The sequence below is a fragment of the Anguilla anguilla genome, chromosome 12, assembly GCF_013347855.1.
Source record: "Anguilla anguilla isolate fAngAng1 chromosome 12, fAngAng1.pri, whole genome shotgun sequence".
Lineage (NCBI taxonomy): Eukaryota > Metazoa > Chordata > Actinopteri > Anguilliformes > Anguillidae > Anguilla > Anguilla anguilla.
Window position 1 is genome coordinate 35,440,302 of NC_049212.1, and position 70,775 is coordinate 35,511,076.

At 47.4% G+C, this 70,775-nt stretch overlaps 3 protein-coding genes across 6 annotated transcripts in view; all 3 read left to right on the forward strand.

Moving 5' to 3' along the window:
• The first annotated feature begins 6,294 nt into the window (after positions 1–6,294).
• Positions 6,295–34,415, forward strand: LOC118209150 (synaptojanin-1-like). Its single transcript, XM_035384310.1, has 28 exons — positions 6,295–6,714; positions 7,472–7,644; positions 8,257–8,343; positions 9,556–9,823; positions 10,322–10,547; positions 11,296–11,379; positions 11,739–11,800; positions 13,033–13,129; positions 13,866–14,041; positions 14,402–14,483; positions 14,921–15,073; positions 15,520–15,685; positions 17,386–17,577; positions 18,011–18,095; positions 18,648–18,788; positions 19,360–19,552; positions 20,114–20,272; positions 23,264–23,420; positions 24,975–25,071; positions 25,265–25,477; positions 26,202–26,280; positions 26,588–26,750; positions 27,182–27,376; positions 27,607–27,738; positions 28,760–28,809; positions 29,011–29,143; positions 29,312–29,781; positions 30,693–34,415. The coding sequence occupies exons 2-28, from the start codon at positions 7,521–7,523 to the stop codon at positions 31,467–31,469; spliced, it is 4,761 nt and encodes a 1,586-aa protein (XP_035240201.1). The 5' UTR covers positions 6,295–6,714; positions 7,472–7,520; the 3' UTR covers positions 31,470–34,415.
• Positions 34,416–37,701: 3,286 nt separating this feature from the next.
• On the forward strand, positions 37,702–45,095 carry LOC118209151 (collagen alpha-1(I) chain-like). The gene is made up of 9 exons (XM_035384311.1): positions 37,702–37,769; positions 37,853–37,951; positions 38,488–38,602; positions 40,596–40,710; positions 41,167–41,311; positions 41,697–41,764; positions 42,639–42,715; positions 43,134–44,164; positions 44,465–45,095. Exons 3-9 carry the CDS (start codon positions 38,494–38,496, stop codon positions 44,504–44,506), a joined length of 1,587 nt encoding a protein of 528 aa, XP_035240202.1. The 5' UTR covers positions 37,702–37,769; positions 37,853–37,951; positions 38,488–38,493; the 3' UTR covers positions 44,507–45,095.
• Positions 45,096–49,760: 4,665 nt separating this feature from the next.
• Positions 49,761–70,775, forward strand: part of dclk1b (doublecortin-like kinase 1b) — a 73,221-nt gene continuing 52,206 nt past the window's right edge. Inside the window, exons 1-3 of one of the 4 annotated variants that reach the window (XM_035386478.1) lie at positions 49,761–50,202; positions 50,824–51,219; positions 54,369–54,715. In XM_035386478.1, the coding sequence (XP_035242369.1) occupies positions 50,859–51,219; positions 54,369–54,715 (708 nt within the window). In that variant the 5' untranslated portion in view covers positions 49,761–50,202; positions 50,824–50,858. The remainder of the gene's footprint in view (positions 50,203–50,823; positions 51,220–54,368; positions 54,716–70,775) is intronic. The other 3 variants (XM_035386479.1, XM_035386480.1, XM_035386483.1) reach the window with 3 other exon arrangements.

A 70,775-nucleotide genomic window follows, 5' to 3' on the forward strand; every position in this document is an offset into this window, starting at 1 on the left:
GTAAATCTGTGCATTTCATATACATATATACATTTTTGTTCACTTTTTTTATACTTTTCATGGGCCAATTATACATTATGGAAATTTGATATAAAATTAATAAGAAATTGGTACGAAAATGATTTGCATGTGTTCACATATTCCACATTACTCCCGCATTTTCTGTTGTGGGTGTTACACAACAGAAGGAAATGATTATAAATTGTGTTTTAAATCACGATATAATACAATCACAGATACTGAGAGAAGTGGGAAGTGCTGGTTTTTCACTCTTAAATCAGGCTGCCTATATTACAGTAATGAGTTTCAGACACACGGTTGGTCGGAAATACACTTTCTTTTGTTAAATCAGGAGAAGCTCATTTTATTTTACTCTGCCTCCAGCTAATTATTAGATACATCTGTCAACAAGGCAGCACTTAGATCAGCAGTAAAGCTGAAATATTGTTTTAATGATGATATGCACATCTCTATTTCCCTTAGAGAATTTCCAAAGATTACATTTTTTCCAGATTTCATGAAAAAAAAGTCATACTTGTGTAATATTTAGCATTACGTCAACTCAACCACAGAATAAGAAGGTATCTCTGCCATGCAACTGCAATTCAACAAAGTAGTTTAAAGCCTAAACCTATATGCAATATCATTTTGCAGTCTTTCCCTTTTAAATCAACACATTAAACCTGCAATAGAAGTGCTGGTATTATGTAAATACAAATGTCATTTGTTTAACTGTTTTCTGTAAAATGTTGAAAATGTATATGTGATAGAACAGAAATAGAGCAAATGGAGTTCTTTTGAACAAGCAGACATGCTCAGATCTGACTGACCGGCAAAACAAGCCAGGCTGTATGTAAGAAAAGCATAACACTTCTTTCGATATTATATTTAAATCATTTGGCTGCTTTTTCTTATTTTATAATTAATGTCTTATTTTCACATTGCATGACGAACTCCAAGCATTAGACAAACAAATATTAGCTTTTAGTCGTATAAAAATTCCGTGTCAATCAGAGTTTTCCAGTCTCTTTACCCAGGCAGAGAGCAAGCCTGACCTCTAGTGGCAGCACAAATCAATCGCAATAAAAATGTTGACTGTGCAAAGTTTGGAGCATTGTCTGTCTCAAAAGGCATTCCATTCGTATTAAAATAGGATGTTCATGCAAACACAGACTTGAAGAAGCAGTATTGCATTTAAACAGAAAGCACATTTTATACAACGTCCCTAATTTCTATCCACTAACATAAAAAAGACAGCCTGAACAGCACGTAAATGGCCCTTAAATGCACCACGTCCACGCAGTAAGACCACAGCGCAAACACACAGCGTCCATCTTGTCTCACCTTCTGCATGGCGAGAGACGTGAAAAGCGTGCTAATCGCACATAGCAACCGTGTTTTTTGACCAATGACGTTTCTGTTTCAAAAAAAAAAAAACAAAGGCTAACTGATATGTCTCGGCAGTTTCCAGGCTCGTTTAAGTCAGGAAAGTTTTTAAATATGTCAAAACCACACGTATTTCAAGCCACGGGCTCAAGAAGAAGAAACGTTTTTTTTTTTTTTTCCTGGGGAGGGAACGTGCTGGGTGCCTCAGCTGTCCCGTCTCCCCTCCAGACACGAGGCCCTTGGTTTCCATCGCCTCGCTGGAGCCCGAAGTTCCCACAGCGCTCCGCATGGATACGGACTGACGGAGTCAGCATCATTTCACAGCGATGCGATAATAGACTCCAGAGCATTTTAGGAACAGCCCCCCCTCGCAGCAGCTACATTAGACAGCGGTTGTGGGGGGGACCTTGTGAGTCTGTGGCCTCCAGAACATTCTTCAGCCAAACCGCAGATTGCAGGGGCTGTTTTTGTCAGTTCCGAAGACCCTAAACAGACCGGTTTCTGGAGAAAAACCAACAAAAGCAGAATGCTTGTAAACCAAGCATGTTCTATTTTTAGGTGAGGTGGTATTCTCGCTGCGAGTCCCTCATTGGGCTTCCTCCATAATCGTGCAACACAATCCCTGGATACTGAGCACGGGCAAACTCCAATCGTTCAAACATCAGCAGAGCCTTTTTACTCAGACCACGTCTCCTCTTAAAAACTCTAATGGTACACGCGGTCTGCTGTGCTGCTCTTCACTCTGTAATTCACAGATACTGTGCATCTGAGGGCTGCACTTTTAGCAAAGCTGGAGCAAGCAGGGATCTGAGGAAGGGGACAGCCTGCCGACTGAAGCCCTCCCCCCCTGGGCAATGCTATGATGTCACCAGCACCTGTCTCACAGCTTCAAATGTAGAACACATCACTGCATCAGGAATTGGATCTCTAGTTGGACCTACCAGCTGGGTGGCTACCAACACCCAGTTTTTTTTTCTTTTCTTACACTTCTGTGATGCAGTGTTAGTTTTCACAGGCTTGCAGTGAGATCTTTCCTATAAAATGTCACATTAATAAACCGTTAAAATATGCATGCTCATTTTTTTTTTTTTAAATATGTGGACCAAACACTGAGCATTAACATTGAAAACAGGAAGGCGTGTGTTTTAAGGTTGATCAGGGCCCATGGAGCAGAGGCAGAGTCCTTCAGCCAGCAGGAAGCTGAAGCCAGGGAACCAGGCCACGGCGGCGGCGTACAGGCTGCTGAAGGCAACGGTGGCCACGCTGATGCTCACGGTTTCCAGACAGGCAGCACAAGCAAAGCGGTCTCCTGTTGAAAGCGCAGGCTGAGATACCTCAGAACGTGTCGGCCAGCTGGGATTTCACAGCGTCACCATCCTCTCATGTGTACTGGCAAACATGTCACTTTACAACCCAGGGAGGGCCACAGCATTCGGAACACAAGCTCTGTGGACTTTTTGAGGTCCGTTCCAATTTTAAGCAGTCATTAATAACCAGTTTGTCAGGGACGCTTTGGAAAACAGCAAACTGATGTAATTAGATTCATACCACTTTCAGGGGGTTTTTTTTTTTTTTTTTTTTTTTTAAAAGGGAACTTCTTAAAAATTCATAAATCATGCACTCAAAGCAAAATCCTGACAGTATCTCTAATGGTGAATTTTCTACATACGGAAATAAGCACATTCAAAGCTGTGGGAGCCCTTTGGGTCACTGTAGACTTTAAGAGTAGAAGTACTACATGCCTGAGCTTTTAATTGGCTGAGAACTGTCCAGTCAAGGCATTCTGTTCAGAGTCTGAGGTGACCTTTGACACTGTGGAGTGTAAAACTGGGACAGGAATGATGGCTAGGACCATCGAAACTCTCACTGGGAAAAAGCAGGAAAAACATTCATAAATTAAATTAAGTCAAAAATTATGGTTTACATAAATTCTGTAATAAATAGGCCGAATTAGCTTGTGTAGTCTTAACTACAGCTCGGAATAGATCCATAATCTAGACAATGAACTTGTTTTGTTTCCTTTCTGAAGAGGCCACGAAAAACACTGAATATAAATACATCCACCCTGTTAATAATCACAGGCCTGAATCTCAATGTGATTGTAGTTTCCACCATCGCACAGCAATGGGCAATAATCCAGTTAAGCTGCGTGACAAGGGTGTGAGCAATTTACAATACAGCAGTAATGTCCCCTTGTCTGTTTTATTTCCACATGATGTTGTAGATCTGATGGCATGTTGATCAAATATTGGAACGAGTTTCTAACACAGACTATTTCTAACTATAGATTACTTTTATACAAGACTTGGTTCTACCGCGTTTTTTTGCAGTACTGTGTTATATAGGTCAGAGGTTCATTTGGCTAAAGCCACAGCCTCAAATTGATCACGATATCCTGATTCACCAGATGCAACTGACCATTGATTTACAAGCAAAGCACCCCTGCAGAGTGTGGGCGGACTTAGCTCACATCAGTCCTATCCTGGTCCAGCTCACAGAACCGTACATTTATAAGTCTGAAAAGCAATGCTGCTTTGGAGCAGTAGGGAGGAAGTGAAGAACGCCGCCCTCGAGAACGTAGCCGGTGTAGATGGACGCGGCGCAGGAGAACGAAACCATCGCCATGTCCGCCCCGGCCACGCGCCGGGTCTTCTGCCAGCCGCCCCGGTACGCGTCGGCGATGTAGGAGAAACAGCCCCCCCAGCAGGGCCCCCAAGCCGCCAAAGAGGGCGTCGACAAAACTGCCCACCATGATGAGGCTGACATTGAGCTCGAAGAAGGAGACGGCCAGGTGGGAGATGGTGTGGACCATCGAGCCCACCGGGGGGAGGAGGATGGAGATCGTGCGGCCACACTGGTCAGCGTTGGCCCACGACCAGGTCCGTGCTGAAGAGGCAGGGGATGAGGCCGCAAAGTTTGCTGTAGAGGGAGGAAAGGGAGGCTGCCCTTTCCACTTCCTGCAGAGCCAAAATGGCTGACACTTTTATGCTCATCGAACATGAACATGTTTTCAATTGCACAGAACCTAGTACACACCAGGTTTCACTTCCCCAAAACTGAGAACATCCATAAAACATAAACCACTACGGTGTAACAGGGAGCATTTCAAGTTTCAAAATGAAAAGTCAGACATGACAAATGGTCAACTCCTGCTCAAAAAGGTCGAGCTGGAAACTCCAAAATAAAATCTGATCAAATTTAATCTTAATTTTCTTGTTTAAAGTGTCCCACCCTCTAAAAAATACAAAGTCAAATAACTGACGCAATCATATCTGCGGTGCTTCAAACAAAAAAAATATTCCCTTCTGTAGCATGTATGCTTGTCCATGGTACTGTGTGTCAGACATTAGACTTACCTTTCTTTTTACAACTCCCTTTTTTTCTACCATAACCCCTTTTTTTGTAAAAACAATTTAGCTTTCCCCTTTAACCAGACTAGAGTGATTTGTCCTGTAGCCTACTTTAGAATTCAGGTTTTAAAAGTGAGAATAACACAACTATCCATGCATGCAATTAAGAATGGGTGGTATTCCACAGAGCAGGATTCAATTATCAGTTAAATATTTCAAATTGGCCTCAACTAATTTCAATCGAATGTCATCAAATCTATGTAATCAAAAACCTAGCCAGCTAACTCCCTCATCCCACTTAATGGAATGCCTCCAGCTTCATATGAATAACGACAACAAAAAAAATTGGCAGAGAGATAGAGTAGTCCAGCTGCTCTCCCATCTTTGTGTAGGGGAATGCGGGGCAAGGTCTGTGGTAAAACGTAACACGGAAGTGGTAGGCCACACAAGCCCACCGAGTGCTGAAGCCCATAGTGTGTAAAATTTGTCCTCGGCTGCACCACTCACTACCGAGTTCCAGACTGCAATGCCGGCTGGAGCGGTGTAAAGCACACTGCCATTGGACTCTGGAGCAGTGAAAACACGTTTTCTGGAGTTATGAATCACACTTCACTATCTGGAAGTCTGACAGATGAATCTGGATTTGGTGAATGCCAGGAGAACGCTACCTGCCCAAATACGTAGTGCCTACTGTAAAGATTGGCAGAGGAGGAATAATGGTCTGGGGCTGTTTTTCATGGTTTGGACTAGGCCCCTTAGTTCCAGTGAAGGGAAATCTTAATGCTACAGGCAGCTTACAACGACATTCTAGAGAGCTGTGTGCTTTCAACTTCGCAGCAACAGTTTGGGGAAGGCTCTTTCCTGTTTCAGTATTACTATGTACCCATGCACAAAGCAAAGTCCAGACCTTATCGCCCACCATCAGTGTCCGATGCTTACTAATGCAATACATACTTGAGAGAACTGTGTGCACCTTATAAGGGATTGATCGAAATAGGTTTGAAGTAACACCTCAGGCTCATTCAGCCTTTGAGTTTAGTATAACAATATAACTGCTAGTAATTCACTAACGATATATACTGCAAAAAATAAAGTGAAAAATTAATCAAGAATGAACACCCAAAGAACAGACTGAAGTAGTTTGCACGCCATGGTCATCGTCACGGGGCGAGGGGGGGGGGGGGGCGCCTATCTATCCAAGCGTGCATTGGGCGAGAGGCAGTAAAACACCATGCACTTATCGCAGGCCTAACACTTTCATGTTCAGGCGATTTTGGCCACCCGTGCTCAATTTTACTCCAAACTTAAATCGACTCACTTTAGGACCTCTCTGAAGATCGGTACGAACCGTAGGAACGCTGGGTGGATACGTCGAGTGGGTGGGACAGCTGAGTTTGTGTTATCATTGAAACCCCACGCTGAAGTTAGGGGGCGAGGACACAAAATAAGGGGGTAACGTGTTTGATATTTATTGATTTTTGGTTTTGAATTTGTTGCAAAGCATTGCACAAAGTGACTTTTTATTCACTGCGATTATATGTGATTTATGTAAGAGGGCATACAGAGCTGAATGTACTCGGACAGTGCTAAATCAATTTAGCTTACTTGCTATGCTGGCAGTAGTTCAAAGTTTGCTGATGCCGGAAGACATTGGTAGCTTGGTAGCTTACCTGATAGTTAGCTCATTTGAAAGTTTACAAACTAGCTACTTAAGAGACTCTGGAAGTATGTTAACTGATTATCGATTTACGAGACCAGCTAGCTAGCTATCAAATGACTTTATTTCGTGGAGTTTGTTAACAGATCCTTATGATAAGGGATAGCTTGCAAGCTAGCTAGCTAGTTGTAGATTATTGGTTGTAGCCTATTCGTAATTTCTCTCTGGTTATCTTTTTAGCTATAATTTGTAAACCGTAGTGACTGGTAGTGTTGATGTCGTCACTGTAAAACATTGCTCACAGGAATGATTGCATGTAAGGTAAGTTAACTTACCCATAGTTATGTTGTTACTAGCTAGACTAAATGTTGTTTTGTAATATTTGTTGCAATTAGCTGGTTAGGCGCTGTTAGTCAGTATTGAAGGAAGGTACCTAGTACTAGTAGTTGTTGCTAGTGGCATCGGAACTGAGCTAACGGTGTGTGTGTGTGTGTGTGCTGGTGCTGCGTAATCGATGACAAATGGCTTAATTAGCAAACATGCTAAGTTACCTACACTAGATAATATAGCTAACCTTTGGAAGCTGGCTGACTACGTCTCACCCTTTGTTCAGCGAGATAGCTAGACTAGGTCCTGGCGTTGGCATCATATTGTTAGCAACAGCACTGGGGAGAAGATTGTGCTCTTTGCTTGTTATTTTGTATATTCAGATGCCCAATTTGACTGTATCGGAAGAAGTTTTGTGTAAGAGCGCTCGATGGACAGCATCTGTTCTAGCTTTTTATGTAAGCAGTTAGGTAACTCAATTTATCTTAATCCTTCGTGTTCTGACAAAACCTTTCGCCACTAGTTTCACAACTATTAGACCAGGTCATTGTACAGTAGATTAGAAAGTCTGTATTTTCCAGTTGAGCACATTGACTTGCCAGTTTGTGCCAACTGCTAAATGAATGAATCATGACTGGCGGACCGCGAGAGCTTAAGTTGTGTACAGTTTGTGCTTGCGAACATTCAGCTTAATTTTGGGCACAGCTAAACTTTTCATGCACTGACAAGAGATGTTTCCCTCTCTTGATAGGCGTGACCTATTTGGTCCAGTCATCCCAGTCATCCCAGGGGGAACAGCAATGGCCTTCAGCAAAGGATATCGCATTTACCACAAACTGGACCCTCCCCGCTATAGTGTGATTGTGGAATCACGAAGCCAAGAAGAATGTCTGCTGTTTGAGTCAGGAGCCGTTGCTGTTCTGTGTAAGAAAGGAAATTAATTTGTTAAGGGCTCTCAGGAGATGAGGCAACACCAAAAAGGGCAACTTACATTCTGAAAAGTGAAGTTTCCCCAGATTGTAATACATATGATTTTCACAAGCTGTGCGTCTCTGCCACCACCCGTGTGTAGCTGCACTCGCCTTGGTGGGATTAGGCCTGTATGGCATGTAGCCTCCCTGCTGGATACACTATATTATTATATTTTGACTGTCAACTTCAGTAACTGGGTCCTGGTGTTGGGAGCGATTCCTTGCCAGGTCATGCAGGTGCTGCATTAATCTGAATCTGTGTGACCTCATCCTTGCAGATAACCTTGAGACAATAACAACAGCCGTGTCTTTCGATAATTTCTGTTCTCTGTGTGTACTTGGTTCTGTTTCCATATCAGCCTTTTGCCAGGTTGCTCTCCTCACTGGCTGAGTAGCGTCTACTCCTTTGGGTATAAAAAAAACAATTAGCCTATAGAACAGGTTTGCGGCATGTCCATTCTTAACCTTGAGATTCTGTGCCAGAATGTTCCATTACGTTGCCACGGGCAACTTGTATTGAGCTAACTGGTGTCAGTGATTTTTCTTTGTCCTGCTGTTCTTGCAGCCGCTGCAGAGAAAGGGGCTATTAAATCCACATACTCTAAAATGCTGGATGCCTACGGAATGCTGGGAGTCCTCCAGCTCAACCTTGGTGAGTTAAGAGAGTTAACTGTGTGCACAAATCATGTTGTTAAAGAGCTAAAGAAATTTCTCACACTGGCATGTGATAAGAATGCTGCGGAGTAACCGGTGGACACAATACATCCACGGCCTGATATTTTAATAAAGGGAACTCAATGGAGAACAAAGATAAAAATAGCCTACTGCATTTTAAGTTTGTTTTTCACTGAGTGACAAGACAGTGTTGGGTGCATTAGCTAGCTTGCAAGGGACAGTTACTGGCTTTTTGTTTATTCATGGACGCTGCTTCCTCTGCAGTATATTTTGGTAATGCTGGTTAGTTTTTTTTATTAATATTGTTGGACACCTGGGGCTACTTCATGGCCTTCATAGTACACCTGGGGTAGTTCATAACCTGGGGCTACTTTCAGAAACAGATTTAAAGCGTCTCTACCTGTCATTATAATTTGAGCTGTTAAGATGAAGGTCTGTGCACACAATTCCATGCGAAGTCACAGTAGCTGTCTCGCTTTTCCTCTCCTTCATCACATGGTTTTCATTAAAAAGTTGGATTGTTTTGCTGTGTGCTGTTTTTAAAATGATTCATAAGGAGTAAATCTTGTGCCACCATGTATGGGTATAAAACTGAATGCTGTGAATCTGATTTTCAAAAAAAACGTGAACTTGCATGGATCCCCTTGAAATTCAGTATTTTGCGTATTCAGTTTCAGTTTGTTGCTGTTCAGTCAGTTCAGTATTCACTGTTGCTGGTCTGAGCGAATAACCTGTCGGCCTCTGGAATGGCCAATGAGAGGCGAGCGACATGCCCCAGCAGATTGATGATATCTGTGATCAACTGCTTTTCCTGAGTGACCATACGTTCCCAAATTTAAATTTAGCTTTTCGAGAGTTGTAAGCTTTTGGAGAGTCAAATTTGAATGTGTGGCAGTTCAAAGGTTGCAAAGAGCTTGCATGTTTCAAATTCAGCTTTTTAACTGAACTGAAACTTCTATATAAGTTTTTGAAATTCAGATTTAAATCACGACATTCAGTTTTAAAATATTGCAATTTCAATTTTTAATTCAATTCTGTATAAAATTTCAAATTAGAAATACAAATTCAGTTGACTGGTGGCACAAGATTTGCACTACAGATTTTATATATTTTGTCAGCACTAGTGCCTGTGGAGCCAGAAGAGCCTTTTGCTTACCTGTGATAATTGACCTTTCCTCCCGTCCTGCAGGGGACGCTACACTCCACAGCATGGTGCTAGTGACGGGGTGCATGTCGGTGGGTAAAGTTCAGGATTCCGAGGTGTTCCGGGTGACCTCCACCGACTTTGTGTCCCTGAGGAACGACCCCTCGGACGAGGACAGGATCGCGGACGTCCGTAAGGTCCTGAATTCGGGGAACTTCTACTTCGCCTGGTCATCCAGCGGCACCAGTCTGGACCTCAGCTTGAATGCCTATCGCAGGATGAAGGAGGACACCACAGATAACCGCTTCTTCTGGTGGGTCTTTATAGCTCATATGCAGCTGTTTGGATGATGTTGCTGAAAAGGAATAAAATAATACTTAGGAACAGGTGCATGAGCGTTCACTTCTCTTCGCTATTTAGTCAGTTGATAATGAAAAATTTACCGGTGTAGATTTACCAGTGTAAGCAATGAGAATCAGCATCTACAGGACATGAAGGGTTGCATGCAAGGCTGCCCTTTTGAAAGTCCATTGTGTTATCTGTGCAGTACCGCAGTACAGTAGATTGCAATGCAGTATGTGACTGTTGCCTTTCTGCGTTGATGACCGTTCCATTTAAAGCCAGTCCGTTCGACGAATGGATTGAGATTTTATTTGTGAAATGAAAACCGTCCGTAAAGTCCAATGAGGATTTTTAAACAAATCAGTTGAACTATCAGCTAATTTCCTGAGCTTGACTGGTTCATGAAGTTGGGACTGAGCCCAACAACCTGACGCTGACGCTGCCGCTGCCTCCTTGCGGTCGGTCGCAGGAACCAGTCGATGCAGCTGCACCTGAAGCACTACGGCGTGGACTGCGACGGCTGGCTGCTGCGGCTGATGTGCGGCGGCGTGGAGATCCGCACCGTCTACGCCGGGCACCGGCAGGCCAAGGCCTGCGTCATCTCGCGCCTCAGCTCCGAGCGGGCCGGCACGCGCTTCAACGTGCGCGGCACCAACGACGACGGCCAGGTCGCCAACTTCGTCGAGACCGAGCAGGTAGGGAGGGGCTCGTTCTTGATAGGCTGTGGTCGGGCCATTACCACAGGAAGCATGAACAGCGGAAGAAGCTCGCTAACCACTTGCTAATAATAGTTCGTTTGCATTTGTTTATTTGGCCAAAAGCTTGACTTGTATTCTCTGTCTCTTTTTAGAGGAGCGATTTATTATATTTCTTGTCAGTCCTACTCTGTATCTGAGCCTGGCTCTGTAGCATCCAGTCAGGGCCGGTGCATGCAAATAATTTTTTATTCGGCTGCTTTTATTTAATAAAAAAATATTAGTTATGTGTCACGCCGTGACCTCCCTGGTAGGGACAGAGGAGCTGGACACAGGGAGATGCGGGAATTCCGGATTACTCTGGGGTTTTATTTAAAGAGAGAGAGAGAGAGAGTTCTCCACCCATGAAAATAAACAGAAATCCTTCACCCATCACCCTCACGTGATCTGGGTAACAATAAAAAAACTAAAACAACAAGTCAAAATCAGTTAAATTAGCAATCGGAGGTTCTCAGCCCACTTCTGTGGCGACGTGCTCTCTCTCTCGCCGTCGTGGGGGATCCCCGGCCTCAGACGCCTACTGTGGAAAGAAGCACGCTTTTAAATCCTGGCCTGATTCGTAACATGATCCAGGTGTGTGCCTACTTAACCAGTAGGCGTGGTCCTCTAATTGCCCTGAATTCCCCCCGGAAAGCGAGTCCTGCCGCATTATGATTAATAGATTTGTGTACTGTTGGTGAATTTGCAGGTTATCTTCCTGGATGACAAGGTGTCGTCTTTCATTCAAATCCGCGGGTCCATACCTTTGTTCTGGGAGCAGCCAGGCATTCAGGTAAGGTCAGGCTTCCTCTTAAACCGCCCTAGGGTTTCATTACGCAATCTGACATTTTTGTGCCTTTTAGGAAGAGTGAAACCGTGCATTTCGACACACCAGAGTGGATTGAGTTAAACAAGTCTATATATCATCAGTCAATGTTGTGAAATTCCTTTACCTTTTCAGTTACGAAATTACTGATGTCAGTGTTTCATAATGCAACGGCAGTGTAATCAGTGTTTTTATTTAAATTTCTGGTTTCAATCTCCTGTAATATTTCTGAATGCGGTATTGGCTGAGGTGAGAGAGCCAGGACCCGGAATAAAATGGCCCTGTTTTTTAATGTGAGAATGTTGGTCTGGATCTTCTCCTAACAGGTTGGCTCGCACCGCGTGAAGCTGTCCCGCGGCTTTGAAGCCAACGCTCCGGCTTTTGAAAGGTAATTTCAACAAATAAATTCTACCGGCGAGCCAGCCAGGATTGGAGAGGATTAGGGTAGGTCAGGGAACAGTGGCTGCAGAAACGCTTTTTCAAGGTGACTCTTGAACAAGTGACCACTTCCAAAGGAAATGCAGTAAGCATAACACCATGGAACGATGAGAACGGACTGATCGACCTGTCTAGACTCATCTTGTACCTACAGTGTAGAGACATGCCTGGTCTTGAACCCTGTGATGGTCTCTGCCTCTACTACATGATCACTGCTTAGCCCAGTTCCTGTTAACTGTATTTCCTTTAATGTGTTCCCTTCCATATAACGAACGCACATTGCATTTCAGCTATTTAGCAGACTTACGCACAACACCGCGTCGTGTACAGCTTGTATTCTTTACATGGAATCCGTTTATACAGGCTGTATTTTATCAGAGCAGTTCAGGTAAGGACGTTGCTCAAGGGTACAACGGCAGTACCTCACCAAGAAACGGCCTACAACTCAAAGTTGCTTTCTAACCGTTGTGCCACACCACTGCCAGATCTAACAGGAAACCGTTTGCCAGATTCTTCTCAGTCTAGTGCCTTCGTCATTTGCGAATACATGTTTAAACATATCCTTCCTGTATTAAAACCACCACAACCAACCCTGCAGGGGGATATCACGTAGTGCAGCTAGTTTTCCTCTGTTCTCTAAAGCAAGAAGACAAATGCAGAGGCTGTTATCTCATTGAGACAGAAGGCCCTTGTAGGACATGGCGCGTCTGACGCAACATCACCGGGAAGTAATCGAACGTTAATGGGAGTCAACGCCCTGGGCATTTCTGTGTGTGAAGCAGCACATGCACATTTTGCCGTTAGAATAAGTGGAAGTTATTGCTCTATATGTGTGACTTGGATTGCGTTACAGGAAGTCCATGCAAATCTGTGTTGATCTGTGACTCATGGTGTGATAGGCATCGCTCCCTTCTCCTGGCACCCGCAGGGCATGCATGCAAAAAAGTATTTGATTAGCATGTTCTTCACTAAACGTGGAGGTAACAGTCTTTACTGACAATTGAAAGCAACAGAGTTCTATAACACTGACTGAAAATGCATTCCAAAAAAAAAAATCTGTTCTTCAAAGGGTTCAGTTTTTGTCTTTATCTTCCATGACCCTGTTTGTGACCTCAGCGGGCGTGTCCTTGTGTTGGGGGGTGGGCCATTTCCTCCGCCTGATCTGATTGGTGCTTCCCACAGGCACTTCAGTGAACTGAGGCGTCTCTATGGCAACCAGCTGATCGTCAACCTGCTGGGGATGAAGGAGGGGGAGCACCTGCTGACCAAAGCCTTCCAGGTGGGTGTGGCATCCGGCACCCCCATTTCTCGTTCTGTTGCCTCGACTGTCAGGCACATATCCTTAAAGTACTATGTGTGAGCATGACAAAGTAGACACTGTTCTTAGGGAGGTCCACCCACTCATAAGTTGTCAGTTACTTCCTCCAGTGAATCATAATATGGTTTGGTTTGTGGGAGGGCTTCCTGCTCACTTGTGGTAATTCCGACCTTGGCCATTGACCTGCGTCATGGCTTAAATTTGTAAGAACCAGAGAAAAGACCTCAAGATCTGTAACTTTCCCCTGGACATGGAGCATCTGGGTTTGGACGCGGGGGATGGGCACAGGGCACGGAAGCCCAGTCTGGTGGATCTGCATGAGCCACAGTCTCCCATGCCACATTTACATGTATTTTCATGTGTGTACTTTAGCCTTGTAAACAAGCCAACACGATAGCCTTCTGAGCAGGGCTGCCCAACCCTTTTCCCGGAAATCTACCGCACTGTTTTCATTTAAACCCTAATTTAGCACATCTGATTCTACTAATTAGCAGCTCAATGAGATCTCTAGCAGTTGAATGAGGTGTGCTTTCTTAGGGTTGGAGTGAAAACCTACAGGACTGCTGCCCTGCTTTTGAGCATGTAAGGCTGGCGATGCAGTGGGCAGCTGCTCATGTATAAAGCGAGCATGTGCGTCGCGTCTGTGTGTAAAGCGAGCGTGCGCTTCGCGTCTCTGTAACCGCGCTTTCCTCCACAGGGCCACCTGAAGGCCTCGGTCCACGCCGCGGCGGTGAGCATGGTGAACTTCGACTACCACCAGATGGCGCGCAGCGGGCGGGCGGAGAAGCTGCAGAGCGCGCTCAAGCCGCAGGTGGCCGGCTTCCTGGAGGACTGCGGCGTCTTCTTCTGCTCCCGAGAGGGCGGCGTGCACGGGTGAGAGGGCCGCCCGGCCTCTCCCGCTTCCCCTTCCGCTCTGAAGCGCGCGCCGGCACCTTTGGCTGAAGTCCCAGACGCCTGGTTCTCCGACACACAGCCGCAGGGCAGAACACGTCTTAACGCGGCTCATTCGCTTTTACAGTCCGAGAGCGTATGATGCTTTATTTAGTGAAGTTGTGATGTCCTTGAACACAAACAGCCCACTTCTCCTGCCTGACACACACGCACAGACACATACACACTCACTCATACACGCACAACCATACACGCACAGACATGCGCATGGACACAAACGCACATCAAAACATGTGTACTCTGCATTTCCGTGTTGTAATATTGTTCTGTTCTTCCTCTCAGACGCCAGACCGGTACCATACGCGTCAACTGTCTGGACTGTTTGGACAGAACCAACAGTGTCCAGGCCTTCATTGCCTTAGAGGTATGAGAATCATCCCGAAGGTCTGAGAATTGACTTGGGCACTTGAGTAGATGCAATATGGATTGACACCTGTGTGGGTGTCTCATCCTACATACTGAAAAGACCAGTCACGCTTTCTGCAACACATGGAAATCTTAAAGTTCATTAATGCCCTTTACCAAGTTAAAGAGGCAGTATCTTTAGTGTAATTTCAACCCTCAGTAACAATTCAGATTTATTAAATATGACAAATGGCATTTAATAGAATTTCAGACATCTTACCCCCAGCATATTTCTCCACCAGTCCCACCTGTAGGCCCTGCCCATCGCCACAGTCTCCTCTGCATAGGCTAGTTCATTAGCTTTAACCTTCTTTACTTGCTGTGCTGCTAAAGACCACAGTAGCCTGTATGCTAGGGTTTCACCACGGACCGTCTTTGCTGCCCCCTGCTGTCCAGATGGTGCCACGGCAGCTCGCTGACCTGGGGCTGATGGAGAAGTCCCAGCTGCTGGGCCGTTTCCAGGAAACCTTCCGCACCATGTGGTCCCTGAACGGGGACTCCGTCAGCAAGATCTACACCGGCACAGGAGTCCTGGAGGGGAGGGCAAAGGTCAGCGCTCTGCAGAGATTTGGAAAAACCGCAAACGTCACTTCATCCTGGAACGCTGGAGAGGCGGCCTTAGGCTGTCTTCAGACTGCAGCTAAAAATGGACAATTTTTTCCCCTTGTGTCACAGTTCGGACGTTTTTATTACAGTTAAAGAAACAAATAAGCACACAGTGTCCCATCTTTTCAGTTCCAGTTTGTGCCAAATCTGAATGTGGAAATATGTAGCCAGGCAACTTGCATGCGACTTGTGTTTGGATGCCCAAATGGTTCAGTCCATGCATTTGTTTACGACATGGGTGTACAGGGGGTGCCCTCGATCACCGGCAGGATTGTTACAGGAAGGCATACTCCCCATCCAGCTGGAGGGTGCTTAACTGCCACTAATTTTTAGCATTTATTTATTTATATATTTATTTATTTTGTTGTCGTTCCTGTGTTTCCCTGCAGGGTGGGAAGCTGAAAGATGGCGCTCGGTCGGTCACCAGAACGATCCAGAACAACTTCTTCGACAGCTCCAAGCAGGAGGCCATCGACATCCTGCGCCTGGGGAGCTCCTTGAACGGCGACCTGGCGGACAAGGCCCGAGCCTTCCTGACCACCAGCAACCTCCAGGGTGCGCAGCCGGGGGGGGGGGGGGTCCGAGCACCACGACCGGAGGGGGGGGGCAGGGTTTCCTCATGCTGGTCTTTTGGGGAAACGTGAGGTCTGGGTGGGGGTCAGTGCAGTGCAGTTCAGTTCTGGAAATGTAATGAAATGAAATTCAGGAGCTGAAAAAAAAGCCGTCGTGTTCTATCGCGGTGTTTTGTGGGAAGTGAGTCCCTTCGATTGGTTTCCCGTGCTGAAATTGAACTGACCCCCGATGGTGCTTGCTATGCTGGTGTTTCAATTATTCAATAAGGAGCTCTTCTAGGGCAGCCCATCTCAATGTCATAACATGCTGAAAAGTGTTGAGAATTGTAACTCTAAGAGCAGGTCTGACCAGCTGGTTGTGTAATATAGGCACTTTCTCACTGTGTCCTTCCTCTTGATTTTAATTTCTCTGTCTTCTTCCTCTTTCCAATGCTTACGCTGCTAGTTTTGTAGTTTATAGTGCAATCAGGTAGGCTGCATTAACTTCTGTCCAGTGCTGTGTTGTGAATTAAAAATTTTTTTTGTCCTCTCCTTTTTCATGAAATATTGAGGGTTCTCACAGTCCTTCAGAGGCCTTGAAAATATTTGAATTAAAAAACGAATGGAAAGTGATCCGATAACAATTTCTTTAATATGTACGGGAATATGCAAAAGGTACTGGCTGGCTCTTTGATAGTACATAATATAACATAATGACAAGAACAGGCCACTCACCCCTACATTGCTTACCAGTTTCCTGACTAAATTGTACTTCTGGCTCTGTTTACCTGCAGGCTAGATAGTATCTAAGACTGTGTCAAGCCTGGTCTTGAAAACCCCAGGCGCTTCTGCCTTTACTGCATGACCTGACAGGCTATTACACGCAGTGGCTACTCTTTGCATGAAAAAATGCTTCCTAAAATCTGCAGAATTTACCTTTTGCTAATTTCCATTTATGTCCTCTTGTTCTACCCGAGTTTTGTTTAAATTTATGAATTTAAAATCCTCAGTCAAATAACCCCTAAGTCTCCTTTTCCTAAACTTGAAGAAATTAAGCATCTTTAGTCTCGTTGCTTTTATCTTCATTTCAGGAATCAATTTGGTTGTCCTTTTTTGAACTTTTTCCAGAGCCTTTTTCCAGGCTAGCTCCTGATATTGCTAGCACACTGGCTAACTCCCTGATATTGCTAGCACACTGGCTAACTCCCTGATATTGCTAGCACACTGGCTAACTCCCTAATGTTGATAGCATACTGGCTAACTCCCTGATATTGATAGCATACTGGCTTACTCCCTGATATTGCTAGCACACTGGCTAACTCCCTGATATCGCTAGCATACTGGCTAACCCCCTGATATTGCTAGCATCCTGGCTTACTCCCCAATATCGCTAGCATACTGGCTAACTCCCTGATATTGCTAGCATACAGGATGTTCTCCTGTGCATTTTAACATCCTTTCAGGAGCCCTGTTTTGCAGGACTTTGACGGGTGCAGTAATAAGTAGGTGCAGTAGTTGCTGAAAATATTATGCTTAAGTTTCTATTGGATATGTCATGGAAAAATATTAATATTTTAGTGGGAACCTGCAATATTTATTAATTTTTTTATTATTTAGTGTATTTTTTTATATAGACATTTTAAGATGCATTTCCTGGGCGTTGCTCTGTTGCTGTGATTGAAGGCCCGTCTCTCCTTGTTTCAGCGTCCCCCCGGGTGCTCCTGGGAATGTGCCAGAACCATCACAGGTACACCCGGCCCAAGCAGGTGAGGGTGTGCGTGGGCACCTGGAACGTCAACGGGGGCAAGCAGATCCGCAGCGTGGACTACCGCAGGCACTCGCTGGACCTCTGGCTGCTGGACGCCCCGCGCAAGGCCGGCGTTCCGGGGTTCCAAGGCAAGGACTGCGCCTCCATTTTGTCACGCGTAGCCTGACACGCGCATATATGATTTACATTTAGAATTTCATTTTTCTAAAGTATTAAAGTAGGTTGGTGTATGAGCTCATTGCTAGCACACTGGCTAGCTCACCGATACCGATATTGCTAACACACTGGCTAGCTCTCCAATATCGCTAACACACTGGCTAGCTCCCCAATATCGCTAACACACTGGCTAGCTCTCTGATATCGCTAGCACGCTAGCATGACACGCGCATATATGATTTCCTTTAGGTGAATTTCATTTTCATAAAATATTGAAGTAGGTCAGTGTATGAGCTCGAATAAACTGATGTTGGTTCAGTATTTTTTTTCTTGTTTTTCATTCCCGCTAAAATTTGTCTCCTTTTTTTTCTCTCACCTGCACTTTTTTTCCGGATTGTTCCATAGGCAGTAAATCCAGCCCTGTAGACATCTACGCCATTGGGTTTGAGGAGATGGTGGAGCTCAACGCTGGCAACATAGTGAGCGCCAGGTGAGAGACTGCGTTCAGGCTGGTGCTTTCTGCCCTTCAGTGTGTAGAAATTGGGTAGTAACATTTCTGGCAACACTTACGTTTTATATATCATTTCTTCACAACAGTCAGATATTTATCGTTGCATGCTTATGCCTGTCACAGAATGCATTCTGTAAGTCCTCAGAACTCTGTCTAGGCGGTAAATGTTTTTGGTGTCACTGAGAGGAACATAAAAGGAAGAAAAAGGTGGAGCCTGTTGTTTCATTAAAATTGAAGACTTTGGTTTCCAGTCAGCCCTGCATTTCCAGTAGTGGGATGGTCATTTGCCAAACTTTGCTAGCTATGTTGCTAACTATCTACAGATAAACTGGCTTTGAAGTGCTTTCTCCATCTATTGACTGATTTATTGGGTTATTATATTAATGTGTGGGGTAAGGGAAGACACTGAGTACCATTAAATGGTGGATAAGTGGTGTTGTTTTCATACATCGCGTATCTGAGTTTCGCCTTGCCGTTAAAAGCGCTAATGTTTACTAGCGCTGCTCAGACTCCGCCTCCGTCTTCCTGCAGCACCACCAATCAGAAGCTGTGGGCCGCTGAGCTGCACAAGACCCTCTCCAGAGACTACAAATACGTGCTGCTGACCTCGGAGCAGCTCGTAGGGGTGTGCCTGTTCGTCTTCATCAGGCCCCAGCACGCGCCCTTCATCCGGTGCGTACGCCGAAATACCGTCTCTCGTCTCTTCCCCCCTCCCCCCCCCCCCCCCCCCAATTATTCTTCTTCGACATATTTCATTATCTTTCTGTTGAATTGAATTACGTTCTTTCCGTCTCCTGCCTCTGCCTGTCCGGAAAGTTCTTTTTGATGAATGAGTGTCGAAGGGAGCTCTGTGTGTCGCATGCCGTTAAGTAAGTGTCACTGAATATTGATCTGGGCTTGGGAATGAATTTAAGAGGGTGCATTTATGGAACTAATGGAAAAAAGAAAACTGGGGCTGGGTATTATCGGGGTGAGTTTTATCCTTCCGACGGTTTGCTGCTAAAATGTTTGTCGGTTTTTGTTGCTGGAGTGATTTAGGCTGTGAGCGAAATCCGCAGTGAGATCGGGTGCCGATTTTGGGATGTGGACTGGAAAACGCTGTGCAGTATTTGGAAACGCAGATTGGTCCAGTTTCTGAATGGGAGAATTCATCCTGTACAAATGCTGCTTAGGGCCAGGAACAGGAAATGGTGGTCAGATGGGTAAGGACGGACGCATTCTTATGACGCCTGCTGTCTTTCAGAGATATTGCCGTGGACACCGTGAAAACTGGCATGGGCGGAGCCACGGGAAACAAGGGAGGCGTGGCCATCCGCATGCTCTTCCACTCCACCAGCATCTGCTTCGTCTGCTCCCACTTCGCTGCCGGCCAATCACAGGTCAAGGAGAGGAACGATGACTACAGCGAGATCTCCCGCAAGCTCAGCTTCCCCATGGTAACTACAGCGTCGCCTGGTGTGGAAGAGGGGCTAGTGAGCCAGGCTCGCTTCCAGGATGCTGCAAGTTTGAATCCAGGGAGAGATAAAGCCATTGTACCCTTGAGCCAAGAACTTATCCTGAATTGATTCAGTAAATAGCTCTGATCATTAAGTACTTGTACTGTGTAATTTACCCTGAGTAAAACACTAACAAACAAACAGGCAAGCAAGTAAATAATCTTGTATGTTCTAATGTCTTCCTTTTTCTCCTACGTCTGTAAAATGGGTGCTTTTATAGATTATCTTTAGATGGCGTTCCATCAAACGTCTTAGTGCCAGAATGTAATGCTAAGCTCTTCCTGTTGCCAGAGGTCAGATATCTTCAGGCTGAAGGCTAAGCTGTGAAACCCTGCTACGTGCTTCTCAAAAATACACAGATCTTACCTCAGCTCATCTTGTCATTTGTATTGTCTCTGCCTGTGTGTCTGTTTGTGTGTGTGTGTTTTTGTCTGTATTTGTGTGTCTGTCTGTGTCTGTGTCTGTGTGTGCGTGTGCGTGTGTATCCTCCTCCGTCTCCAGGGCAGGCAGCTGCAGTCTCATGATTACATTTTCTGGTGCGGGGACTTCAACTACCGCATCAACCTGAGCGGGGAGGAGGTGAAGGAGCTGGTGAAGCAGCAGAACTGGGAGGTGCTGACCGCCATGGACCAGCTGCTGGAGCAGAAGGAGGCGGGAAGCGTAAGAGTTTTGCCCCTCCCCCTCTCTACCGCCAACACACACCTGCTCCTACCCTGTAACCGTACCTCCTACTCTCTACCGCCAACACACACCTGCTCCTACCCTGTAACCGTACCGCCCCCTCTCTACCGCCAACACACACCTGCTCCTACCCTGTAACCGTACCTCCTACTCTGTACCGCCAAAACACACCTGCTCTTACCCTGTAACCGTACCTCCTACTCTCTACCGCCAACACACACCTGCTCCTACCCTGTAACCGTACCTCCCGCTCTTTACCGCAGAACACACCTGCTCCTACCCTGTAACCGTACCTCCTACTCTCTACCGCCAACACACACCTGCTCCTACCCTGTAACCGTACCTCCTACTCTGTACCGCCAAAACACCCGCTCTTTACCGCCAACACACACCTGCTCCTACCCTGTAACCGTACCGCCCGCTCTTTACCGCCAAAACACACCTGCTCTTACCCTGCGACCGTACCTCCCCCTCTCTACCGCCAACACACACCTGCTCCTACCCTGTAACCGTACCGCCCGCTCTTTACCGCCAACACACACCTGCTCCTACCCTGTAACCGTACCTCCCCCTCTCTACCGCCAACACACACCTGCTCCTACCCTGTAACCGTACCTCCCCCTCTCTACCGCCAACACACACCTGCTCCTACCCTGTAACCGTACCTCCTACTCTGTACCGCCAACACACACCTGCTCCTACCCTGTAACCGTACCTCCTACTCTGTACCGCCAACACACACCTGCTCCTACCCTGTAACCGTACCTCCTACTCTCTACCGCCAACACACACCTGCTCCTACCCTGTAACCGTACCTCCTACTCTCTACCGCCAAAACACACCTGCTCCTACCCTGTAACCGTACCTCCTACTCTGTACCGCCAACACACACCTGCTCCTACCCTGTAACCGTACCTCCTACTCTGTACCGCCAACACACACCTGCTCCTACCCTGTAACCGTACCTCCTACTCTGTACCGCCAACACACACCTGCTCCTACCCTGTAACCGTACCTCCTACTCTCTACCGCCAACACACACCTGCTCCTACCCTGTAACCGTACCTCCTACTCTCTACCGCCAACACACACCTGCTCCTACCCTGTAACCGTACCGCCCCCTCTCTACCGCCAACACACACCTGCTCCTACCCTGTAACCGTACCGCCTACTCTCTACCGCCAACACACACCTGCTCCTACCCTGTAACCGTACCGCCTACTCTCTACCGCCAACACACACCTGCTCCTACCCTGTAACCGTACCGCCTACTCTCTACCGCCAACACACACCTGCTCCTACCCTGTAACCGTACCTCCTACTCTCTACCGCCAAAACACACCTGCTCCTACCCTGTAGCCGTACCTCCTACTCTCTACCGCCAAAACACACCTGCTCCTACCCTGTAACCGTACCTCCTACTCTCTACCGCCAACACACACCTGCTCCTACCCTGTAACCGTACCTCCTACTCTCTACCGCCAACACACACCTGCTCTTACCCTGCGACCATCCCTCCCTCTCTCTACCGCCAACACACACCTGCTCCTACCCTGTAACCGTACCTCCCCCTCTCTACCGCCAACACACACCTGCTCCTACCCTGTAACTGTACCTCCCCCTCTCTACCGCCAACACACACCTGCTCCTACCCTGTAACTGTACCTCCCCTTCTCTACCGCCAACACACACCTGCTCCTACCCTGTAACCGTACCTCCCCCTCTCTACCGCCAACACACACCTGCTCCTACCCTGTAACTGTACCTCCCCCTCTCTACCGCCAACACACACCTGCTCCTACCCTGTAACTGTACCTCCCCTTCTCTACCGCCAACACACACCTGCTCCTACCCTGTAACCGTACCTCCCCCTCTCTACCGCCAACACACACCTGCTCCTACCCTGTAACCGTACCGCCTACTCTCTACCGCCAACACACACCTGCTCCTACCCTGTAACCGTACCGCCCCCTCTCTACCGCCAACACACACCTGCTCCTACCCTGTAACCGTACCGCCTACTCTCTACCGCCAACACACACCTGCTCCTACCCTGTAACCGTACCGCCCCCTCTCTACCGCCAACACACACCTGCTCCTACCCTGTAACTGTACCTCCCCCTCTCTACCGCCAACACACACCTGCTCCTACCCTGTAACTGTACCTCCCCCTCTCTACCGCCAACACACACCTGCTCCTACCCTGTAACTGTACCTCCCCCTCTCTACCGCCAACACACACCTGCTCCTACCCTGTAACCGTACCTCCCCCTCTCTACCGCCAACACACACCTGCTCCTACCCTGTAACCGTACCTCCTACTCTCTACCGCCAGCACACACCTGCTCCTACCCTGTAACCGTACCTCCTACTCTCTACCGCCAGCACACACCTGCTCCTACCCTGTAACCGTACCTCCTACTCTCTACCGCCAACACACACCTGCTCCTACCCTGTAACCGTACCTCCTACTCTCTACCGCCAGCACACACCTGCTCCTACCCTGTAACCGTACCTCCTACTCTGTACCGCCAACACACACCTGCTCTTACCCTGCGACCATCCCTCCCTCTCTCTACCGCCAACACACACCTGCTCCTACCCTGTAACCGTACCGCCCGCTCTTTACCGCCAAAACACCCGCTCTTTACCGCCAAAACACACCTGCTCTTACACTACGACCATCCCACCTGCTCTGCACCACCAAAATATACCTGCTCTTACCCTACGACCATCCCACCTGCTCTGCACCACCAAAATATACCTGCTCTTACCCTACGACCATCCCACCTGCTCTGCACCACCAAAATATACCTGCTCTTACCCTACGACCATCCCACCTGCTCTGCACCACCAAAATATACCTGCTCTTACCCTACGACCATCCCTCCCTCTCTTTACCGCCATACACACCTGCCCTTAGCCTACGACTGCCCTGCTCTCATAGTTTTCTCATCTCCCTGTTCTCAGATATTCAAAGGTTATATTGAGGGACCGATAGATTTCGCGCCCACCTACAAGTACGACTTCATGTCAGACGTGTACGACACCAGTGAGAAGTGTCGCGTCCCCGCGTGGACTGACCGCGTGCTCTGGAAGAGAACCCAGTGGAACTTCGAGAACTCCGGTAAGGGGCTCCTCGCAAACTAGCGTACGCTGTCTTAGCTCTGGCTAACGGTGTGTACTGCGTCATTACTGTGGCTAACGGTGTGTACTGCGTCGTTACTGTGGCTAACGGTGTGTACTGCGTCATTACTCTGGGTAACGGTGTGTACTGCGTCACTACTGTGGCTAACGGTGTGTACTGCGTCGTTACTGTGGCTAACGGTGTGTACTGCGTCATTACTGTGGCTAACGGTGTGTACTGCGTCATTACTCTGGCTAACGGTGTGTACTGCGTCATTACTGTGGCAAACGGTGTGTACTGCGTCATCACTGTGGCTAACGGTGTGTACTGCATCATTACTCTGGCTAACGGTGTGTACTGCGTCATTACTGTGGCTAACGGTGTGTACTGCGTCATTGCTGTGGCTAACGGTGTGTACTGCGTTGTTACTCTGGGTAACGGTGTGTACTGCGTCATTACTGTGGCTAACGGTGTGTACTGTGTCATTACTCTGGCTAACGGTGTGTACTGCGTCATTACTGTGGCTAACGGTGTGTACTGCGTCATTACTGTGGCTAACGGTGTGTACTGCGTCATCACTGTGGCTAACGGTGTGTACTGCGTCATTGCTGTGGCTAACGGTGTGTACTGCGTCACTACTGTGGCTAACGGTGTGTACTGCGTCAGTACTGTGGCTAACGGTGTGTACTGCGTCATTACTGTGGCTAACGGTGTGTACTGCGTCATTACTCTGGCTAACGGTGTGTACTGCGTCATTACTGTGGCTAACGGTGTGTACTGCGTCATTACTGTGGCTAACGGTGTGTACTGCGTCATTGCTGTGGCTAACGGTGTGTACTGCGTCATTACTCTGGCTAACGGTGTGTACTGCGTCATTACTCTGGCTAACGGTGTGTACTGCGTCATTGCTGTGGCTAACGGTGTGTACTGCGTCATTACTCTGGCTAACGGTGTGTACTGCGTCATTGCTGTGGCTAACGGTGTGTACTGCGTCATTACTCTGGCTAACGGTGTGTACTGCGTCACTACTGTGGCTAACGGTGTGTACTGCGTCAGTACTGTGGCTAACGGTGTGTACTGCGTCATTACTGTGGCTAACGGTGTGTACTGCGTCATTACTCTGGCTAACGGTGTGTACTGCGTCATTACTGTGGCTAACGGTGTGTACTGCGTCATTACTGTGGCTAACGGTGTGTACTGCGTCATTGCTGTGGCTAACGGTGTGTACTGCGTCATTACTCTGGCTAACGGTGTGTACTGCGTCATTGCTGTGGCTAACGGTGTGTACTGCGTCATTACTCTGGCTAACGGTGTGTACTGCGTCATTGCTGTGGCTAACGGTGTGTACTGCGTCATTACTGTGGCTAACGGTGTGTACTGCGTTATTACTCTGGCTAACAGTGTGTACTGCGTCATTACTGTGGCTAACGGTGTGTACTGCGTCATTACTCTGGCTAACAGTGTGTACTGCGTCGTTACTCTGGCTAACGGTGTGTACTGCGTAATGTCCCTAATTCACCCTTCGCTCAGCGAATGCGTTTGTGTGTCTCGCAGTTGAAGAGGTGAATCTGGTGAATACGGCTCAACATGGCGGGAGTCCTGGGACTCTCCTGTACTACGGCCGAGCGGAAATCAAGACCTCCGACCACAGGTTTGAGAATAGATCAGTTACTGCGGTGATTCTGTATAGCTGTGTCTCAGATGTTTTTAACAATAAAGATGATGACGTATCCATACTTGGTTGGATCGCCTCCAGCGCTGTGTGTATTTGAGCTGTCTTCGCCCAGATGCGCTCGGGGTCTTGGGATTCGCGGTGCGAGTTCTCCTTCTCCGTTCCTCCCCAGGCCGGTGGTGGCCATCATGGACGTGGACGTGCTGGAGGTGGACCCCGAGGCCCGGCGGCGGGTGTACGAGGAGGTGATCGCGGCCCAGGGCCCGCCGGACGGGACCGTGCTGGTGTCGGTCTGCGACTCCCGCGAGGGGGGCGACTTCGACGACGCCCTGGTCGACCACCTGCTCGGCGAGTTCGAGGCGTTCGGGGAGGTCGTCCTCGTCAGGCGAGTTCCCTTCTGGCAGTTAGAGCTGTGGGCTCTGACTGCTTAACTGCTCATTTTAACAACTAAGCAAACGGATTAAAAACTGCTATCTTAATAGTTTCTAATCTGTTTCGTTAATTATTATTGTGGCAGTTTTTGACATCAATTCTGCAAGCTTTTTTCCATCAGGCATTTCAGGCTGCTGGAGGGCCAGAGTGTCTGCTGGTTTTTGTGGCTTTCCTGTGTTCAGAAGTCCATTAAGACTTTGGAGGCAAAGTGTGAGCACTCCGTAGCCAGTAAATGTTTTAAAGAATACACTTAAGTGGTGAAATGCTCCAAAGTCCAACGGACGCGGTGATGCTCCTGAACTCAAAAACACTGCAAAAACCAAAAAATGCGTCAATTTCTGTTACTTATTTGCTAAATAAGACAAAAAGATTGCCAGTGAGGTGAGACAGTTTGAGACATGTCAAGATTTGCGAATGCGGTTAAGACAATTTCGCTTGTCAAACAAAGCGTGACTTAAACAAGCTAGTATTTTCAGCTTGAGAGAAGAAAATAAGAATTGAAATCTCATGACAAGACTAGGACACTTATTAAGTCAAGCTGAGACCTGTTGAGTTGAGTCCTTTTTTTGTGCAGTGTTGGCGCTTGAGGTCCCTCCTCCACACGGGTCAGTCTGCAGGATACGCAGGGCTTACTGATCTCCAGTGTAACTCTTTGGTCTTTTCGTGGAACCTCACAGGTTTGTGGAGGAGAAGATGTCGGTGACGTTTCTGGAAGGTTACTCTGCTCTGGACGCCCTGTCGCTGAGTGGCACCACGGTAAGCATCGACCCCCTAGCCAGGAATGACCTGACGTTAGGGTGAGTAAGAGAGGATGTGTAAAATGAACCAACTGAGGTACAAACAAAGGGAAATAAATTTAAAAATGAGGTTGGTAGAAGCAGTCGTTGTAAGGCAGAGTGAGGTTCACATGGGTTTTTATTTGGAGGTCTGCTTGCGTAAACAGTTCTGATGGTCAAAGGCAATGCAAAACTGGGTGAATTGTTTAAAATGGGTTTTTAATGGAATGAGTGAAACGGTGGAGAGGGAGGACTGATGCCTCTCTCTCTCTCTCTCTCTCTCGCAGATCCAGGGGAAGACCGTCCTGGTCCAGCTGAAGAGCCCGCGCTGGATGCAGAGCCTGGAGCAGGAGACGAGCGCCGACAGCGTCTGCGGGGAGGTCCCGTCCCCCTGCGGCTCCGCCCTGCTGGCCGAGGACACGCACCTGGGGGTGGAGTACGAGGAGGAGGGTACGGAATGACCCCCGCGAGGGGGGGGGGACTGGGCGGGACGCAGACTGATGAAAACATTCTGGAAACTGGAAACTGAAATTCAGCTGCCGCTGCCTCTCCAGTCTGTCACGACGAGTTTAGCTTGTTTTTTTTTTATTCTTTTAAGGGGTAGACTGCAGAACATAAACAGTGAAAAAACCATCAAAGAAAACAAAAAATGACATTGATTTCTTAGTGTCTTGGTGCCTGTATTGATGACACAGGAGAGCTTGTATCATTCCTTGCAGTGGAGAGCAAAGATAACGTGATACTTTGCCGTAACTTTTTTGTGATTATTAGGAATTACATTTCAGCTGATCCTGCGCTTCAGCGTGACACTGATCCAGTAGGACTGTCCCCTGTTTGGAGCTCACTGGTCCCTGGGGGATTTCATGTGCTTGTGGTTGCAGATGATGAGGATGATGACGCTGTTGAGGAAGAGGAGTTTCTGCCCTCGACCCTGCAGCCCGGCCTGGGGAGGGGTCCCGGGACGTCCCCCGCTCCCTCGCCCCGGAGCAGTCCCTGCCCCTCCCCCACTCAGGACGACCCGGCCCCCACCACCTGGTACATCCCAACACCCTACTCCTCCTCAGGACCTCCTCAAGGTGACATACTGTTTTACTTTGACAAATGATCACAGTGATATTTGTGAACTTATTTCACTCCTGTAATGCTATTGTACGTGTTTTAAATTCATAATTCTAGCAGGATATTGGTGCAGTATATTTTTAGCTGTGAGACACATAAATAAATATGAAAATTCTCTTTCCAGTGGAAAATTAGACCTCTAGTGTCAGACAACCGAACCTCTTGTATTCTGTGGCTTTTTTTTCAGACCGGCCTGTGGACCTCCATTCCGTCAGCACCACCTGTGCTGAGAAGATGGAGCCCAAACGACCCCCTCCCCCTCGCCCCAGCGCGCCCCCCGCCCGCCCAGCGCCCCCCCAAAGGCCCCCGCCACCCTCAGGTACGCCGCTGGGGCGAATAGCTTTTGCTTCCTGGCTTTTTACTTCATCCCTGTGGACATACTCCTCTCAGGCACAGTGCAGATCAGCTCAGCCAGGACGTACAGGACCCTGTCCTGTAACAGGACTATAACAGGTCCTGGAGCAGCCTGGTGGAGCAGTGGTTAGCTCTGCTGCCCCGCCCGGAGGAGGGTCTGGAGGCCTTGGTCCCGGTCGGCCTGGATCCTCTCTGCGTGGAACTTGCCGTGTTTGCGTGGGGGTTTCCTCTGGGTGCTCCGGTTTTCCCCCCACAGTCCAAAGACGTGTTGCCCAGGGTCTACAGATTGACAATAAGCCTTCTGGCACATTTACAGAAGTGTTTATTTACATTAGTGTGCATTGCCCCTGTTAAACTAAAATAAATTTAAATTCTGACAAATCACCTGAAACACTGACAAGTCCCTTCAAGCTCAGAGTCAGACTCTGTGATGTAACACTGCTACCACAGTCAGTTCAGTTTAGTTACCTGTGTAAGCAACACATGGAACACCTTGAGCTAACAGCTAACGCAACGTAATATTGGCGGCCTTTGCAACTATGAAGAAGAATGAAGCTTATTGGCTGACCGAGTCAATCAAGCCTTTCACATGCAGGAACTGGAATGAGTGAAGCTAACCGTTGCCGCGGCGACCCTAAGACTTCATGTCACTTGTGGTTACGCTCAGCTGCTTGAAGGCATTGACTTGAATTTGCAGTGAATGGAATGTGTGGATCACCAGACAATGGCACTACATTTTGAAAAAGGACCCTGCCCCAAGGAGGCTGGTGTGTGTGTGTGTGTGTGTGTGTGTGTGTGTGTGTGTGTGTGTGTACCTACCCAGCTAACGGCCTGTTCAGTCCCAGCTCATACGAGACTCCATCTGCATGCTCCTGATAAGAGACCTCACGCTGTTTATCTGAACCCTAGAGTGCTGCTGTTTGGAATGGGCGCTGTCCTGCATTCAGGAGCGGGTAAATGGGCGTTCTCTCTTTGTTCTGTTTCAGGCCGGGGGCAGCCTGCTGCAGGGCCTGGTCCCAAAGCAGCACCCAGATTGGTGAGTAGCCAGCTGCACAAGCAAAGTGTTTGGGTTGGTAGGGCATCTCCAATACGGTCAGGGCAGTGGAGTTCAGTGCGTATTGGCCTGACTGAAGTCCAGGTAAACCACAGCCTGGAAATATACTGTGGATGCTTGTTTCTGTTATTCTTGTAGAAGTGAAAGTTCAGTGAACGTGTGTGTGTGTCCGTGCTCCTGTAGAACCTTCCTCCACTGCTTGGACCCACGAGGCCATCAGGCCACCCTGGGGCCCCTAGACCTGCCCCTGAGGTTCATCCAGGGGCTCCTCAAGTCCTCCCAGAACCCCAAACCGCTCCAGCAGGGCCTCCACTGGGTGAGTTCACGTTTATACCCGGCTGTTCCCCTATTCCTCCACTCTCGTGTCTTTTCCTAATCCTGTGTAACTGTACACGTCTTTGATTCCACGCTGTCCACGTAGGCCTTGTGTGTACTGTAAACTGAGCCTCTGAGATGCCTAACACTTTGATGTTTCTGCTGGCAGAGCTGCCCTTGCTTCCTGAGCCTCTGATGCCTCAACGAGCATCTCCCCTGCAGCCTCAGCTGGCCATGCCTCCTGTTAAGCCCGCCCCCGACCCCATTCCCCCGCCCCCATCGAGACCCCTCCAAGATCCTAAACTCACACCCCCACCAAGACCCCTCCAAGATCCTATACTCCCGCCCCCTCCAAGACCCCTCCAAGATCCTAAACTCACACCCCCACCCCGACCCCTCCAGGATCCTATACTCCCACCCCCACCCCGACCCCTCCAAGACCCTATACTCCCGCCCCCGCCCCGACCCCTCCCAGACCCCCTGCTCCCGGCGCCTCTGGTTCCCCTCCTGGCCCAGTCAGCCCCCACCCTGCAGTCGGCGTCTCTTCCGGCTGCCTCCGTCCACACCTCGCTGACCCTGCCCGCACGCAGCCGCCCCTCCTACACCCCGCCCCCCGAGCCCACCACCACCACGTCCCAGGTGAGTTTCACCTGCCCGCACACACCAACAGGTTCTGCAGTCTCACACACACTGTACATTTCAGTGGTGATCAGACACTGTACTGCTTCTATAGATTTGCTAAAATTAGGCCCAGAACTAATCTTATAAGTATATTTAAACACTATTTTTATAGTAATGGTAATATTTCATATCTGTCCACACTTGCCTGTGATTTCTATTACTCCAGTGTTTTCAGAGCCCTTGGGTGAGTTTTCTTCCCTCTCTTTCTCTCTCTCTCTCTCTCTCTCTCTCTCAAAAGCAGGAGCAATTCTGTGGGTAGCAGGTATTTAAGACCATTTTAGCCTCGGTGTTACCTCCTGCTGTACAGTGTCCTCAGTTTCAGTTAATGGCATGTTCTCTCACTGAAGTAACCCGTTCTCTCACCAGTACGTTAGCTAACGGTTTCCCTCCTTTTTTACCGTAATTGATTTCTATTGTTGTTGGCTTGGTTTATCATGCATCAGGGAGCATTATTTTAATACATCCTACCCTTCCATGAGCTTTTATGTTCATTGGCTTCTGTGTTTTCCAGTTAACACTCTTGTTGCGAACATGACGCTTTCCAGTTCAGACTCCAGACGCAGTTATTGCTACCTGAAATGTCCGTCTTTCAGTACGTTTAGCAGCATACGTTGACCTAAAACCTTGTATGTTCATTGTACAGGGGTGCACTCATAAAAAGGGCCAAATGTTTCTTATGCTCAAGTAAACTCCTGAGTGCCAAGAGTAAGTGGTGCAAACCCACTGTCAGTGTGCGCTTGGGAAAACTAGTGTTTATAATTACGCTTATAAATGTGACCAGCAGGGGGCACACTGTCTTCTTGGCCAAGAAGTTAATGAGTTTACAGTGGAGACACAGAGCATTAATACCCAGAATTCTTCCACCACAGACCAATGGGATGATCAGAAGCCAGAGTGATGCCCAGTTTAGAGGCAACCCCTTGGACACGTTTTCCACTGCCTGGCTCAACACCCAATCCCTGACCAGAAGCTCATCGCTAAGGCCCACCCACAGCCCTACGCTGGAGGTCCTCCCCGCCTCCCGGTCCCTAAACTCCACCCCGCCGTCCTCCGTCCCGGGCCTGCCTGGGGCCCCGGAGCCCGGCTGGCCCTACCAGCTGGAGCCCCCCATGCCCCCCCGCAGCCATTCCCAGGAGGCCCTGCGCACCTCGCCCAACCCCTTCCTGGCCAGCCAGCCAATCGGCATCAACCCTTTCACCAGCCAGCCCACAGTCGCCAGACAACGCTCCCTCACGCCCGACTTCGGCGCACAGCAGCGGGCTGCGCTCCCCGCGCCCCTCCTCCAGCCAACGTTCGGGCAGGGAGCGTCCTCATTGGCTGCCCCGCTGGCGCCCGCCCCTGCCCCGGCCACGCGAGTCCAGCAGTGGGTGACGTTCGACGACGACTTCCCCGCGCCCGGGAAGACCCTGGCGACCCTGCCCCCGCCCCCGCCTAGCACCGCCCCCAGGGCCAGCCCCACTCCTGCGCAAACACAGACCCTCTTCCCCAGCTCTGGGCTTGACTCCGCCCTCGACTGGGGAGCTCCGCCCACCTCAGCGTTCCCAGGAGCCCTGCCTCCGATTCCAGCGAGGGCGAACTCGGGAAGCCCTCAGGGACCACTGAGGCCAAGCAACAGCTTTTCCTCCAAGGAGTTCACAGAGAGATAGTTTTTTTTTTCTATGTAAAGGTATAGGATGTATCTCTGTATAAATACAACCATAAAATTGGCACATAATCTTGCATCCAATCAGGAATCAGAATCCAGTTTCCTTGATGGATCAGAAATGGTTGATCAAGGTTGTAGCATGGAATTGACATATGCGTTTGTTACGTTGGTTACTGACACTCTAAAGGTCCTTTTTTTTGTTCGTTTCTGTAAACTCCATATTTTATGCGAGATGTCATAAGACAAATTACATTTCAAATAGGTTTCTTTTAATTGACTTGCGTAGCTCTCGTCTAGTAATTTACTCACCATTTTTGATGCAATTAATTCACATAGGAACCACGTCCTTACCTATATCTACTGTAAGTCTATATATATGTTGTTTTTATTATTTTAAAAAGATTTTTGGAACCAATTCATATCCCCCTTCTCACATTTTGGAATGACCAGGCATATGAAGGCACGTGCCTTTCCTGCAGCATATCGGTCTGGAAAAGCGCAGGAGGGCGCTGGTCTCCTCTGAGCCCAGAGCTGCCAGCTTCACTCCACACAGTCCACTAGCTGTGCCTCGAGGTCGCTGGGCCATTGGGCCATGCTTCATGGCCGCAGGTTCTCAGTCCACCACAGGGGGCGCTGTAGCGCAGTCAAACAGGGATCGCCCCCCTCCCGCCTACTGAAACCCGGTGTCCGTTAATGACGCTCCAGCCCGATTACGTGGCGCCCTGCAGGGCCCTGGGCCGCATCCGACACGGTCGTTATTCCCCGCACTGAGAACCTGGTCTTTACCCGGGCAAGTCCCCGGGCAGCCCTCCGCACCTTTTAAGTGATCTATCTATGCATACGCGTTTATACAACTGTGTGAGAATTAAGTGCAATATGTGTTTGTATGGCCGTGTGCAGTCGCTCCATGCTGTGTGTTTATCCGAAGTGTACTCTGTGCCTAAATATCGTCTGCCCTTTCAGCATCAGTACGCCTGAGCTGTGTTTAACGCAGTCTGTAGAAACGCAGGCTTTGCAACGACTGCAAGCTCCGGCTAGAATTTGTGACAGAAGCCCAGCGGTTTTTCATTCTCTGCAATTGGACAGAGGATTAAAGGATTGTCATTGGCTGGTGAATGACCATTAGGGTATGAAGACGTGTTTAGACGTATGCATTTTTGTTTTGTTGTCATCTTGCATTCGTCTTTAACCGATTAACTGTGTCACACAGAGACGTTTGCTCTTGCCGTGCTGACCTGACGTCATCAAGCCAAAAAAATCTCAGGGTCCTCACCCCCACCTCCACCCACCCCCTCCCCCAAACTTTTGAATTATCACACACATTTTCAGTCAGCATTACATCATTTACACCTCAAGTAAGAAAGCACTGCAGCAAAAAAAAAATGCATTTGTTGCACTTACCCGTGAAACAGGCTATTTTCCACTCCACAAATCACAAAGTACTACAAGGGACCTATCTCCCACTGGAAAACGAGCTTATTGCTTGTATATGACAGCTGGTACACTGTGGGGACCCCGCCATGTTTTTGGGGAGAACAGGTGAATCGGCAAACCCAACAAACCCATGCCTTTCTCTGGCAGGACAATGCTGCTTACAGAATCCATGCCAGGCACTGCCAGGGCCTGGAGCTGTATTGTCTAGGACCAGGGGGTCCAGCCTGTACTGACATCACTACAGAGCGCCTTCCCTCTCAGCCAGCTGCGAGCCCTTCAGAATTCCTATCAGTCACCTTTCGCCCTAAAACACTATTTAAGAACACTTTTAACGGCCCTGGTTGCAGCAGGCTCCGCCCATCCTGTCGGGAGAGGCCCCGCGAGCGCGCGCTCTCCTCAGGAGCGCTAGCCGCTGCTTCTTATCTCACCGCGGTTCGCTGACCGGGCTCACAGGGGCACGAGCTGCTGGAAGAGACCCTTCATGTGCAGTTTAACAGGTGGACTCGCCGGCACCCAATCAACCAGCAGGGGTCGCTGCTGCGCGGTTAGGCGATGTCATCCCAGCTGACTCAGTCCCTCTGCCAGCAGGGGTCGCTGCTGCGCGGGTTAGGCGATATCATCCCAGCTGACTCAGTCCCTCTGCCAGCAGGGGTCGCTGCTGCGCGGGTTAGGCGATGTCATCCCAGCTGACTCAATCCCTCTGCCAGCAGGGGTCGCTGCTGCACGGGTTAGGCGATATCATCCCAGCTGACTCAGTCCCTCTGCCAGCAGGGGTCGCTGCTGCGCGGTTAGGCGATATCATCCCAGCTGACTCAGTCCCTCTCATCCCTGGCTGATGCTAAAGCCGACTGTGGCATGGTCAGTCGACAGTGCCACGGTCCAGATTTGATACAAGACTGTGGGGCCCGTGAATGCGTTAGAACAGTGCCTTACCAGGATGAGCCACTCAGCAAACCCTGCCTTTAGTGCCTGTGTGTGTTGCGTGGGTGGGTGTGTCCTGCAGTTGATCCACTGATGTAGAGTTTGAATGTAACAGAAGCGGGAAGTAACTCAATACTAACTCATTGCTATTCAGGGATGGATATAGTTGTTCAGCACTGTACTTTTTTTTTTTTTTTTTTTTTAAACACTGGAAACAGATTCCATTCCAGGTCTCTTGTAACTGCTTTTTTTTCAGAAATACCTAAAATGTCAGTTTGGTTAATATCAACCTTTCCTTGTTTTCTTTGCTGCATTACTGTGTTGTGTCTGCATAGTGACCTGCTGTTATACGTAACTTTCTCTTGCCGATTTTTAGATAGATGGAGCAGGTTTGAAAGGATCTCCAGGAAGCCGTAGAGGTGCTGCAGAACATGCCCTATATATGTAATATAAAACATCATTTTATTGCTTTTATGCCTGTAAATTTAAACTATGTACAAAATAAGAATAATGCTGTTTGTGTGCTTTTATAAATGTAATCATCTTTAATGGTGTGTGGGTGTGCTGGAATAAACAACTATATCAAGCTCCTGTTCTGGTAGCTTTTTGTCCTGTCTTAGTGTTTCCTGAGGGAGAGGGTGATGATGGGTAGAGGAAATAAATACATTGTGCCAAAAGTCACATTATTGTAACACCAAATAAATAACAGTCAGATTTTGTAAGATTAATGGCAGATTTCTTGCAGATAAATGTATTGCCTTTTTAAAAACCATCTTCCATTTGACATAAAAAGCATATTTGTCCAAAAATGCAAACCTAAAGTAAAGTGTGTGTATACTTCTTCCACCTAGATTCGGACATTGTTACCAATGTAAACCTTACCAATGTTACCACTTGTAAACCAACTCCAGGATCTGCTGTATTTGCTCCAGCCACGCCCTATACCACACAATTTCACTAATTATATTACCTCCTTGGTCCAGGAAGTAACCGTATTTATTGGTGAAATTAGGTGGTGTATTACATGGTTGGAGCAGATACCTGCAGACACCACAGGCCACAGTCTTGCTTTAAATCAGGGGTCCTCAGTCTTATCCAGAAAGGGCTGGTGTAGGTACACCAGCCCTTTCTGGATAAGTAGTAACAAGTAGTAACACACCTGATTCTACTACTCAGTGACTTAGAATCTTTGTAAGGACCTTAACAAATTAGTAGATTGATTAGTAGAATCATGTGTGTTTCCGCATGGTTGAAACAAAAGCCTGGACCTACACCGGCCCTTTTTGATTAAGACTGAGGACCCCTGCTTCAATGAATCCCTATTAGAAATGCAAGAAACGGCGGAGTGGAAGCGAAGAATCAACTGCTATTACACAATTACGTCAGGAGGTGGCGCATAAATGTTGCATTCCCACTTGTTAATTTGTCCTATGAAAAAGGGTAGACCGACCAAATCCAAAGCGCGTTTAAGAACAAGCTGCTTGAATTGGAATGGGCTTCAATGCTCAAATGCATGGTGGACGCGTTAAAACGAATACGATACCTTACCGAAATACAAACGCAAAATGCTAAAATGATATGAAATACAAATAAGAAATAAAATTGTTGCAATGTGTAATCTTGAATTTTCATTCGATATACCAACATTTGTGAATGTATCACTGCATTACACTTCGCATGCAAATTACAGGAACAATGGGAATTAAAATGGTAATGATCCTTAGCAGAGACTATACTTATGTATATTCCAATAGGCAATGTGCTTAGGTGTTCTTTTCTATCACAAAAATGTAGTTATATCAACTCTCTATCACGAATATTACTCGTTTATACAAACATTTGCTGCGCGGCGTTAGGGCCTGTAATCACCTTCAGGTGCGCGCTGCGGACACGGACTCGCATTAATCGCTGTCAATCACGTTAATTGAAAAGGGAAAATCCACGTGCGCTGCCGTACAGCAGCAAAGCTGTCTTTCTACAAGCGTGAAGCCGCATTTCCACGAGGCCTGAAAATGACCTCTACTTACGAATACGAAAAACATCAATCCAACCAGGTAACCCGAGCAATTTTTCACGTGGTTTTCTGTGTATGCAATTAAGAATAAATAGCATTAGGGTCTGTTTTTTACAAACGTCCGCTTTCCTCATTCTATTTCTGTCTAGTATGCAGAGACCTATTGTTCTTCCAGTTGCCCATTGTGAAACTAACCTCACGTCAATTAATTTAAGGCCTCTTAATACTTATTACAAGTTTATTTATGGTTTTATTTGCGGGTTTTGGAATAACTTCCACGAGTTTATAATTCACTGAGTGAACTCCTTAGAAATGTGTTTCTCCTTAGAAATGTGTTTCTTCTCTACCAGATTTGATTGCTAGTATATACATTTGTTCATAAATATAGAAAGGGTTCAGCTTAGTCGTACCCTTTTGGGTCTCTAGGAAAGCATGATTCATGATTTAAAAATGATGTCAGTGCCCACAGGTCACCAAAATCACAGGTGGAAAAGTCCTACCCAGTATTGTGCTGCAGTCACCCAGATTTTTTTTATTGGCACAAATCTTTAGCCTGGGGGTAGAACTCATTTAATAAAAATCAGCTAGTTGAGTTTATTGGTGGAAGAAACACATGGCAGGACCTCTGCTTTCTGACCCCTGGATTTTCCTTTCTGACCAAAGCATCTCTCTGTACATTACTACAGACTGCAGATTTGACTGACACATGCAGGGCTTTCCAGTACCCAAAGGTATTTGTATAAAACCTTTCGATGTACCGATATTAAAGACAAACATTTGACTATCAGCAGCCTCCTGAAGAGTCTTTTTTTTGTCATCTCTCCATTCCCAGGTGGCCGTCAGCGTCCTGCTGATTGGTGACGACGATGTTGTGATGAAGACCTCCGGGCTCGTCTGGGATACCCTGCCCAGGTTCGCAGAGGTCAGGCTGGTGAAGCTTGTGCCCCTGAGTGCTGTCCCATTTGTGGACCCCAGGAACTTCCAGCTGCTCTTCTTCCACCTGAGCGACTCCAACACGTCAGCAGAGCTCGAAGCCCTCTGTGACCTCAGGTCAGGCACTGGTTTTTCGGCATGTATCGTTGTGGTTTCTTTAGTGTGCCTACAGCACTTTACTAAATAAATTCTTTGGCAACATGCTTCCAATAGTTGTGCCAATGAAATCATTTTGGGATTTGTTGCCAAAGACACAGATGTTGAGTAGGTGTTGCTCCCAGTTGAACTTGGAAATAGTCGCAACTCTTTGATCTGCCACAGTATCTTTATTAATGAGACTGCAGGCAGAACTTTTGTGAGGAAATAATCGATGTGTCATTGTGGTCTGTGATTTCTTCATCTTGATTACTGATTGTCTAACTATTAATGTTAGCATTTTAATTACTTGCTGCATTACAGTACTTTTTGTTTTCTAAAACCCCCTTCCCCTAGTTGAGGGTGGGAAAATTAGGCTTCACAAAGCCAAAAAGGGGTGGCCGTAAACTTAAAACTCGATTTGAGCCAGTCATTTTCTTCAACTGTGCATCTTTTCATTGGTTAAAACAAGTATGTGATTGACGGATCACTGTAGTCCTGCCCACTGTGTAACCTTGCGCTTTGTGAAAACTCACTCTCCTGTCTCTAGGTGAGTGTGAGGTTTCACGTGACTACTTGCTACTTATCAAGACTTATCCAACAGCAAGCCTGGCATCAACTGCCCCCTGTTATTAACTTACACCAGTTACATATTCTGTTTGATGCATGCATTCTTATTAGCAGACGCCGCAGAAAGGCGGAGTCAATATCACTAGGCTGTGCACGTGTTTCTCCAAATAGCAGAGATCTCATGTGCGTGTGTGTGTGATGACCGAAGCTGTGTTGTTCATGAAAACAGGGAGAGGAGCTGCAAGCATTCAGACAGAGCAGTGTGCATCCTCGTTGTGCCAGAGGCCGGTCCAGGTATGCACCGTACGTTACCTCGCTATACTTAGGAGCTCTCTGGGGGGATGACTGTCTGAACTCCACTGTCTGTTGTCATGAAGACGTTCCAGACAGCGCGGCAGACTTCGTGCTGACCCAGCCAGTCACCGTGGAGACCGTGGAGGAGGTCCTCAGAAGGTGCAGCTTCCTGTCAGAGCAAAGTGAGGACATTTGTACACACACACACACACACACACACATATGGATGGATAGCACTGTCTGCATGGATAGTACTGTCTGCTCACAGCAAGAAGGCCTTGGGTTCAAATCCTGGCCTGTGGCTTTCTGTGTGGAGTTTCCATGTTCTGCTCGTGTCGGCATGGGTTTCCTCCGGGTACTCCGGTTTCCTCCCACAGTCCAAAGACATGCAGGTTAGGCTAACTGAACTGACTCTAAATTTCCCATAGGTATGAGTGTGTGAGTGAATGGTGTGTGTGCCCTGCGATGGACTGGCGACCAGTCCAGGGTGTATTCCTGCCTCTCACTCAATGCATGCTGAGATAGCCTCTAGCACCTCTCGTGACCCTGACCAGGAAAAAGCAGGGTAGATAATGGATGGATGAAATATGGGACAGATAAAAATTCTGAATTCTCAGAATAAGTCAGGACATATGAAAGGGGTTGAAATAAGGGCCTGTCCTGGGGGGGAGAAAAAGGATGTCAGGTCACCCCTACCTATCTGACGGTCTCTCCACAGGCCAAAATGACAGCCCTTCTGCCTCTGCCTCTGCAAGTTCCAACACTGCGGTGGGACAAGAACCTGAACCTGAGGCAACCAATCATCAGGCAGAACCAGCGACACCTGTACAGGAAAGGTCTTTCAAGAGTTCATTTTGACCTGGCAGTCCTTTAAAGAAAATGGGGGCAGCGTAGCATTCAGTGCAGGGCCTGTCCAAGAAAAATGTACCAAAATTGAACATTCTAGCAAATGTTACGCTGCACATTCTGGCAATTTTCCGTATTATATAAAAATGTTAACTTTTTTATTTCTTCCTCAATATTTTTGTAATGGGGAGTTGGAAGCCATAGGTCACCAGGGACATATCTAAAACCGCTGCAGTGTCCTGCATAGTTTTCTCACCCTATTTACTTGAATCTCTTATTCATGTTTTAAATACCACCCACAGCAGGCATTGCCTAAACTACTCAAAGGCTTAGAAACTGTTCTTGTGTTTTGTTAGTTGTACGTGCGTTTACCCCACTACTAAACGGCCTGCAGTGTGGTGTGTCGGTGAGGGTTAGTGGTGAGGATTGGTGAGTGTCTGAGGGCCAGACCTGTGCTGCATTCAATGCAGCATTCTCACTGTTCAGTTCATTACTGTGCACAAACACAGTATTTTCTTTGAATATTAATCTAGTTCAGTGGGTATTACTCGGACATGATAATGTTTTGGACACACAAAAACAAATTAAGGTGTTTTGGCACTGATTTCAGCATAGCGATGTTCTCGTTGTGTTAGTGTTAATCAGTTTAACCTTCAGGGTCCAAGTTGAACTATGCGGTTGTTCCCTGCACTTGGACCGGTACTTCTCTCTAGGGTTTTTGTCATACTTGTTCCTGGTTATGGTTATACACTTTGTTGTACGTCGCTCTGGATAAGAGCGTCTGCCAAATGCCTGTAATGTAATGTAATGCTTAATGGCTTATCTTCTGGATAAGAAATTCAGTACCACTGAAAGCAAGCTGTATATCTGGCCTTTGTGGATTCTGTAATGAGCTTCTTCTGGTTGGCCAGCCGGTCCTGAGAGTCGCACCGTAACTACCTTTTAAACTAGGAGAGGCCAGTTTCAGTCTTTATTCTGCCACTGCTGTTATTTGCTTATTGAAAGTAACCATTAGCATAGAAAGGCACTTTATATGCCAGGTCAGGGCTTGGTAAAGGCTGTTAGGTAAACCCAGGACAGTGTTTTGCAAACATGGAAGCTCAAGCATTTGCTTTGCAAAATGTACCTCTTATACAGTGTCTACGTGGTACATTTATTCCAGCTCAGAACCCAATCTCCCATGAACACCTCGGTGGAACCATTTCTTTATGGAAATCACCGTAGGTCAGACGTGTGCAAAGCGTCTCGAGTCTTGCAGGCTGATGGTGAATTCTGCTGGAATTAATTGGTCCACGCCCATGCATGCATTTTGAATATAGCAGCAGAAAGACCAGATCTCATGCAAGAAAATTTGAGGTTCTCAAAGTTTGTAAGAAATGGTGTTGAGCTAATTATCCTATTGCAGCACAGATGGTGCGGAATATGTGGTCCTTATTACAGTTTCTTTCTCTGCCCCACTGCCACCTATGTGTGATTATATAATAGCATACCTGGAAAATGAGCAGCAATTTAGTGTGTCCACCCACATATCGCCTCACAGCATAGTCTTTACTCCAAACTCTATAAGCTGTATCGCTAGAATGTCTGGAAAGTTCAGTTACAGTTGCGACTGGGTTTCTCGAAAGATCCTGACATTTAATGAGCTCTAACGAGTTTTATCCAGGTTTATGTTGGTGGGTAAGTAGTGCACCATAAGTAAGCGCATAAGATGGTTTGTCACAATCAAATTGACTTGACTTATTAGCGAAGCACTAGACCTGGCTGAGCTATATGACCCGGGCCACAGGGTCTGCTGATTTTTGTTGTTACTCACCTCTTAATTGATCAGTTAAAGCAGTCGATTACACGGTTAACTCATCTCACCTGGTTTCTAGGACCTAAACCAGTTGTTATATTTTAGGGCAAAAAACAAACTGTCACACGAGTGTGTCAGTTGCTGACAGCAATGACGTGTGTCAGTTACTGACTTTGCTTTCAGGAGCAGGGCCGAGGGTGTGGCCGGTCCTAGCGGGCCCCTGCCGGAGGGGCCCAGCGCGGAGCTCACCAGCGGGGACCTGCAGGCCTTCCTGCACTCCAAGAAGGAGCAGCAGAGGAGGTGAGGCCTTAGTTGGGTGACTGGCACAGTGACGTTCTATCGGTATTTAGGGTGGCAGTGTAGCATCATGGGTAAAGGACCTGCTCTCATAACCTAAAGGTCGCAGGTTCGATTACCTGGTACGACGTTCCCATTGTGCCCTTGTGCAAGGTACTTAACCTGCATTGCTTTCGTAGTATATATCCAGCCAGCTGTATAAATGGAATACAATGTTTTGTCGCTCTGGATTAGAGCGTCTACCAAATGCCTGGGCGGCAGTGTCCTACCGGGGAATCGAACCTGTGATTAGTGTTACAAGCCTTAAACCTTGAGCAAGGTGCCTAACCTGCATTGGTTCAGTATATACAGTATCCTGCATAATTGGATATGTGAATGTTGTGTAAGTCGCTCTGGATAAGAGCGTCTGCTAAATGCCTGTAATGTGAATCTGCTCACTGTTAACCTGTCCGCGGTCAGGATGCAGATCAGGCAATGCTGCGAGCGCCTACGTGAGCTGCTGCCGTTCATCAGGTCCCGGACCGACACGGCGTCCACCCTGGAGCTGACCGTCAAATACATGGCCTACCTCCGGCAGCGGCTACCCCAGGACATTTTGGATAAGGTAGGGGCACCCTTCCACCCCTCAGACCTTTCTGACCTGACCCCCATAGCCTTAGTGAATATGTTTACTCCTCCACTGGGATCCCAGGCCTCTGCCATCTGAGGAAGTTGTGTTGCTGATCGAAGGCTTTCTCACTTGGGGGGGGTTTTTTTTTTTTTTTTTTACTTTTTGTTTTTTATGTGTAGCGCTCCTAGACACTGCCCTTCATTTCTGGAGAGCCATCTGTAATGCAAAGCGCTGTCGGAGAGCTTTTCACAGTTGAAGGCTCGTAGGGAAAGAAGCCGGTGACTCACTCATTTGTTTTCTCCACCAGGAGTGAAATGCCTCAAGGCTGCATTAATCCTGTGGCAGATTACACTCACCCTCTTCTGCTTTGAATTTACAGGTAGTTAAAGCCCTAGAAGAGAATGGGCCTGAGAGATGGTACAAACCAACTAAAGCCCCTAAGAAGCGGTACAGTATTGCGTATGACTGCTTCTCTGCTGTGTAATGGCTGTGACTGGTAATGCCCCTGACGGCCATCTGGAATAGTACATTACAGTTGTGACTGGCAATGCCCGAGATGGTCATTTTTAATGGTACATTACAGCTATGACTGGTAATGCCCCAGATGGTCATCTTTAATGGTGCATTACTGCTACTTTAATGTACTATTACAGATGCCCCAGGTGGTCATCTGTAATAGTACATTAAAGCAGTGACTGTCAGTGCCCCAGATGGTAATCTGTAATGGTACATTGCAGCTATGACTGGAAATGCCCAAGATGGTCATCTTTAATGGTACATTACTGCAGTGACTGGTAATGCCCCAGGGTGTGTTTGTATTTAGAAGGCAAGGCCACTCAGCTGGAAAATGGGTCTCCACGCTTCTCCTTGGCTTGGGGGGAGAGGCTGTGTTGAAGCAGGGGAAAAACTCCTCTTTAGGCCCTTCACAAGAAGACATCTGAGCTTTTACTCCAGAGGGAAATTATATTTTTTGTTGATTAAATGGAGAGATATCATTATGTTTTCAGGCAAGGGAATTTAAATCGAATATGGATAAGACTATAATATTGGTGAGAGTGTAAGAAACTAAATAAATGCAATTTTATTTTTTAACAAAGAACTTAAATGGCTTGACTCGTTTGTATTTTATACAGTTAATGTTTGTGCATTGGTTTACATGCAGTCAGTTTTTAACTGGTTTAAATTAAGCACATCTGAGAACTACACACAAATAAGAACCAAGGCTGTTTGGTACCACTTGCAGGCATAAGGTTGTATAAACTGAGTTTACATAAAGCAGAGGTTTCTGCTGGACTGACTTCACCATGTCCTGTTCCCTCAGCCGAACGACGTGCCCGGTGAGGAATAAAACAGCGGACGTGCCGATAGCAGTCCCGACCGACGCCAGTTTTGCTGATGGTATTGTGTTACTCCACCTGCTGTTTTACTCGTGCTGTCCTGTAATGTGTACCTTTTATGTTCACGTTTCATTGGCTCTGCGCATCACACTGTCAGAGCTGTGTTCTGTAGTCTCACCTTTACCCTTGGCAAGTAATGTCTGCTTTATCAGTCCTTTGCAAAGGGAAAAACCTCCACTCGGTTCCTCTCCTTCTTAAGGGGAGCGTGCGTATCCATGAACCTTCTAGAGCTGCCAGTGTTTTCTGTTCTGCATCTCTGACCTTTTATGTGTGGTCATTGCTGCTCGAGGCCCTTTGCAGTCTTGTCCTAACAGTAGCTGAAGTTTACGGGAGTAGAAGTGTTTGACTGCAGCCATTGGATGAACTTGATCCGGCGGTACACTATGACCTGTTGTTGTGTGTGACTCTTTCTTTATCAGATTTTATTGCAGCGCACGTTTTGGGGAGACACATTCAGCCCAAGTTGGAGGGGATCCAACCCACTGGCCCGCTCCCTCCGGGCATGCTGATGAGCCAGCCCTTCGACCCTCCCCCGGGTCTGACCTCGGGCCCGGGCCTGACCTCGGCCCCAGGTCTGAGCTCGGTCCCCGGCCTGACCTCGGCCCCGCGTCTGACCTCGGGCCCGGGTCTGAGCTCGGCCCCGGGCCCGAGCGTAGCGCTGGGGCAGGCGTCCGATCCCTACGGTCAGGCGTCCGGTCCGTACGGTCAGGCGTTCGTAATGAACCAGGCCTACGGCGAACCAGCAGCGCCGGGGCCCGGCTACGGGCCGCCGGTGTTCTGGAAGCAGGCTTGCGGCCCGGTCTCGTCGGGCGTGGTGAACCAGAACTTCGTCCCGCAGACGGTTCACAACCCGGGTCATCCCTTCCTCCGGGGGTCATCCCTTCCTCCGGTTCAGACGCTGATGGTGGGCCCGGGGTTCCTCCCTCGGGTGGGTCCGGACCCAGCGTATCCTCCCCCGCCTCCTCGGCGTGTGATGATGAACCAGACCTTCGCTCCCCTGGGGTCCCTGAATGACCCCCGCCCTCCGGGGGTCACCACCAACCCTCCGCCCGCGTGCGCTGCTGCGTCCGGGGGCGTGTCCGACTACGGGCCAATCACGACGGCGGGCTCGTGGGAGGACCGTCTGCTCACTGAGATACTTTACGACTCCGCCCCCTCCCAGCCCAGCTTAAGCTCCTCCCACAGCGCCATCAGAGGGGATAACCTGCCACAGAGCTCCGCCCCCGTGCACCCGTTCTCCTCTTCCCTGTCCCGTCCACCCCAGTGGGATTTTGGCTGTGGGAGTGGACCTGTGTACCCCCTTCAGCCGTACTTCCTGGAGAGTTTACCCCCACCCTCCATCACCCACCCTGTCCCAGCTCAGAATGCTACTGGTCCAGGGTCCATTTATCCATTTTTGGGAGATGTGGGCACCAATAAACTGTACGGACAGCACTACACAGGACCCACAGTGAGTAACCTCAATTGTGCCAGGAAACATCCAGCTGTATAAACTGATAATGTGCAAAAAATGTTGTCCGTGTAAGAGAACATTCTGTTAAAATGCCAACACGCAACCCTAGCCTGACAGCTGAGGAGTGAGCCAGTCATAAATGCAAAATAAGTTATATATGGTTCTATTTTTATTTGTGGCGATTTTAGGAAATTCATCACTGCAATATGGAAATGTTTGTGTGTGTGTGACGTTCATACGGGCTATTTACAGGAATGTTGGTTCACTGGCATTTTGTCTTCCTCTTTCCACTTCTAGGACTACCAGATAAATTTAAACTGGGGAAATGGATCAAGTTAAAGAAGATGGATGGCATGCTCAGGAAGGTCCACAGAAAAGTAAAGTTTAATTTTATTTATTTATTATTTATCTATTTTTAACTGGCTTGTTTTGTTTCATGCTTTGCATTTTGTGGCCTAATTTTGAGATGGATTTGTTGTCATGTACATTTACATATAGCCTGTGAAATGTCTTTCTGTTATGTCTTTGTTCAAGCACTGAGGCATCTTAGTCCATATTTGTTCATTGTAACCTTATTTTCCTGGTTGCAAATGTTTTTCAACAACTAATATGTTATTGGCTTTGAATCACTGTTTTATTTAAAGATTTGGGGGGAAATTGTTGCTGTCATATCATGATGTACTGTTGTGTTCCAACATCTGTTTAGTCTTTGTGCTGTTTTACTGACAACAGATATCTGCTGTGGGTCTTAGATGTATACTCCAGGACCTGGAAAATGTATCTCCCTTTAATGCACATTTCTGAAACAAAGCCATTGCATATGTGACTTGAATGAATCACTTGTTGGAAACTAAAGGGCTATGGAAGAGCTTTGTCTGTCTCTGGCTGTCTCACTGACAAAATGCAGATGTAGCCTTTTGTCTCTGAACTAGTTTTGGCTCATGTTTTGTTCCGTGACGCTTGCTGAATTTTTTCCCCTGGAAATATAAATACTTTATAGCTGTTGAAATTGGACCCAGAGCCCCTTAAAAGGTCCATGTAGATCTGTTTCCTTAAATTCATTCCAGTATACTTGACTCTCTGTCCTGCATCTTTCTGAAAGCATTTGAGATGCTTCTTGCCTTCCCATTCTAGAATCTTCAGTCACATGACCACTGTGCAACTGTGACCTCATGGCAGCTGAAGCAGGTGCACTCTTACAGTGCGTTTACCTGTACAGGTGTCCATACACACGCACACACACACAAACTACACGCAACAAACGGTCCTATGAGAGAGCAGGAGCAGAATCACTGACAGCCACTAGTCAACTGGGTAGCTGGTGGGGGGCACTGACACAGTGGCAAACTTTAGAGTCCTGGTTGAATTAAGACTATTGTAAAGTCATTTTGGTCTGGCTGCTTTGGGTTTATTTCATCAGGTAATGAAATTAAATCCAGATTGCTTGCTCTGAGATGTTCCAGAGCACCGTACTGTCAAATTTGACAGAGCATCCCACTGGTAGTATTTTACATCACATTGCATTTATTTATTTACTCCTCATATCACAATTCTCCAGAAATGTAATGGGAATGTTTTCAAGTGTGTGCAGGAGTGTTGGGCTAAGTAGAGGAAGGAGAAAAAGTGAGATTTGGCAATGTGAAATGGCACCGAATCCTTCGTGAATATATTCAGCTGACAGATTCCGCGTGGGAAGATTTTACATAAGTGTGAGTCGTGATCCATCCTCCCATGTGAGATTTTCCTTATTTCTGTCCTGGCTTCATAGCCAACATGGTATGATTTTTTTTTTTGCTGCTGTGCCATTTGAGTCTGGTCCTCTTTTTGAAAAATGGAGAAAGATCTCCACTTGATATTTAGGAGAGTTGTTCTATATGTTTACTCACAGATGCTGTTTTAGATTAAGCTCTGTGTGCTTTGGGTTTTATTAGGAGTGTGGGTATAAAATGTGCTCTGTGCTACTGTAGCTGTTGCACTTTGGCACTTCAGGAGTTGAAGAAGTGGTGATCAAACTGTCAGGTGATACTAAACGGTTGGACTTAGAAATTCTCATTCTGTTGTGGTGACTGGATTGACTGGATGATACGGTGTGGAATATGGACTGTGCTAACTGACTGACAGTCCTGCAGGGTGAGGCACAACTAGGTTTAGCATCACCCAGGGTTTCAGTTGGCTAGGATGACAGCATGCCATTGCCCACCAGCACCCCCTACTGGTCGACTGGGCACCTGCATGTCTTCCTTTTGAGTCTCTCATGAAGAGTCTTATGTCTCTGTGCAAGCCCAACTTGCACAGTGTGGTGTGATGATGAGCAGTGGCTGGCACTGTGCGCTTCAGAGGAGGAGCACATGCGTGTGTGTCTCAAATCAGAAACAGAGGCTGCGATGAGCGCTACACAGTGGGCATGATTGGGCTTTCATGCCACTCATTACATTACATTACATTAATTTGGCAGACGCTTTTATCCAAAGCGACGTACAAAAAGTGCATTTCATGGTCATGTTACATGTATTTCCATTTCATCACTTTTTGTAATTTGCATTTGTCCTAATATTGTAGCTTGCTTTTCCCCCAGTTTGACTTGGCATAAGTTATGCCAGTTCACGCAGTGAACATTATTCTGAACTGTGTTCTTGGCTATAAATTACTGTACGAAATGGGTATTGTACCTCAAACCTGTTTTTTTTAAATAGTTGTTCCAATGACCTTGAAATGCACTTTTGTACGTCGCTTTGGATAAAAGTATCTGCTAAATTAATGTAATGGGTTTCCAAACGCAGGAGAGAAACCCATTGCTCAACCAAAACTGCATTAATATTCGGAGCTTCTGCACAGTAAACAGTGTTTGTGGTGCGGCGGCTTTCCATCGCGCAGATGGTGAGGATGACGAGCGAGTTCTCACGCGCTCGTACGTGAGCGCGGCTTCTGGCGCCGGAGTCGAAATCCAAGTCACTGAGACGGGGACGTGTTCCAGAGGGAGAGAAATGTAGGTCAGAGCCTTTGTCAGATGTGTGTGTTCTCTTCCCTCCCGCCTCGTCTGAAACCCGTCTCCGTCCTGACGCACGCATGTGGTCTCGCCCGCGAAGTGTTGGACCCGGCTGTCAGACCCGGCTGTCGTCCCTCTGTGTCGTTCAGTCAGCCCCTGACCCCCCGGCCCCCGGCCGAGACCTGTCACACATCCCAGAGTCCTGTGAGTCTCGGGGGAGGCAAAGTGAGCGCCGGGGGGGGGGGGGGTTATAATTCATGCGATTCGGTTCCTGTGAGTTACTTGCTGGCTCACCTGTTGGGGTAAAACGCACAGAACCCTCCCTCCACTTCCTGGTCCACCTGTCCAGAATACTGGAACAGCCGGATGCTGTTTTTATTTATTTTCAATGGCCTCACTTTCATTTGCTATTCTCCCAGCCCCCCGCATTTCAGAAGCACAAAGACCTATCTCAAGGCAAGATAACCTCATGGGGATCACAGCATCAACACAGATACTCAATATCTCCCTCCTTTATAACTGCCTGGGTAATGCACTCCTGAACTAAATCACTAATTGAATTCCTCTTTTTTGATAAGGGTGACTCAAACATTCACCAGGAAGTGATGGAAGCCTTTCTCATTGGTTTATTTTTTGTTAATTGATAATACTCTTTCGCAGGAGGAATAGCCGTGTGAGTACCCTACCTTCAAGAGCACCTTGGTTCGCGCTACCTGGAGTTCATCTACTTGCAAAATTCTGTGGCATCACTCTACTTTTCTTCCTATTGATAATGTTCTTGATTTCATGCTATCATAAATGTTGTGTTTGCGATTGCTGTTTGTTCCAATGCACAGAGGGGCCAGCTTATGAAGGATTTGCAATCAATCAAAACAGAATCAAGTTACTGGATTTCTTTATATAATGTGTCCACTTACGCAGGCTGCTTCATTTGTACTTGTGGAGTACGGATACAATTGCAGGCTGCCCACAACAGGTCCAACAGGTGTAATATTTCAGCTGGTCACATTTCATTAGCTGAAACAATTATTCAGATTCTCTAACTTTTTGAAAATCCAGACAAACTGCCTGTCCAAAATATCAGATATAAACAAATCAATGGTGCATCATGGCCTAAATATTAGCAGTGGAGAACTGCTCAAGGTTTGTGTTGGCCATGCTTTTTCATAGCAGTTGGACTGTCAGTCTCAACACATAACATTTAATATGAATACTAATTTAAGTGCCCATATAAAATAAGATGGACTAGTCTTTTTGCAAAAACTGGAGAGGATGTTTTGTTGGGAGTCCTGGGTTGGTCTATGGGAACACAAAGATATTAAACTATGCTTTTCCAGAAGAAGAAAGTCTTTTGAAAACAGCTGATTGAATGGCCCAGAAACTATGCTTTCAAGAGTGTGTCTTACCCAGTACCTTTGAAACCACACATCTCACCGTACCTTACAAGTACTTATATAACCAAAAAGCTTTACATGTATGAATATGTGTATCGCATGAATACACGTATCGTATACATATCTATGATTTTACTTTGGGTGGATTTTATCGAAATAGGCAGTGCCTACCAACCCCATACCCGGACCGTGCGTCCGTGAGAGAACGGAGGAACCAGGTTCGTAGTGGTCGCTGCAGAATGGCTACAATGCAGTGAGGAATATAATAGTGAGGTGTTCATGCGTTCTGTGTGAATCTATGCTGCTTGAGCAACTTTCTGGAGCAGCAATGCAGCGGTCAGCAACTCGTTCGGTGACGTAAATTCTACCCACGACTGAAGGGTCCGAGCGCAATGAGCGCACATTTTATCGACTGGTCTGTCACTTTGTAATTGTAATTATTGGCAGTAGCCTTGAATGGTACGGGCCGACACGTCACTGGGACGGTGGTAAAAGTAAGAATAATCCATCACGCATGCATATGTAAATACATAAACAAGCAACTCGCAGTTTACAGTAGCAGAAATAACAGTGTATTCATTAACATAAAGCCATGTAGGTCGCCCGGGTTTGCTGGTAGCACTGAATTTGTGGGTTCTGTGAAATAAAATTTTATTTTAAATTAAAACATGTAACAATTCGACACAGTTTTGTGGGCACAAAGGACAGGAAATAATCCAAATCATTGTCCACCTGCAAATAATCCGACAGAGATTGATTTATTTAATTTATTACTCTGGAGAGTTATAGCCTACCGAAATTATATGCGCTTGATTGGTTTATACCATCACATAGACGGCGAAGGGGATCCTTTCAGGCTTCGTCTCCATAACCCCAGGCTCTCTAGGCAACTGCGCTCACGTTCGAAAAAAAAAAATGCAGGCTTCCTCAGTCCTCACGTGATACCCCGGCGAACTGAATGAGAAATAGGTAACTGCAGCATGTGAGTGGTGCGCATTTGCTGCAGAGTCCGAGTGTTTCACATGGAAGCACGTGCCATTGTCGTTTGGTGTGAGAAACCAGTGGTCGCGCGAAAAGCGCATCTCGTAAATCTTACAATTGGTTTCTGTCGCTTAATTGACTGAATATTAGAAATGTGTGTAGGCTATGCCTATAAGACCATTACAATAAAACCGAAACCCAAAAATGCAGCCCTGCACTTTTCGATGTTTGCAATAGGCTATAATTATTCTTAATATTAATCGTATACCCTTGAAGGTGTGCTCGTGTAGAGAACGTACTTAATATAATGAACTGGTAATATATAGGCTATACAGGAACACCGTCAAAGTATACATGACAGATACTGCGTTATTTGACGAGAACGTGTCAGGTGGGAGGTGAGGAGGATACGGGGATGGAAAGGGGCTGCATTTAAATGAGGAACCGACCAATGCAAATCACTGCAATAGCACCACGGAGGAAGAAAGCAGCTGCAGCCCTGCCTACCGTCTTTCACACAGACGTAGACGGGACAACAAAGAGGGTCCAGGTTTGCGCTCTCCGTCAACGCCGCAGAAAACCCAGCCCGAAAGCGCTGAAATTTATAATTTAAGTCTGAAGGCCATCATAGGGAATAAAATATTGACGGGATTCGATACAGATTCCAATTTAAGGTAAGCATCCCACAAGTATTAACCGGTAGAACCAAACGCACCTACTCTTTTACGATGGATGCGTAAAGGTGTTGCACTGGTAGCAATAGCTAGCCTACATTATAGGTTAGTTTAATCCCCCATACCTCTCACACACCATGTGATTGTGAGATTTCGCTACATTTTGTTAATAAATGTCTTGTTGCTGATAGTTTGTTTTGCGTTACCTTTCTTATTTATTTTGGTTTTTAAGTTTTGAAAATAAGAACAATTGATATTTCTTTGAGACGTGTGATATGACTTTGCACTAATGTGGTTTTAATGCAGTAGCCTAGTCTACCCGGCGAACATAACAGTTAAATGGGGGTGTGTACGCTACGCTGGAAAAGGTAGCAGCTAGTCGGCTTCGTTTTACTGAAAATGTATGCGGCTTTACAAACATGCATCGCTGTATGCATGAATCTGTGTTCGTAAAAGCAATGGGACAATATTTATCTTAAGTTAGCAAGTTGTTTTATACATCTTGCCGTGCTGCAAATGTGTTATTTAGTACTTGATGCCTGTTTTTGAGGTTCCTGAAAATTTGTCGTCGGATGTCCTGAAACGGCACACGCCCATTCGTTTGCCCTTTGTCTTTTTAAGGGTCTTGCATCGGTGTAGCGTCCTTGGGGAAAGACATGGAGTTGGAGCATTTTGACGAGCGGGACAAAGCGCAGAGATACAACCGCGGCAGCTCTCGGGCGAACGGGCTGCCCAGTCCCACGCACAGCGCCCACTGCAGCCTCTACCGAACCCGAACCCTCCAAGCGCTCAGCTCGGAGAAGAAGGCGAAGAAAGTCCGCTTCTACCGCAATGGAGACCGCTACTTCAAGGGGATTGTATACGCCATCTCTCCGGACAGGTTCCGGTCTTTCGAGGCTTTACTTGCCGACCTCACCCGGTCTCTATCTGACAATGTCAACCTGCCGCAGGGGGTCCGGATCATCTACACCGTCGACGGCTCCAAGAAGATCACTGGCTTGGATCAACTGGTGGAAGGTAAGAGAACCAAACCTTGTTACACCAGGCTTTTGAGATCCAATTTGTCAGTCTATTGGTTATTAGAAGTCTGCATACTATTGATATGAGCCCCCTAGTAGGGTGAGCCTTTGCATCAGAGAATTTTACTGTCTTTGGACTTCATATAATAAGTGTAGAACTACCTCTAGAACATTGATACACTTTTCCTGTGAATAACTTGCCTTAATAAATACACCGTTTGGAGGTTTGTTTCAACTAACATTTCTCAGAACATTTGTTTTTGTTTTTTATAATAATGTCAATCTTTTGGATGAAAGTGATTCCGTGAAAGAACGTAACCTATAAGGTGTTTAAGAGCTGTTTGTTGCCACTTTTTCTAGTGTGCTAATTCCAGTATGTATCATAGGCTGCCGGGGTCAGTAAAGATAAGGGAGGACTATTTATAAAAAAAAAATTTAAATGTAAAAAATTAGGCTACAACTACAGTCCTCTCTTTTTTTCATTTTTATTTATTTATTTTGGTTTAGCTTGGTCGAGTGGGTGAATCTGGGCTGACTATGATGACACGCCTCCTCTTAATCTGTTTGCCCCCTCTCAGTGCCAGTGGTGGCTAAACAAGAGCGCTTGCAACTCGAAACTGCTCCTTTCCTACCACATATAATGTCTAATTAACCGCGCATATCCAAGTGGTTCCCTTTGCGTTTTCCCTCACACACTCTCTCCTCCACGTGGGTGCAAACCCTCGAACTGGAAAGCAGTAGAAATATCGTGATTTATTTCGAGAGTCACGGCGTGCGCCGAAATTGCAGTCACAGGGATTCTACAATCAGTCTGGCCCCGAGAGCCTGGCGCTGCTAGTTAAGTATGTGGCACGAGAGCACGATCCACTTTGTATAACGGCTATGAATAATTTAAAATTCGAATATGGAGTAATTCTTACACGTGTACGTTTGCCTTAGCACGCTGACCGACCACTACCAGCGTAGACTATGCCTCTAGTTTTTTACTGCCTATGTGAATGGCGGCTTCATACTCTGATATTGAGGTCTGGTTTTATCCAAATTTAGGGCTACAGCTTAGTGATCTGCCCTAAGCAGTTTAGAATTTGTCCTGCTCGAAGTATTTTTACAGCTGCCCGATTTGGCAGATACACAGCAAAATGCTTGAAATGTTATGACTGTGATGGCAACTAGGCTTAAAATGTTTTTTTTTTTTTTTAAACTACATGGATTAAATTTATTGAAAATAGGGCAGTTCATCAACAAAGGAATTAACCTCATGCATTTCCTGTCAGCACTTTTCTGTCCAATTATATCCCTCTTTACTCAAATGCTGACTACAAATCAGCACTGAAAATTGGGTCCATATGTACCTCTGATTAATTATTTGTTACTTATTTCAAAATGGTAATACCATAATCTGTGAAGATGCCACCTGTCACAGATTTTGTACAGAATGAACGTCGTTCCAACGTAACTAACACAGAGTTCCTGTTGTGATAAAGATGTGATTTGTTGGACCATGTATTACGAGGGTATGTGCTGCAAGCAAATCTGTTACACCAAGTAGCAAGCACTTGCTCACAAGTTGCACCCACTTAGAGGTCCTATATGGGAGAGAAGCTTTTCCTACCATTGCATTAGTTGGCCAAATATTGGCTGAATAGGACATTTTTCTGCCAGTTGCAATGCAGGATGCATAACTAATTCTTAAGACAAGCACTGATGGTATGATGCAGTTTTGGCTGTTATTATTTAATATCTGTCCCTCTGCTTGCCATGGTCATCTTGTTTGCTGTCATCTGGATCTTTGTGTAGGCATGGCGATCAGTTCTTTGCAAACACAACTATTGCACGTGCGCTGTCTCAATGTTCCAAATGTACAGGATTTCTGTCTATACCAAGCACAGGGTGAGGTATTTCTGTTTATACCAAGAACAGAACTAGGTATTTAGATCTATACCAAGCACAGGGTGAGGTATTTCTATCTATACCAAGGTATATGTCTACCTACAGGCTGAAGTATTTATGTCTACTAAGCACATATTAAGGTATTTCTTTCTATATCAAGCACAGGGAGAGGTATTTCTATCTATGCGAAGCACAGTTTGGGATATTTGCATATATACTAAGCACAGGTTTCCTTAGCTTTTCTCTTTATCTCATGTTCACATTTTTGAGGTTCAGCAGACCTCCACAGAAAGCTGGAATAGGCTGTTTAATGTTCAGCTCATACACGCTGCTCTTTTACTTTGAAAGGCATTTGCTGGATGAGCTCCTCCCTATTTAAAGTGTCAGCTCAGGTTCCGCACTGCTTTGTGGATCAGCGTGCATTTTATACTCTTCTCATTGACATTAGTGCAATTTGGCTAACTCCTTGCTTCAAAGCGCGTTTTCTTATAGTGGTTCTGAAATGCTACTGGAACACAACCGTTTCGTATGTGGTATTTTTGGTTGTGAGATTCTGGCAAAAGATGAAGGATTTTAAATGGGTAAAACCAGGATCTGCACCGTGCTGGTTTAAACTTCTTCTGAAGTTTGGCGTGGGTTTTACCTTCTCTTGCTTATTGATGCAAACCAATCCTCAAAGGGAAACTAAAGCAGACTTCTGGCAATGACAAAAATGCCTTTCTAGATTGGCCATAACATGCTTTTATCGGCTGAGCAGTCTTGGTTGAATTGCATCCTCAGCATTCTGTTTCTGCCTATTGCGTAATTGTGTAAGCAGGTTTCTTTACAAGTTTTTTTTTCTATTGTCATGAGTGGGATTTCCCCCCCCCCTACTTGCTCAGTGGTGTTGTATTCAGCCCAGTCAAAGTAATTTGATATCCCATCTCCCACAATATTGACCAAGCTCATGCTTCAGTCTTGTAATAGCATAGTGACCACAAATGCTTTTCCGATTGCTGTTGACATGCAATCGCCGTCACTGTACGTGAACAGTGATTGGTCGGTTCCTCAAAGCTGTGTGGGCCCAGATTGTTCTCCCCCTTGCACCCCAAAGCTGAGGAGAAAATGATGGGTGATAAGTGCAGTTGGCATGCTGGCCGTAGGCATATATTTATTTATGGATCAGTCTACAAGGCTGCCGGTTGGGTCTGTTGTGGCTTGCGTCTGTGATTGGCCTCTGGTTGTTGCCCCCCCGCCCCCCTCCCGCCCCCTCCACAGGAGAGAGCTACGTGTGCGGGTCCGTGGAGGCCTTCAAGAAGCTGGAATACACCAAGAACGTCAACCCCAACTGGTCGGTCAACGTGAAGACCCTGGCGGCGGCCCGGGGCCCCCCCTCCCTCGGCAGCGCCAAGGCCGGCCCCTCGGAGACCCGGGAGAGCAAGGACTTCATCCGGCCCAAGCTGGTCACCATCATCCGCAGCGGCGTCAAGCCGCGCAAGGCCGTGCGCGTCCTGCTCAACAGGAAGACCGCCCACTCCTTCGAGCAGGTGCTCACCGACATCACCGACGCCATCAAGCTCGACTCCGGCGTGGTCAAGAGGCTCTACACCGTCGACGGAAAACAGGTAGGAAGGGGCGGGGCGGGGCGGGGGGGGTTACACCTGCGTCTTTCCTGGAGGGGTAGGAGCTTTCCCCAAGTTCCCGCCCTTCTCTTTTGGGTCTTTGATTTCTGAATATCCTGTTTTTGTTTCACGCATTGTTGTGGTCATCATTTTGCCTGTGCTAACCACTTGGGAATATCTGTCATGCACGAGAACTAGAATACTGTCAGTTGGCAGACAGTTATTGTGTAAGACTGAAATCGTTGTGTTGTTGACGGACTGGTCTTGGATGTTGTTTTAATGATTTAAAGATCGGAGGCCAATGTATTGGCTTATAATGTGTCCGATGGATTAAGCCTCGACTGGCCTGAGTGGCTGGGTGTTGCCTGCATATGAGAAAACGAGCCTGCTGATTGATCAAATGCCAGCATTAATGTGAAATGCCGTGGAAAAAAGAAACTGCACGAACAAGATCGAAATTCCGGTCCGCTTCTTCGCTCTCAGTGTTGTCTTGCAGGCACGCCCGCAAATTCTCAGCACGTACTGCATTATCAAAGCTCCGCTTCAGCCTCTGATCTCTAATATGACTGCATCGATATGGAACAAGCAAAGACTCCCCTGCTTTCAGAATATAAATGACATACTTGTCCGGGGGTGGAGATTGAGGGGTCACTCACTCCTTTGTTAAAGCAGTGTCATTTCCTTGTGAAGTGGTGCTCTGTAATGGCCTGTAGTGGCACATTATCTACCAATTAACTGGCCAATTATTGTTTTGGTGTGTGTGTTACGGCCCCATTAGCGATCACATGATTACAATTTGTCAATGGCTGTTTTTTTTTAGTGTTTTTTTTTTTTATGGCAGATATATGGCTATATTTATTTAGAACTTTGCGGGTTCTCTACCTCCCGTCCTGCCGCTAGATTCTGAAGTGTGAAAATGAAAGGGAGAAGTTTCGGCGAGACCCGTTTAGTCTTTTCCTGTAAAGAACTGAGCGTTTTCATCGATGAGGGAGTCCGCTGTGGTCTGCGGTTAGCGTGTCCCGCTAAAGTGCTATAGCCCCTGAGCACAGCGATGTGCAGCGCGGCCCAGAATTAAAACCTAACCGAGCTCATGCCGGCTGTGCCCTGGAGCATCATGGGAGATCCTCAAAACTGACACTGCAGCTCAAATACACCAAACTACACGTAGGGTGGAAACATAGGTCCTGACGTTCTCTGCTTACCCAGGATCTTGTGTGACTCACTCAATGATCAGTTAATCGATCGTTAATAGAGGTTTGCTGAGTGTATAAAGACGTGCCCTTGTCGATGGTGTAATCGCTATGTCGATGAGAAGTGATGTCCATTGGAGAAGACGAGGGACGATGTAAGAACGTGGCGCTGGTCCATTATCCACCTCATTTTTATTTATTTTTTTGTTTGTTTTTTTTTCCCCAAACGCTGCAGTAATAACTCTGGAGTTTATTTTCTCATTTTCAAACGCAGCAGCGAAATCAATATCTCGGCGGTGAAAATGTAGACATTTTCGCACCCCTCGCCTTGCACGGGCGGGGGGGGGGGGAGACGAGACTCGTCAGAGTCGTCTGTTCGCACTGATGTCATGCTCCCTCCCGTCCCGTCTGAGAGAGAGAGAGAGGTGTGTGTTTTTATTTTTTTATTTTTTATTTTTTATAGTGGGTGCGGAGGCGTTTGCCCCCGTTGTCTACGTCTGTGCGTGCGCCGCTGCTCCAGACGGGCGCCTGAAATAGAAGCGGGTTTCTCCTCTTCCTCACTCCTCCCGCCTCCTCTCGGCTGTCTGTCGCAGCTCTCCCGCGCCGTCCCTCGGGACCGCCTCCGAGCCCGCCGCCGCGCCAACGTCAGACACGCGGAATTCGGCAGCGCCCCTGTGTAAAAAAAAAAAAAAAAACCTAGGGGAGCCCATCAGCGCTAAATTGAAATGAAAAAGCCGCCAAGGTGCGCAGTGCAGGGGAAATTGTTTGCCACGAGGGTGTTGGGTTTATTTACAATATAGTTTTTCAGTGAAAAGTTTCACATTTGGACTGGTTTGGAATTGATATGGTCTTTTACACTATCAGTTTTGTATTAGCCTGACGACTGGAATTAATGCTATTTTGCAGTTTGATAGTCCAGCCATATATGTACCCGCAAGGATATGTAAAATATTGAAGGCTAGTCGCATGATTAGCCTGCTTATGGACTGGTTATATAGGCTCACTAAAATCTCCAGCTGGGCTGCTTAAAGTCTTTCCCCCTGTTCATTCAGCTAAACCTACCATCCACTTTTTCCCAAATATGAGCTTTTAGTTCCTCATCTGTTGGTGAACAGATTGTCATTCGCACACCAGAGTCCCTGAAACTGCCCAGATCTTGCATCTGCTCAGAAAATCTGTTGTCAGTCTTTACTCAAGCTTCAACCAAGTATAGATGCCCAAACAGCATCATAATTTAGGTGTTATTCCTCTGAATCTGAATGTATTTTTCGATCTAGGAAGATTCAGTTTTTTAGTGCCATTCTTGATTTCATTTTTAGTTAAAATAGATGATTGGTCTGATAATGTGTCCAGCATTTGACTTCACATACCAGTAATATTAAAGACACATCACTCAGTTATTTGTGAAATTACATTTTTACTTAATGTATATTATAATGTGTACAGGAAAATGTATAATAATAATGAGTAATATATAAAAATATATTGCAGAATATACCAGTTATTGCTGTTTGTATTGGTTGGATGTACATTACATTACTAGCAGACGCTCTTATCCAGAATGACTTGCACAGCTCTTTTATTTATATAAATGTTTTTGCATTTTTAGAGCTGGATATGTACTGAAATAATCGAGGTTGAGTGCAACGGCAGTGTCCTACCTGGAAATGGAAGCTGCATCTTTTAGGCTGCCGGCCCAGCTCCTTACCCATTATATCCTGCTGCTGCCCTTGCATATATTCTGAATCTGCATTACGGTATCATTTTCAGAGGATGACTAATTTGTTTTGTGGAGTAAGGAGCACTCAGGGCGCATAGTGCTCGTCCCTGATGGAGTGTCTCTGGACCATGCGGCCAGCTCTCTCGCTGAGAGCACAGGCCCTGTTATTTACTCTTCCCCCTGCTGGTGCCAGTGTGGAGGAGGGCAGCTGCGTTCTTATTGGCTGTGTTCTGCAGGGCATACTGTCAGGTGACAGACAACAGACATCACTGTTCTTTAACATCTCTCAGCTCTTCCCAGATTGTTGACCAGGTGCTACCCCTTCATGGGCTGCATCCCAAAACACTTCACCCCTCCCCAAACACCACCCCCTCCCCTCCCCCAATTACAGCCATTTGGCAGAATCCATTTGCACATCCTTCACTGTCCCGTCAGCTCTTTAAAAAAGAAAAAATTTTTAAAAAGCTGAAAAGAGAGAGAGTGTTGCGTTGCAATGTCAGGCTTGAGTTTTGCGGTCATGTGTGAACGCACTGGGTCTAGAACAGAGAGCCGTTTATTCATCCTCATTGAACTAATAGGAGCTGTTGTCAGGTGAGTTCATTATCAGATAAGTCGGTCAGGATGTAAAGTCCGAAGAGCGGTGAGAATGATGAAAAGAGCTTGCGTAACCTTACATTCAGCCAATGCTCTTTTCCAGAGAGACTTGCAATGTAGGGGGAACATTTACTTGATTTATATGAACAGTAGTGCCAGACCTGGCAAGCGACACTCCCAGAACAGCGACATAACAAAAGCGCTAATGCAAATGAACCGTGCTAGCCAAGGAACCCGATTATAAATCCTCAGCGTAGACGAGGCGACATCCGTAACCAGCCCTGCGACGAAAATGTAAAGCCATAAAAATCCCGCCAGGGGGAGGTGACCTTTCCACAAAAGGCCAGGGGAGCGGCGGAGTTTTAGAGACAGTCTGAGGCCTTCCGCCACACCCCCGGCTGGCACCTCAACGGCCTCATGCCACCGTGGGAGAGGGGGCGGAGCCAAAGAGGGCAGTGTTGGTGTCGTCTGCCTCGCCCGATGCACGCCCAACCCAGGGAGGGGTGGTTACCATGGAAGTAGTACCCCCCCCCCCCCCCCACACCCACACCCCACCCCTCCATGCCAACTTTTTTCTCTTGGTCTATGGTTGGCTTGATAAGGGAGCAGACTTGATTTATATTTCTCCTCCCTCAGCACTCGTTCCTTTGTCTCAGAGAGGAAAGAGGTGATGCAATCAACTGCATCAGATAATATCCTTGTGAGGTGGGGGGGCGGAATGGCAAAATTAATTGAAAAGTGGAAAAGTGGGTTTCTGGAACTCGTACAAGGATCCCCACAGCGCCGTCCTGCACAATTAGCCCGGGGAATGAGGGTGGGGAAGGCAGACTGAGCCTTGATTCATCTTTATTTCCTCATTCAACAGAAGACTTGTCACTGATTGCACTAGGAAAAGGCAGTGAGCTGCAAGGTGTCGTTGGAAATGGGGATCTTCACCCTTTTCTGGTCCCGGGAACCCCACCTGGCTCAAAGGCATCCAGGGACCCCGCCCCCTCATAAAGTTAAAAGGTGGTATTTAAAAAATATCAAGTCTGACCAGGGGCCCCGTACAGTAATTTGAAGGAACCCCAGGGGTGTCTGGTCCCCCTGATGATAACCCACCATTTAAACCTTCGAAGCTCTGCAGACTGAGTCCTGCCGCACATGCGAGACTTGTCCTACACCTGAGATCTGCCCTACACCTGAGACACATGAGGTCCACCGTGCTGGAGCGAGGCTGTCTGTCTGTGTCTATAAATACCTGCAGCCTTATGTTTTTACAGACGCCAGTTTTAGTGCACTGGAGCCCCAGGCAGGGAAGTGCAAAGCTTTTCAGTAATTAATGCACAGCTTTGCCTTAATGCATCCACGCAGTAAACCTTGATTGGAAATTCAATGAACACATTCTCCACTTCAATTAAAATTATAATGATTCAGATATCAAGTGAGTTGTCAGAAAGAAGGTGGCTTGTGTTCTCTATGAAATGCCAAAAGAACTGTGTGGAAAATAGGAGGGAAAGGTGAGATGGAACTGAAAATGAGCTCTGAAGAACACTGACTGAAAATAGGTTCCAAAAAACCTACTCTACAAAGGGTTAATATTTTTTGTTGCTCAGTTTCATTTCACTTCTTCACCTAGTTGCTATTTATAGACTGTCTTCCCTTCTTTATTTGTGCCTTTTTTTCAAAGAAAAAGGGAGTTCTCTCTCTCTGTCTCTCACACACACTCCCCACCTTCTTTCTTTTTTTTCTTGGCCGGTTTCTATGGCGATGTGGTTGCCGGAGCCGGTTGCCTAGCGACGGCCCCTGCAGTAGCGCTGTGCAGCAGTGATGTCACTCAGGTTTGTAGTGGAGGGAATCGGGGCCTGGTGCAGGGCTGTGGGGCTGTAGGGCCCCTCGGTCGTGTTGCTGGGAAGCAGCTTTGGGGCCCTGGGCTTGGGGCCCTGGGTCTGGGTCCCTGTGCTTGGGGCCCTGTGCTGGGGGCCTTGGGCTGGAGGCCCAGGCTGCCGTTATCCAGTAAGCTGCTGCTGGCTGCACCGACAGCCTGGACACAGATGTCGTTCACTCTTCATCCAAAATGGCTGGCTGGGTTTTCCGACGGTAAACTGAGTGCATTGCTTGTGCCGGCGGACGCTCATGCACTGATGAAGAAGGCCGCGTGAATCCACTCCTCCTCGGGCAGTGTGTGTGTTTGAATCCTTCCTCGGGCAGTGTGTATGTTTGAATCGTTACATATATTGACACTGTTGACACCGCACTGCCACTATATATTGGCAGGTTCATTGACATGGATGTATAGCATTGTTTTTGTCAAGTGACTGTGCCGCAATGTGAAAAAATTTTCTGGGCGCGCTCCCTGCATCGCTAAATGGGCTGGATGAATTCTCTTCCTGGGCGCGTACTTGTCAGCGTTGGCAGGCTGGCGTCTGAAGCGCTGGCCTGCTTGCGGTCACGCAGTGACTCCATATGCCCTCAGACGCTGAAGCGTTCCCCGCTGTCAGATAACTGCTGTGCTCATGGCCGTTTTATCACCTGTTTAACGGGCATACCGACCTGCCCTCTCTGCCCCGAGTGGGTGAGGGATCAGGTATGCGTTTTTAGGAGTAGTTAAAACTAAATTTAAAAGAAGTACTCTCTGGGGGGGAGAACCTGCTCCAGCCATGTCTGTGTAACTCTAGCTGCTTTTGTGGAGTCTCCTCTGAAACTGCGCCTGTGGCTCTGGCTGTCTGGGCCAAATCCCTTTGGAAAAGAGAGTAATAATATTTGAACATGACCACCTGGTAAAAGAGAAGGGCAAACAAATAAACACAGTTCCACATTTGTTGCTCGATGTTGCTCTTCTGTTAGATTCCCTGGGCCTGAGATTTTATTATTTTTTTGTCAATTTGTTGTGCCGTGATTGGCTGCTGTCCCGCTGTGAAGTGGCAGGTTGTGCTTTGCCCATAGTTCACTTCCCTGACCTGGGAACCCCGGAGACCACACCCTCCCTTACCCTGGCAGGGGTCCATCTGTCACTCCCACCTGTCTTGAGTGACAGGGGCAGCTGCGGAGCCTGGTAAGGGGGCTTCTGGGAGTGGAGTGACAGGCTGCCCGGACTCCCACGAGCTGCAGAGTGCTGAGTCACGGGGGGCCGTGCCGAGCTAGGAGGAGGAGCCTGGAGTCGCCGTGGCGACCGGCCGGATGAGACTGGCCCATGTAGGAGAGCCGGAGGGCTCTTTGGGAAGGGCTTGAGTGGCTCTAAACAGAATTCCTGCACGGTGGAGTGCTCTCTCACTCTCTCGCACTTTCTCTCCCCCTCTCTCTCTCTCTCACGCTCTCTCTCTCCCTTTTTCTCGTGATCTCTCTTTCACGCTCTCTCCGACTCCCTCCTCCCTCTTCCACTGTCTTGCACCATCTCATGGAGGTGTTTGCCTAAGGCATTCCCGTGCCCCCCTCTGTGGTGGAGTCGGCTAGCTAATTTTCTCACGAACACCTGGAACCTTCTGTCTGATGAGTTCCGTGCCGTGTTCAGCTGAGGACAGATTCACGGCTGTGGGCTTCCTCTGTCTGCATGTTATTATGCATCAGTGGGAATTTAAACTCTCACTGATTAACTCTTGTGTTGAATTTGGGGGTTAGCGCCCCTGGTTCTGCTGAATACAGTGAGTCGGGCTGCTGCGCTTGGCCGCCCCCCTTCACCATCCTGCTCAGCGTGCCCCTTTTCTGCTCTCCAGGAAGCACTTGAGCTGCCTTCTCTGACGGACCACGGATGCCAGCTCTCACAGTCAGCCCGTTGTCCTCTCTGTGACCTTGACTTTGCCATTAATCGGTGACACAGGCCTGGGCTGTCCCGCACAAATCAATCTCCATTTTCTGGATCGCAAATCACCCGGAAGGGACATTTGTGTCACAGGGGGCCCTGATGCATTTCGGATTTGCTCTGATCTGCTCTCTCGCGCCCCTCCTCTCTTGGCAGGAAGCTGTCATTTGGCATTCATCAATTTTTTATTTTTTTTATTTTTTTTAATCTTCTCCACCTCCACCTGGTAACACCAGGGGAAAAACGCCTCGGCTCTACAGTCAAAGGAAAACCGGTTGCATAGCCCGCTAGCGTCCTTCTGAGGCATAGCAACGGCTCATCGCCACGACGATAGACAGGCTTTAGAGTCTCATCTCACTGGAGGCTTTGTGTCTGTCTCATACAATCCTGCCTGGTTTCCTCATTAAAAGGCAGCGTGTATTTCTGTGAGGAACGGAGTGCATTTCTGAGAGGAACTGAGTGTATTGCTGAGAGGAACGGAGTGTATTATTGAGAGGAATAGAGTATTATTGAGAGGAATAGAGTGTATTATTGAGAGGAATGGAATGCATTGCTGAGAGGAATGGAGTGTATTGCTGAGAGGAATAGAGTATTATTGAGAGGAATAGAATGTATTGCTGAGAGGAATGCATTGCTGAGAGGAATGGAGTGTATTGCTGAGAGGAATAGAGTGTATTATTGAGAGGAATAGAATGTATTGCTGAGAGGAACGGAGTGTTTTTCTGTGAGGAACGGAGTGTATTTCTGAGAGGAATGGAGTGTATTGCTGAGAGGAATAGAGTATTATTGAGAGGAATAGAGTATTATTGAGAGGAATGGAGTGTATTATTGAGAGGAATAGAATGTATTGCTGAGAGGAATGGAGTGCATTGCTGAGAGGAATGGAGTGTATTGCTGAGAGGAATAGAGTATTATTGAGAGGAATAGAGTGTATTATTGAGAGGAATAGAATGTATTGCTGAGAGGAACGGAGTGTTTTTCTGTGAGGAACGGAGTGTTTTTCTGTGAGGAACGGAGTGTATTTCTGAGAGGAATGGTGTGTATTTCTGAGCAGAACGGAGTGTATTTCTGAGCGGAACGGAGTGTATTTCTGAGCGGAATGGAGTGTATTTCTGAGCGGAACGGAGTGTATTTCTGTGAGGAACGGAGTGTATTTCTGAGAGGGATAGTGTATTTCAGAGAGGAAAGGAGTGTCACCGCTCCGCGGGTCCCGGGCGCAGTGTAATTACAGCCTTCCTTCGGGCCCCGGTCCCGCTGACGTCTCCCTCCCCCTCTCCTAATGAGCCCTCTTAGCGCCTAGCGCACCGCGGCCTGTAGCGGCGTCGGGCTAGTGCTGGAACTGTAATTGCTGTTTACCTCCTTCCCCGCCTCGCAGGGTAGGCCTGTGTCTGTTTTCAGCGCGAACGCAGCCGACACTTAGGAGCACCGTTAAACACCCCCCTGCTGCCTACACCCCCCCCCCCCCAGTTCCACAGCCATGTGAGCCCCGTTAAGCTGCAACGTCGTTTTCCCGCTCGAATGCGAATAATCGGGTTTTCCTTTTCCTGCTGCTGCAATGTGTGCACTTGTATTCCAAGCGCACAGAGATGCCTGCCTGTCATCACTGGTGAGATGAGCATTAAATGTTTGTTTTGGGGGGAGGGGGGGGAATTCCTCAGGCTGATTATACACTGCTGGCGTATTTGTGGTTTAGTGGATGTCCTGCCCAGCAGTGTATGAAGAAAGCTCTCTGTCCTGTGAGAGAAAAGCTTCTGAAGTCTCTGGAGTAAAAGGCACTGCCTTCGAGGAGGTTTGACGGAAGATCTGCTCAGTCAGAAAGAAAAGAAGCTGAAGGCTTTTTTAAAATTTAATAAAGTATAAATAAAGTGGCCCGCAAATGCATGAATCATCATTTGTGCCGGCTCTGCAGGGCACTGGGACGTACTCTGGATGAATTGCTGCTGTAGGCCGTTTTCTGACGAGCTCGTCACCCTGAGCGCTCTCCATGTATATTTTTCTATTGATTCTTATTTTTATTTTTTATTTTTTTTCCCCGAGCTGATGTAAGCTTCCCACCGTTTTCCTCGGGCTAAGTGCAGTCTTGCTGATGTAAGAACAGTCTCTTGTGAAGAGCGTGTTTCTGAATGGACTGTAGGAGGGCTGAAGGAGAGCTGTAGCTGGGCGGCAGTGTAGTGTAATGGGTAAGGAGCTGGTCTTGTAATCTAAAGGTCACAGGGTCTATTCGCGTGTAGGACACTGCAGTTGTACCCTTGAGCAAGATTCTTAACCTGCATTGCTTCAATATATGTCCATCTGTATAAATGGATACAATGTAAATGCTATGTAAAAAATAGTGTGTAAGTCTCTGTGGGTAAGAGCGTCTGCTAAATGCCTGTAATGTAATGTAATGTAATGAAGGGGTTCAGCGAGCTCCTTGTCTTCACTGCTCAGAATCTGAGGATTGAGTCTGGTTGCTCTGAGAACATGCCAATACCTTCCCTGCGGTTTATTTATCATTAGTCTCTCTGCAGTTATTCATGGCTCACTGAAAGCACTGCACAGTCGGGTCAGAAACGGTTTTCTGTCAGGTATGAAAAACCTGTTGAGTGGTAGTCGGTCGTAAATGTCTGGGGGGCAATGAAGTAGAGAGTGCATTGCTATCCAGATACTCTGTGGTTGGAAGGAAACCAAAATTGATTTACGTTTTTGGAATTTCATGTTGAGATAAGGCCCACCGCCCTGTGGTAGTGATAACTGATACTTTAATTCTTATTTTGCAATTTTGCCCTCCTGAACAACCGTGGCCACTAAAGATGAGCAGAGCATTCACACATGCGTGCACACACACACATACAAACATGCGCACACAGACACACACACAAACATGCACACACAAACACGCTCACTCTCTCTCTCACACACACACACACACACACACACACACACACAAACATGCGCACACAGACACACACACAAACACACACGTTCACCCGAACAGGCCCATGGAGCCTCTGTCCTCTGTGACGAGGTGATAATTTCCCAGCATTAGCATCATTTCCCGCTCGGTAGCCACGGAGACGGAAACGCGTGCTTCCGCGCATACCCTGGCCCTCGTTCCTGAGCCAGCGGTGCTCTGGCCTTCCGCACAGATTCAGTTCTAAGTGAGCCGGGCTTTATCTGATCCCACGGCCTGATCCGTGTGCACGGAGAACAGACTCGCCCTTGTGACCGATACGCTTCGGTACGGGCAGGTACACACTGGCTGAGTAAACCGTGCAAACCCCCTGACACTGTCCCGGATGAGCGCTTCTGCTCCTCTCTTATTTGCCTTTCTCCTGTGTCTCTGTGAGATAAGGCTTGTCCCTCTGCTGTTCCGAATGGAGGTGCAGCCCATTACCCTTTTCCCATTTAGGAAGCACAACCCCCCCCCCCCCCCCCCCCCCCAGTGGTTTTGGCATACCGTGGGAGATATCCCACAACGCAACAGCGGAAGGTCAGTAATAATGAATGGGCGCCTCATGAGGATCAGGCTTTAAAAACTCTCAATAATGAATGACTGTGCTGGCATGCTCTCCCATTTTAGGTTCTGAATTTCTCCAAGCCCCCCGTACCGCAGTAATGTGAGAGGGGTCCAGGCCCAGGGTAGTCTGTTTGGCAGGAGCCAAAAGCCTCTGAATGAGCACTGTGTCTTTGACACTTTGAAAACAACTGTATGAATCTGACCACGTCTCCTAATATCAATACTGAATTAGTGTAATTTGATAATCGGAAAATGATAGAATACTGTGATGCATCAAATTATGATTTATGCAGACATTACCATGGAGACTGTCTGTCTGTTTTTGTTCTGTTAAGTTCCCCTACTTTACTGTCTCTTCAATGTGGAAATGGCTTTAGTGCTGCAGAACTGGAGGGATTCAGCACCACGGACAGCTCCTACCAAGCTGCTTTAGCTGCTGTTCTCGGGGCTGCTCTGTGCAGTGAGATCTCATCTCCCTGCAGCTGCTGCTTAGTTATTCTCTCCTGAACTAGAAACCGATAATCCTGACTGATCAGTGTGTTCCAGGTAGCCCTGGAACAGAGAGATAATGTGAGAGAGAGGGAATGTGAAAAAGAGGCAGTGTGAGAGAGAGATAATGTGTATGGGAGAGAGAGAATGTGAGAGGGAGAGAATGTGTGACAGAGAAAATGAGAGAATTAGAGTGATAGCTACACCCAGATCAGCTGTGTCACTGAGGAGAGCAAAATCAATATAGGGCCAGGAGGCTGCAATGGGCCTGTTCTCTCTCTCTGTCTCTGTCTCTCTCTCTTCCTCTCACCCTGTTCAGTTCCTCTCCCTCTCCCTCTCCCTCCTCTCTTCTGTATCAGTGCTTCTGCTGTGTTTCTCACATCACAGACAGAGCTGCAGATTTGCGGCACGGTGGAGTGCTTGTGCTCTGAGCAAATGCCTCTGCCAGGATTGTTCTGTTTAACATTTATTATTTATTACATCGAAAATGAGGAGGAAACCGTTTGGAAAGGAAAAAAAGGGCAGGGCATGCCTTCCCAAAAAAGAATAGGTTTGTCTTGCTGTCGTCTGGTCTCCTTGGTAACCGGCCCGTGCCCCTCCCCTTCTGTAAATGGCTCGCTCGTGGTCTTGGCTGGAGGAGCTGGTCATAGCTGTCATGTTTATTGAGTTGACATTTTGTGGATTGTTTTTTTTTCAATGCGTATTTAAAATTGATTTAACCCGAAGAGACCAAACAATACTTCTGTTGTTTTTAAGAGCTCAGGTTTCCAACTGACCACTCGGTCAGCTAATAGCACATTTTAGTGCTTTCCTCATCTGACAAATTTCTTACTGAAGTTTATAATTTTTTGTGTTTTGTTTTTTTCTAGTCTTCGTGGGTTTGCTTCTCACTCCAAACTTCTGTCAGTTTGGGAATGTGCTGTCCTCCAAATCAGGTGATGTCACCTACCCCTTCTTTCTCTGAGCTCATAAGGACATTGAGCAGGGGTACTCTTCATGTGTATCTTCTGCAGGTGGACTGCAGGTGACCAGTTGATCAGTGGGGTTTTTTTTTCCGGTGGACATAAATGTCCCACAAACTGGCAACCCTCTCTGCTCTGGTGATGCTGAGCCCAATTATGTGCTGCCCTGTGGAGCTGCCAGCCGAAGCCAGTGCTAGCACGGTGTGGATTTGATACCAGGACATGGGGCCTCTCCACAACACTAGAGCAGCGTCTTAAAAGGATGAGCCATCCAGCTTTGCATACCTCTGGATGTACACTGTTCATCATTGAAAGTGTTTAATATTGGTTGTGCCTCCCTGCAGAACTTCCAAAACAATGGAAGCTCCTCACTGCATCGCTGAAAGCGATTGGCTGCAACCTCGACTGGCTGCATTTTTATTTTTGTTTTTGTTTTTTCTTTTCTTTTCTTTTACATTCTCATCTCTTGTTCTCGCTGCTATCACTCCAGGGAATTTTCTGGACAGGAACGGAAGGCTTTGTTCTCCACTGTGCTGTTCACATGTTTTTTTAATTTTTTTTTTATAATGCGCCATTTTATCTCCAGGTCAAGTGTGGGGAGGTGCAGGTAGATCTATTTTTATGCGCCAGACGGTCTGTCAGACGGTCAGATACAGACTCTAGTTATCACCTCCCGCTACTTTAGCTTTCTGAAACCTGATTGCGTTCTTCAAGCTGCAGAAACTACCGATTCTGGGGTCTCGTATTGGATTGTTTCGTCGTTGGCTTTTAATTCGAGCGCGCGAACAGCGCAAGGACAGCGCGAGAAAGCGGTGTGCGGTGAATGAGATTAAATATTGAGCGTCCCACATGGAACGCTTAAGAGCTGGAAACTGGGCTCCCGCCTTCAGCGCTGGCTCACCCTGCACTTACCGATGGGCCTGCGACCTCAAGGTCTCCGTTCACCTTAATTTCATTTGTTTGATTAAATGAATCCTGGCTGCGCATCACTTAACATCAGGTCAATGCCCCGAAAGCATGCATTTTAATAGTACTCCTGGTATTTTTTCTTTTGGAACTGTGAAGTTGAGGAGTCTGGTGTCTCGGTTCAGCGTTGAGCATGATTTGTTTTTTCATGCTTCCTCTCTGGATGCCAATAATGGTGCTAATTTTAGTCTGACCGCGTATTACGCAACAAGTGGAGCTGTCCAAGGGACTTCGGCTGATTGGCAGGGTGGAGTGGGTGGTTCTTGTCTCTTGCTTGTGAGGCTGCTTCTCACATTTTCTTCGCTGTTTTCAAACACCTGTTTTTAAAACCGTCCTTCTTCTCCCTCCACGGTGACCCTCATAGCCCGGATGTCTTGGGTTCGAGCCGTAGTTACGCCATTCACCAGCTGTGACTGGCAATGTAGTATAATGGGTAAGGAAGCAAGGTACTCAACCTCCATTACATCAAGGTACTTAACCTTCAGTATAAATCCAGCTGTATGATATAGCTGGGTGTAATGTAAATGGATGCAATGTAAATGCTATGTAGTGTAAATTGCTCTGGATTAGAGCGTCTGCTAAATGCCTGTAATGTAGTGTAATGTAATGTGGACAGGACTCAGCAGTGAATGTGCATGGTTGTCTTTGTTTGGTCAGTGAGTTGGAGTCTTCTGATTGGTGCGTTATTCTCCTGGTGTGGCAGTAGGGATTGTAGATGCAGCAGTTGTGTATGGCTGGTTTCGTTTGGTCAGTGAGACAGAGGCCTCTGATTGGTGCATTCTCTCCTGGTGTGGGAGTAGAGATTGTAGTTCCAGCAGTTGTGTGTGGCTGGTTTTGTTTGGTCAGTGAGACGGAGGCCTCTGATTGGTGCGTTCTCTCCTGGTGTGGCAGTTGGGATGGTGGTTACTGTGGTGCTGCGGTGAGTGTGGTCTTCCTTTCGCAGGTGCGGACCGCAGTGCAGTGACTCTCGGGCCCAGGTGCAGTTTGAAATTGGTGAGAATAAAGGAGGGAGGGGGTAGGATGGTGGGGGGGAGTTCTAAAAATAGCCAGCCACCCCTAGATTATGAATCTCTTGTATGTTTGTCCTAGTTTCAGCCGAGGTGAGGCGTAGAGGGTGCATTTGCTGTGCTTTGTATATCAAACGGGCCAAGCATTGCTACAGAGCAGTGGCCCTTTAATAAGGATGAGTGGGAGGGGTGGAAATCGCTCCCCCCATTTTACCCCTCAGAGGCGAGGCCTTCCATCGCCTTACCTGGATGAATCCTGAAGCAACCCGCAGACTTGATATTCCTTCAGCCAGGGCCTGCTGTGCTCCAAATGAATCACTTTTTTTATTTTTTTTTAACCTGGAAACTCCCTCAAAATTTCAAAATAAAAGCCTCGGGGAACTTTAGCCTCCCGTGAGTCCAGTAATGAGGCAGATCTAATTCCCGCTGGGTTTTGCTTTGACGCGCTACACGTGCGGACAGTCCCATACGCAGAAGCGTGTGCCTGTCAGACCGGCTCCGCGGTTACAGCGACTGAAACGCGCACGCACCCGGTGCCGAGCGGCACGCTGGAGAGGGGAGCGAGCCGGATACATAATTCATAATCACCGGCTTGCGCTGTGGAGATTAATGCCGCTGACAAACCGCCTCATTAGTTATGGAGCGGGGGGAGGCGGGGCGGGACAGGCCCGATGCGGGACGTTTCGCCAGGCGATGCTGCGTCACCGGTGTCGCGTGTCGCCCGCGTGTCTGTTTCTGACCCAGTCTGTTCGAGCGGTGGCCGCTTGCCAGTAACCTGAATGGAGCGGTGGCTCCTTTTAATGCCCGGAGCTGAAATACAGCATGTTGTCTGAGCCCTGCTATGGGAGTACTGTACCACCCGTACCCCGCAGAACCCCTGTCTGCCTACTGTGTGTGAATAACGGTCGAACGGGCTTGTCTGGAGAGCTGGGTAAATGTGATGTTGCTCTGCATATGATTCATGGCTGGGCTGGGCTGGGCTGGCCTAGGGCTGGGGACGGGGGCAGGGACGGGGGGTGGGAGCAGGGGCAGGGGGCGGGGGCAGGGATGGGAGTCGGGGGGGTGTTTGTGAGTTGGGCGCTCGTCACACTTTCTCTAATTAGATGATGAATTTGGTGGTGGCGCCTGGCGCTCTGACTGCAGAGGCATTCCTGTCACCAACGTTTACAGTAACTCAGCCTGGGAGAAACGAACCCACAAGAGCTGTGAAGAGCTGTGGGTCTCCTCTGCTGACACAGCTTTCATAAGCGCCTGGATTAAGCGTGTCTTGGTGGGGAGTATGTCACAGGCGCGATTTATTTACATCTGGGAGGTTTGTGGGAATGAGCTCAAATCAGAGGCGCAGATACTGCTACATCATCATTCTGTGCCGCTACGTTACGTTACATTGCGTTATCAAGGACGGAGTGTGGCACAGTGGGTAAGGAACTGCGCTTGTAACCGAAAGGTCGCAGGTTCGATTCCCGGGTAAGGACACTGCCGTTGTACCCTTGAGCAAGGTACTTAACTTGCATTGCTTCAGTATATATCCAGCTGTATAAATGGATACAATGTAAAGTGCTATGTAAAAAGTTGTGTAAGTCGCTCTGGATAAGAGCGTCTGCTAAATGCCTGTAAAGTAATGTAATGTAAAATGTAATACTCTCCAGAGCCACGACCACTTGTTTCTCTTCCCTCTTTGTCTCCTGAGATGGGCTGATTGTCTCTTTGATATACTTCTCTGTGCTTTCAGTGTGCCTTCAACCTCTGACACCCTGTGAGGAAAGTGGGTAAAGAATGAAGCAAAGCAGAGAGTGCGAGCTTCCGATCCCACCTGCAGTATTCTGGTTACGCCCACAATGCGTATTTATATCAATCA

Bases quoted from the DNA above. Each gene is read 5' to 3' on its own strand.
- LOC118209150 (XM_035384310.1), top strand. From the start codon at position 7,521: ATGGCCTTCAGCAAAGGATATCGCATTTACCACAAACTGGACCCTCCC. The intron at 17,578-18,010 runs GCAAGGACTGCG...ATTGTTCCATAG, and splicing joins CGGCGTTCCGGGGTTCCAAG to GCAGTAAATCCAGCCCTGTA. The intron at 29,782-30,692 runs GTGAGTTTCACC...CTTCCACCACAG, and splicing joins CCACCACCACCACGTCCCAG to ACCAATGGGATGATCAGAAG.
- LOC118209151 (XM_035384311.1), top strand. From the start codon at position 38,494: ATGACAGCCCTTCTGCCTCTGCCTCTGCAAGTTCCAACACTGCGGTGG. The intron at 38,603-40,595 runs AAGGTCTTTCAA...TTGCTTTCAGGA, and splicing joins CCAGCGACACCTGTACAGGA to GCAGGGCCGAGGGTGTGGCC. The intron at 42,716-43,133 runs GTATTGTGTTAC...TTTCTTTATCAG, and splicing joins CGACGCCAGTTTTGCTGATG to ATTTTATTGCAGCGCACGTT.